Raw genomic sequence first — 72,089 nt, 5'->3', positions numbered from 1 at the left:
TGGAAGATTGTTTTTAACTTACTTGTACGTCAAGAAATTGATTGAAAAAAAAGAAATGAATGTATGTGGATTCAGTCTGATTCTTTACATAGGGAACAAGGAATGTGACAGAAAGTGGAATTAATGCAACACTTTACAATGGAGGTTGTTACTGTGCCGTTGTCTGAATAAAGTACTTGTGCTCTATAGTTCAATAATTTTATGTTTCTCCTGATGTTGTTTTTGAAACATTAACCAGATCGTATTTCCTATTTCTAGCATTCTCTGGAATTCGGCTGAGCGATTCTGAAGGTTAGTGTGGATTATTTTCTAGTCTGATGAAAGGTTTCAGTCGTTCATCAAATTTGAATGGTTGGTATTTAAAAACAAAACTCCTGCTCAACCCACAACCTCGTTCATCTGTGAGTACAATGAGTGCTTTATCCTTTTCACTTCCACTCCGAGAAACGCAGCTTTGTCACTCAGACGTAAATGATCATTCATGCACACTTTCAAGTTTAGAACAATACTGACAAACGAAGATCTAAAGAAACCTCTTCAGCCAGGGGAGAAATGTTCTGCACTGTATGATGTAACATTTCCTTTGAAGGAATGCCCAGAATGTCAAGCGACACAAAAGAAAAACTCGATTTTCAATAGTGTCTTGGACAACTGTAAAAGAAAAATGCATGGACTGACACATTTCAGCTCGCTTAAAAAAACACAGTATATTCACCTGTGTTCAAGGAATTTCATTGGAGATGCACAACCTTCGTTTCTCAGTTCAAATCGAACACCTCCCCCGCGAAAGCTCGCTGTCAGCAAACAAGCTGACACATCTGCCTCGTGGCTGCCGTTTGATTTCATAATTTCCAGTAGTAAAAACACTTGCAATGTTCATCATTGAAATAACTTACAAGTTCATGTGTATTTTGCAAGCACTGTAGCACGCCATATTTATCCTTGTACCAATGCAGGAGTAGGCCATCTAACCCCTCGAGCCTGCCTCGCCATTCAAAAGGATCATGGCTGATCTGAAGTGGATCAGTTCCACTTTCCCGCTTTCTCCTCACAACCGTTAATTCCCTTTTCTATCAGAAATCTATCTACCCATGACTTAAATATTTTCAACGAGGTAGCCTCCATCACTTCAATGGGCAGAGAATTCCAGAGATTCACCACCCTTTGAGTGAAGAAGTTCCCCCTCAACTCCTCTCTAAACTGCACTCCGCCCCTTATTTTGAGGCTGTGACCTCTTGTTCTGTTTTCCTTTCTAAGCGGAAAGAATCTCTCTACCTCTGCCCTATCTTGCCCCTTCATTATCTCGTAAGTCTCTATAAGATCCCCGCTCAGCCTTCTAAACTCTAACGAGTACAGGCCCAGTCTATTCAATCTCTCCTCATTAGCTTACCCTATCATCTCCGATATCAGCCTGGTGAACCTTCTCTGTCCTCCCTTCATGGCCAATTTATCCTTTCTCAAATAAGGGGACCATAACTGCACACAGTACCCCAATTGCGGCCTTACCAGTGCCTTGTACAGTTGCAGCAAGACCTCCCTGCTTTTATATTCTCTCCCCCTCGCTATAAAGGCCAACATTCCATTCGTCTTCTTGATCACCTGCTGCACCTGCAGACTGAGTTTTTTGCGATTCATGCACAAGGACCCCCAGGTCCCTCTGCACAGTAGCATGCTGCATCTTTTCACCCTTTAAATAATAATCCCTCCTACTATTATTTCCACTAAAGTGGATAACCTCACATTTTGTAACGTTATACTCCATCTGCCAGGTCCTCGCCCACTCATTCAGCTTATCCAGGTCTCTCTGCAGACTTCCCGCGCCCTCCACACAATTTGCTTTTCCACTCATCTTCGTGTCATCAACAAATTTTGTATCCCTACACTCAGCCCCCTCCTCCAGATCATCTTTGTAAATGATAAACAGTTGAGGCCCCAGCACCGATCCCTGAGGCACTCCACTAGTCACCAACTGCCAACCAGAAAAGCATCCATTGATTCCAACACTCTGCTTCCTATTAGATAACCAATCCTCAATCCATGCTAGCACTTTACCCCCAAAACCGTGTACCCTAACCTTCTGCAGCAACCTTTTGTGAGGCAACTTATCGAACGACTTCTGGAAATCTAAAAACACCACATCCACCAGTTCCCCTCGTAAAATATCTCGTAAAATAATGTTACGAGATATAATGGCTCAGTTATGGTATCAGGCAGTGCCCTCCTGACTTGCACATCCAAACGCATGAAAAATATATTCCTCAAACCCCCTGTAAACATTCTGCACCTTTTATTACGTCATTGCCCATGTAGTTATTGACCACTTTGTTAATGGACATCTAGGCAACACATGAACTTCTGCACCTCTGTGAGGAGACTTCATGGCCATCTCTTCTCAAAAGAAAAAAGCCACAGCCTAACCGATCTTTCCTCGTTTATGTAGAGCAGACAGTATCATGATCAATCTCCTCTTCATAACTGACATTTCAGCTCAGTACTGAGGAAGTCAAAAACCGCTAAATGCAAATGCAATGAGACAACTTTATTGGTCAGAAATTAACGTCAATCAGTGTTGCTGCTCAATTCCGTGGAAGTGATATGGAGCTGTGTGTAAAACACGCTGTGCACTCGAACTCATGCATTTGTCTCATGTCCCTTAGAATAAGTTTACTCCTGTAAGGGTCAGTCTGTTTGACCTTAATGTTTTCCATTGTTGTTCCACAGATTACCCTAAGAAACCATTAGTTTATGTCAACCGCCCAGATAAAGTATTCCTCAGAAGTGAAGAGATTAAGTTTACTTGCAAAGCATCGTCTCCATATTCCGGCAGCAAATTCTACTTATACAGCGGACTGCAAAATCAAAAGATTAGAACACAAACATCCAGACCAGAGCAATCCAGTGTCACATTTAACATCACAAATCTATTGGACACCGTGTCAGATAACTTCTCCTGTGCATACGAAAAAGTTGTGTCACAGCAGGAGATAATCTCAGAGAGAAGTGACACCGTGAGGGTAACGCTGGTGGGTAAGTATTAAAAAAAAACACTCAAAGAGCGTAGAATTTCACTCAGTGATAATTCATGGCAAGATGATAAGTGGCATTCAAAGTAATCTTTTGTAGTAAAAATCTGGAGTAATAGCCTCAATTCCAAATGTTAAAGGCCCTGACAGCTCTTTAGCTGATGCAGAAAACAAGTTGAGATTCCACGGTGATATACGTTATTACAGCTCAATATTATAAGAGTGTGAGAGGACGACGTCAGGCCATGGGGCAGTCAGTCAGCAACACATTGAGGATAATGTGAGAGGAGGACATTGGGGCAAACAGAGAGCAGAAGCTAGAGGACAGTGTGGGAGGAGAGCATTGGGCAATAGGACAGAGTCAGGACCACCTTGAGGAGAGTAGGAGATGAGGACAGAGAGTATTAAATTATTCTCCCATGAATCTGGTTTCCAATGGGGGTACCATAAGCATAGACACGGGCCGAGGGAGGCGTAGAAAAAATGCATTGTTAACATGGCGGCGCGGGCTCGATGGGCCGAAGGGCCTGTTTCTCGTGCTGTGTTGTTCTTTGTTCTTTGTTCTAGTATTTATGCTAGTGGTTCAGTAGTACAGTGCTGAGATTTAAATTATAACTGAAACTGTCCTCTACAGAACAGTACATTTAGTAATTTTGGAAAGAATCAAACACTAGGCACCCTCTAGTGGTTATAAATTAATTTAGAACAAACAACAACACAGCACGGGAAACAGGCCCTTCGGCCCAACGACCCCGCGCCGCCATTTTAACAAAGCATTTCCCTACATCTACCTTGCCCCGTGTGTACGCGAATGGTACCCCTATTGTAGCCAGATTCAGGGGAGAATAGTGTAGGGTCAATTTGGTACACCAATCAGCCTAAGAGCACATCTTTGGGGTGTGGGAGGAAACCGTTGCACCCGGAGGAAACTCACGCAACCACAGGGAGAATGCGCAAACTCCCACAGACACTGGCCCAAATCCATGTATCTGCACAGCTAGCAGTGATAGTCACTGAGCTGTTGTGGTGCCCGTCTGCTGGTCCAGGTTTAAGCACACACAACGACACGAAGTACGAGGCCACTCTCGAAACTTCCAAGAGCAGCCCACGCACGACCCACCGTGTGCATGCCCCTCGTTTGACAACAAGTTGGACCGACACCTGTGGATTAAAAGAGACAAAACATTAACATGTAGTATTACATTTCCAGTATCGTCCCGAGGCTCTGACCCTTTTTAAAACCGTCTTCTATAACCCTCCATCCCTGCTTCACTCGTGCCTATCTAAGTAAACATTAACCAAGCCCAGCGTGCCTGCCTCCACCACCTTACTTGGTAGCGCATTCCATACCCCCACGACACTCTGTGTGAAAAACCTTCCTCTAGTATCCAAATTATACTTCTCCCCCCTCACCCTTAGATCGTGACCTCTCGTGATAGTTGTCTCCAATATAGGGAAAAGCCTGCCACTGTTGACTCTATCGACATCCTTCATTATTGTGTACGCCTCTATCAGAACCCCCCCTTAATCTCCGTCTTTCTAAGGAGAAGAGCCCTAGTTTTCCCAATCTTTCCTCATAACCCAGTCCTTCCATACCAGGCAGCATCCTGGCAAACCTCCTCTGCACTCTCTCCAGGGTCTCCATTCCTTCCGGTAGTAAGGCGACCAGAACTGGACGCAGTACTCCAAATGCGGTCTAACCAACGTTGTGTACAACTGAAGCATTAGACAACAGCTCTTATACTCTATACCCCTTCCTATAAAGGCTAGCATTCCATAAGCTTTCTTTGCAACCTTCTCCACCTGTGTTGACACCTTCAGAGACTTGTGCACTTGCACTCCCAGGTCCCTCTGCATTTCTATACTCTTAATTGGTTTATCTTTTATCATGTAACTCCTCTCTGCATTATTCCTTCCAAAATGCATCACCTCGCATTTGTCAGGATTAAATTCCATCTGCCATCTACCTGCCCAGTATACCAACCTATCTATATCCTGCTCTGCTGACAATCTTCCTCAGTATCCGCCAATCCTGCCATCTTGGTGTCATCTGCAAACTTGCTGATCACACCACGTACGCCCTCTTCCAAGTCGTTTATATGTATTACGAAGAGAAGAGGTCCCAGTACTGAGCACTGCGGCACACCACTAGTGACAACCCTCCAGCCAGAAAAGGACCCTTCCACTATTACTCCTTGTCTCCTCTTGCCTAGCCAGTTTTCAATCCCTCTAGCTACCTGTCCTTGTATCCCATGTGCCTTAACTTTTTCTACGAGCCTACCGTGAGGGACTTTGTCAAACGCCTTACTAAAATCCATATAGATGACATCAACGGCTCGCCCATCGTCAACCGTTTTTGTCACCTCCTCAAGAAATTCTACCAGATTCGTAAGGCGAGACTTCCCCTGAACAAAGCCATGTTGTGTATCCCTAATCAGATCGCAACGCTCCAAATGCTTATACATCCTATCCCTAAGAATATTTTTCCAACAATTTTCCTACCACCGATGCCAAGCTCACTGGTCTATAATTACCAGGGTTATCCCTACTGCCCTTTTTAAACAGCGGTACCACATTAGCTACCCTCCAGCCCTTTGGGACCTCACCTGTGTCCAAAGAAGAGACAAAAGTTTAATATGAATGTATTTTTAATTAACTATTTGTTCTGTGTGCAAATTGCAGTTAGTGGGATAGTCTGCTTCTCCTGTGGAATGCAACAAATCAATGACTTTTAACGTCCCAGATGAGTATATCTGCAGGACATGTGTCCAACTGTAACTCTTGCCCGACCACATGGATCGATTGCAGCTGCAGATGGACGCACTTTGGAACCTAAAGGAGGAAGATAGCCCGAGACTCAGGGGTTTTGGAGACTTAGTGACCACCAGGGATAATAGCAGTTAGTGGGGTAGTATGCTTCTCCTGGGCAATCTGGGAATCAATGACTATTTAGACGTCCCTGTTGTGTACATCCACAGAACGTTTATCCAGTCGCAACTCATATCAGCCAACATGGTTAGATTGGTGCGGTAGTTGGACGTACTTTGAAGCCCAATGCAAGCGACGAGCTGCACAGACATGAGTTTTAGGGACGTGGAGATGTGCCTGATTGCTCGAAAGCGCAGACAGTCGCAATTCCCTGTGTTTGTCCCCTCTCTAACAAGCGTACCACGTTAGATACATTTGAGGGGGAATCGCCAATCAGGATAAGGCGACTGCAGCTTCCAGTGTGATGACTCGCAGCTGGGTCTATTTTACACCAGGGGAGGTCATTGTACAATTGTTCAGTCGTAATATGGGTCCCTACTGTCAGGGGAACATTTAGGTCTTTATGTGGCAGAAAAAAAACAGGTTCATGGATAATCTACTTCCTCCCTGGTGCCAGGGTTAAGGATACTTGCGTGGGCGCGGAACATTCTCAAAAGGCAAGGCGAGTAGCGAGAGGCCGTGTGGGACGTTGGTAAGAACGGTGTAAGAAAGAAGCGTGAGGTGGTCCTGCCAAAAGGATTCAATGTATCATGTAGAGAGTTGTAATGTACGATTTTGAGGCTATTAATCTGGGGACTTCTGTCTGTTCCGTGTGCAGGTGAAGCTGGGAACAGGAAGATAGTACACTTAAAGACGTGGTTATATCAACTGTAGAGGGAAAGCTTTGGATTTTGGATAATTGTCATCAGTGAAAGAAGGAGAAGGTGAGCCTAAACTGAAAGGGAACGAATATCTTGGCAGGGAGGATTATTCGTGTCCCTCAGGAGGGTTCATGCTCGGTTGGCTGAGGGATGGAAACCGGAGTAGTAGCTCAGCAAGTCAAAATGAGCGAGGAGGAGTTAGAGATTAAGACTTCTAGGGCAAATAGGATAAGCACAGGGAGAGGTTACCGAACACGGCGGGACTGGAAATCTGAGGTGTTTTTTTTTAACGTGAGGAACATGAGAGGTGAAGCAGATGAACTTAAAACTTGGATTACTATATGTACAGTTTCGTGTATCAAAGAGAACTTTTGAGAGAGGAACACTTACCGTTCCGGAATTTAAATATTTCAGGTCTGATAAAGAACAAAGGAAATTACAGTGCAGAAACAGGTCCTTCGGCCTTCCAAGCCTACGCCGGCTACACTGCCCGACTGAAGTAAAACTAAATGTGGCCTAACTAAGATTCTATAAAGCTGCAACACGTCTTGCCAATTTTTAAACTCAGCATCACGGCCGATGAAGCCTAGCATTTTGTATGTATTCTTGACTATCTTCTCCTCCTGCACTGCCACTTTCACTGACCTGTGTACCCTTACATCCACATCCTTTTACCTATCAATTCTCTTAAGCGTTCTGCCATTGTTTTCTATCTGTATTAGACCTTCCAAGATACATTACCTTGGATTTGTCCGGATAAAACGTCATCTGCCATCTCTCCGCCCAAGTCTCCAACTGATCTATATCCTGTTATACTGTCTGATGGTCCTCATCGCTATCCTCAAATCCATCAACATTACTAATCGAAACAGTTACAGTTTCCTCCAAATCGTTTTTTTAATATGTTACTAAGAGGCGGATGTAAAATAAGTGAGGGAGTTGTGTTACTGATTAAGAAGAATATGATACCTGTACTGAGGAAGGACACATAGAACATAGAACATAGAACATAGAACATAGAACATTACAGCGCGGAACAGGCCCTTCGGCCCACAATGTTGCGCCGACCAGTCTTATTTTTAAAAAAAACATTGACCCACTAATCTAAACCAATCCCTTTTCGTCCATAAACCTATCCACCAATCTCTTAAACGCCCCCAAACTAGGCGCTTTACAACTGCAGCAGGCAGGGCATTCCAGTCCCTCACCACCCTCTGGGTAAAGAACCTGCCCCTGACATCCGTCCTATAACTACCCCCCCTTAATTTAAAGCCATGCCCCCTCGTGCTAGATTTCTCCATCCGAGGAAACAGGCTATCACCATCCACCCTATCTAAACCTCTAATCATCTTATATGTTTCTATAAGATCCCCTCTTAGCCGCCTTCTTTCCAGTGAAAACAACCCCAAATCCCTCAGTCTCTCCTCATAGGACCTCCCCTGCATACCAGGCAACATCCTGGTAAACCTCCTCTGCACCCTCTCCAAAGCCTCCACATCCTTCCTGTAATGTGGGGACCAGAACTGCACACAGTACTCCAAGTGCGGCCGTACCAGAGTTGTGTACAGTTGCAACATGACGCTGCGACTCCTAAATTCAATCCCCCTACCAATAAACGCCAAGACACCGTACGCCTTCTTAACAACCTTATCTACTTGAGTCCCAAATTTCAGGGATCTATGTACACATACACCTAGATCCCTCTGCTCCTCCACTCTATTCAAAGTCCTCCCGTTAGCCCTATACTCAACACATCTGTTATTCCTACCGAAATGGATTACCTCACACTTCTCCGCATTAAACTCCATCCGCCACCTCGCGGCCCAGCTCTGCAACCTGTCCAAGTCACCCTGCAAACTTCGACACCCTTCCTCACAATCTACCACACCTCCGACTTTGGTGTCATCAGCAAACTTACTAATCCACCCAACTATACCCTCATCCAGATCATTAATAAAGATTACAAACAGCAGTGGCCCCAAAACAGATCCCTGAGGCACACCACTCGTAACCGCACTCCATGATGAATAATTACCATCAACCACCACCCTCTGTCTCCTATCTGCTAACCAATTCCTGATCCAAGTACCTAAATTACCACCAATCCCATACATCTGCATTTTCTGCAGAAGCATACCATGGTGAACCTTATCAAACGCCTTACTAAAATCCATATATATATATATATATATATATCCATATATATATATATATATAAGGACTCATTCATCGAGGTCATATGGGTTATAAATCATGAATCGGAAGAGTACAATCACTTTGATGGGGTTATACTACAGGTCCCTCAACATCCTCTGACAGATCAAGCAACAGAATTATGGAAAGATGTTGGAGAACATTTGTAAAATCAGTAATGTCATTCTGGTGGATTAATTTAAATTTGCCTTTCTATACTGGGACTCCAGCGTGACAAGAGCTTGGATGGGTGGCGGATTTAAACACTCTTGGACGTTTCTTGAAGCAATCTGCAAATAGCCCAACTAGGAAGGGGCCTTAGTTTCACTCGTATTGGTGAACGAGCCTGTCAATGTGGTCTCAGGTTCCATGGGGGAGCATTACAGACAGTGTCCATAATTTTGCACGTTTGAAGTAACTTATGGATACGGACAAGTGTGGTCCTCGGCTGAAATTGCTAAATTTGTGCAAGGTTAATACCAGAGCGATTTATATAATAAATGTCAAAACACAGAGGGATCAAGGCCTACAGGTCCACAGGTCTCTGAAAGGGACAGCATACGTGAATCAGGTGGTCGAGAAGGCCAATGGCATGCTGGTTTCCATTCGTGGGGAGCAGAGAATATTAAAATGGGCAAGTCATGTTTCAGCTGTATAGAACTTGAATTAGGCCATATTTGAATTATTGTATACAGTTCTGGTCGCCAAACCACTAGAAGGATTGCTGTCAGTGCAGACTCAATGGGCGAAATGACCTCCTTCTGCGCTGTCAGGATTCCGTAATCCATAATTCAGGATGTAGAAAATGTTTCCCAGGAGGGTATTACATATGAGGAGAGATTGGACAAACTTGGCCTATTTGAAACTTGGAGGCTGAGGAAAAAACTAATGCAAGTTGACAAAGTTTGGTCAGCATGAATAGAATTGATAACCGGATGCCTTTCAATTACTAGGGGACACTTGTAGAAGGGGGAAAGTGAAAAAGGAGATGCGAGTTAAAAAAAAATGTGGTAAGTGCTTGAGCTGCGCGACAGAGGAGGTCACAGAACATACAATGGCAACATATTATTGATTCCTCTGGCATGATCGTCTACACCTTCATCAGGAACCCACTCAGCCATCGCCTCTCCACGGAAACCAGCTACAGCCTACCCAATCCTTTTTCATTTCTCCAACCCTTCATCTGAGAACCCATGATGATCAATCTCTTCTTTATAACTGATATTTCAGCTCAGCATTGAGTTAGAAAAAGAAACCTCCAAAATATAAATATAATGAGAACATTTTATTGGCCAAAAAATTCATCTCAAGCAGTGGCGCTGCTCAATTGTGTGAAAATGGGCGCGGAGTTCTGTATACAACAAGGAGAGGAGCCGCACACCTCATTTGTCTCATGTCTCTTAGAATAAATTTACTCCTTTTTGGATCAGTCTGTTTGATCTTATTTTTTTTTCCTTTTTATCCCACAGCTTACCCCGACAAACCGTCAGTATCTGTTAACCGCCAAGACAAAGTTTATCTGAAAAATGAGAAGATTGAAGTTACCTGCTATGCACCGACTTCATATTCAGGCAGCAAATTCTTTTTGTTCAGAGGAGAGCAAAATCAACAGTTTGAAATAAAAACACCCAAACCAAAACAATCCAATGTCACATTTACTGCCACAAATTTATCGAACACCGTGTCAGATAGCTTCTCTTGTGCATACGAAAAGACCATGGCAGGGCGGAAGATAATCTCAGAGAGAAGTGACACCGTGAGGGTAAAGGTAATGGGTAAGTTTAAACAAAAAATCTCTCTAAGTACATCTAATTTCACTGAATGACAATTCACGGGAAGATAATAAGTGGGAGTGAAAACAATCCTCTATGGTGGCAATCAGAGGGAATAACATTCACCCCATTGTTAAAGCGCCCGTTAGCTGTTCACCTGATGCAGAATGCGGGCTGAGATTCCACAGTTCAGCACAATAATTGCAGTTCAATAATAAGAGGCTATGAGACGAGGACAGCAGACGATGGGAGAGACAGTCAGCAACACATTGAGGAGAGTGTGAGAGGAGACCGCCGGGTCAGAAATTAAGCAGAACCAAGAGGAGAGTGTGAGAGGAAGACACAGAGGATTTATGCTCGTGGTTGAGTATTACAATGCTGAGATTTAAAGTAGAAATCAGGCTGTCGTCTACAAAATGGTGCATTTACTATTTGTTTAGAGAAAAACTAAAACAAGAGCCCCTCCATTTGCTTGTAAATTAAAGTAATAGAAATGTATTTTTAATTAAATAGTTGCTTCAGTGTACAAATGGCAGGCAGTGGCATAGTATGCTTCTCCTGTGGAATGTGGGGATGAATGACTATTTAAATGACCCTGATGAGTACATCTGCAGAACGTGTAACCAGTTGCAACTCTTATCAGACAACATGGTTACATTGGAGCGAATCATATAGCAAGCGGCGCTTCAAAGACATGAGTTTTAGGGACGTGGTGACGCATAAGTTGCAGGCAGAAAGTAGCTGATCTCTGGGAGGCGAAGACAGACCGCAGTCTGAAATCCTCTTTGCGTTCCCCATCTCTGACAAGCATGCCACTCTGGATACATTTGAGGGGGATCACCCATGAGGCAGGGTGACAGCAGCTCCCAATGTGCTGGCACGGCAGCTGGCTCTATTTTAAAGCATAGTACAGTTGTTCCGTAATAATCTGGGACACTAATGTTCGGGGCATATTTAGATATCTCTGTGGCATCAAAATAGATTCATGGATGATGCATTGCCTCCCTGGTGTCAGGGTCAAGGATGTGTGAATGGGTATGGAACATTGCTGAAAGGGAAGGCGAGCAGACAGACGTTGTGTTGGATACTGGTAAGAATGATGTAAAACTGAAGTGTGAGGAGGTCCTTCCAAAAGGATTTGAATGCATTAGTTAGTGAGCTCAAATGGCGGATTCTAGGCTACTAATCCGGGGACAGCTTCCTGTTTCACGTGCCAGTAATAGTACATTTAAATACGTGTCTTAATCAACTGTCAAGGGAAGGCTTTAGATATCTGGATAATTGTAATCCTTCCATGGAAGGTTGGACCTGTGAAAGAAGGATGAGGTGCGTCAAAATGAAGGGGAACGAACATCCTAGCATGGAGGATTGCTGTTGGCACTCAGGAGGCTTTAAGCTCATGTGGCTGAGATTGGTAACTGGAGTAATAGGTCAGCATGTCAAAATGGCCAAGAAATTAGAGACTAAGACCAGTAGGGCAAAGAGGAAAAACAAAGGGAGGGGTAACTGAACATAGCAGGATTGGCAATCTGGGCTTATTTTTAACTGAGGAATATGAGGTGAAGCAGATGAACTTAAAGCTTGCATTACTATATACAACTATACAATTGCTGGTATTACAGAAAATTGTTGAGGGAGGGAAAAGGTTGGGAGCTTACTGTTCCAGAATTTAAATGTTTCAGGTATGATAAAGGTGAATGTCAATTAGGTGATAATACTTAATCGCATTACTGGTTAAGAAGAATCTTAATCCATTTAATCCACTGGTGGCAAGAATTGAACACTCTATTCTAAATGTGGTTAACTAATATTCTATAAAGCTGCAACATGGCTTGCCAATTTTTAACTCAGTACCATGGCCAATGAAGGTTGGCATGCCGTATGCATTCTTGGCTACCTTCTCGACCTGCATTACCACTTCCAGTGACCTGTGTACCCGTACATCCAGATCCCTTTGCCTGTCAATGCTCTTAAGGGTTCTGTCATTTGCAGTACGGTTCCTATCTGTATTAGACCTTCCGAAATGCATTACCTCACATTTGTCCTGATAAAACTCCATCTGCCATCTCTCCGCCCAAGTCTCCAACTGATCTGTATCCTGCTGTACCCTCTGAAGGTCCTCATCATTATCCTCAAATCCAACAACATTACTAGTCTAAACGGTTACATTTTCCTCCAAATCGTTTTTAATGTTACTAACAGGCGGATGTTAACTTGGTGAGGAAGTTGTGTTACGGTTTAAGAAGAATATGATACCTGTACTGAGGAAGGACACCGTGAAGTACTCATCCACCGAGGTCGTATGCGTTATAAATCATGAATAGGAAGAATGCAATCAACTTGATGGTCCCTCAGCAACCACTGGCTGGTTGCCAGCAGCCTTTCTCAGTACGCCTGTGCTGAGGAAGGATACCTTGGAAGGCTTATCCAGCGAGTCATACGGGTTATAAATTATGAATAGGGAGGGTGCAATCACTTTGATGGGGTTATGTTACAGGTTTCTCAGCATCCAGTGGTAGAACGAGCAAAAGAATTATAGAAAGGTGATGCAAAAAAAAATGTAAAACCAACAATGTTGCTCTGGTGGGTGAAATTAATTTGTTTGTATATACTGGGACTCACTTGTGACAGGGGCTCCTTTGGGTGGTTGATTTAATAGTTGTGTCCTGGAGGATTTCTTGAAGCAATATTCAAATTGGCTAACTAGAGAAAGGGCACTTCTTTCACTCGTATTGGGGAATAAACTGGACAAGGTTTTCACAGGTTCCTTGGGGGGACATTGCGGACAGTGCCCATAATTCCGTACGTTTTTAGTAGCTTATGGATAACGACAAGAGTTGCCCTTGGATGAAATTAGTAAATGGGGGGAAGGCTAATGCAGAGGGAAATACACAGTAAGTAGCAGAACGCTAAGAAACATTAAACTGCAGAGCGGCTTCGGCGTACAGGTCCACAATTCTCTGGCAGCACACGTGGATATGGTGGTCAAGAAAGTGTATGGCATGCTGGCGTCCATCGGTCGGTGAATAGAGTCTTAAAATGGGCGAGTCATATTGCAGCTGTATAGAACTTTATTTAGGCCATATTACCAAATTTGCGTCCAGTTGTGGTCGCCAAGTACCAGACGGATTGTTATCGGTGCAGACTCAATGGACCAAATGACCTCCTTCTGCAATGTAGGGATTCCATAATCCGTAATTCAGGACACAGAAAATGTTTTCAAGGATGTTAGATGGCTTGGAGAGATTGTTACCTCTGAGGAGAGATTGGACAAGCTTGACGTGTTTGCACTTTTACCTCGAGGGAACCTGATGGAAGTTGACAAATTGTGAGCAGCATGGATAAAATGGATAATCGGATGCCTTTCTCGGGGCAGAAATATCAGTTACGAGCGGGCATATGTAAAAAGGGGGAAGTTAAAAGGAAATGTGAGAGGCATTTGTTTTAACAGATGGTGGTCAGTGCTTGAACTGCGAGACCAGAGTAGGTGACAGAAGAAAATTCAATGGCAACATTTTACTCATTGTTCCAGCATGATGTTTTTTTGTACCTCATGACCGTCGACACCTTTATCAGGAAGCCTTCCAGACATTGCCTCTCCAAGGAAAACAATCATAGCCTAACCAATTCCTCTTCATTACTCCGACCCTTCAGCCGACAAAACACCATCATCAATCCCCTCTTCATAAATGAAATTGCAGCTCAGCATTGGGTTAGGAGGAAAAAAGAACCTCCAAAATGGAACGAGAACATTTTTTTGGTCAAATATTCATCTCAAGCAGTGGCGCTGCTCAATTGAGTGAAACTGGACTGGGAGTTGTGTATCAAACACGCAGAGGATCTGTACTCCTCCCTCTGCTTCATTTTTCTTAGAATAAATTTACTCCTGTATGGATCAGTCTGTTTGACCTTATTTTTTTTTTAATTTTCCTTGTTATCCCACAGCTTACCCTTACAAACCGTCAGTATCTGTTAACCGCCAAGACAACGTTTATCTGAGAAATGAAAAGATTGAAGTTACCTGTAAGGCAGTGAATTCATATTCAGGCAGCGTATTCTATTTGCACAGAGGACTGCAAAATCAAGAGATTGAAACAAAAACATCCGAACCAGAACAATCCAGTGTCACATTCAATGTCACAAATCTACGGAACATCGGGTCAGATCGCTTCTCCTGTGCGTACAAAAAGACCGTGTCAGGGCGGGAGATAACGTCAAGCAGAAGTGACACCGTGAGTGTAACGGTAGTGGGTAAGTATGTTTTTAAAAAGTATCTCTAAGTACAGCCTATATCACTCAGTGACAGTTGATGACAAGATAATAAGTGAGAGTGAAAATAATCCTGTCGGTAGCAATGAAGGTGGAAAACCTCGGTCCCCATTTTTAAAGGGCCCGGTAGCTGTTCATTTGATGCAGAATGCGAGCTGAGAGTCCACAGTTCAGCAAATTATTTGCAGTTCAGTACTGAGAGACGAGAACAGCAAACAATGAGACTGATAGACAGCAACACATTGAGGAGAGCGTGAAAGGAGGAAACCGGGTGTGAAATTCACTGCACATAAAGGAGAGTGTGAGAGGAGGACGCCCGGTCTGAAATTTACTGAACATAGAGGAGAGTGTGAGACGAGGACGCCAGGTCTGAAATTCACTGAACATAGAGGAGAGTGTGAAAGGAGGACACTGAGAAACTAAGAAAGATTCAAACACACCTTGAGGAGAGTTGAAAGGTGGACGCAGAGGATTTATGCTAATAGTTGAGTATTACAATGTTGGGATTTAAAGTAGAAAATAGAACATCGCCTATAAAGTAGTCTATTTAATAGTTCTTTTTTACAGAAGAAAAACTAACACAAGGAGCTCGCTAGTTAGTTGCAAATTAATTTAATATGAATGCATTTTGAATTAAATAGTTGCTCCGCGGTATAATTGGCAGTCAGTGGGGTAGTACGCATCTCCCGCGGAATGTGGAAATCAATAACTCTTTAAATCTCCCTGATGAGTACATCTGCAGAACGTGTGTCCCGTTGCAACACTTGTCAGACAACATGGTTAGATTGGACCGATAGTTCAACACAGTTTGAAGCGTAAGCAAGCAGCGAGCTTCACCGACATCAGTTTTAGGGACGCATAAGTTGCCGGCAGAGAGTGCCTGATCTCTCAAAGACTCGGGCAGACCACTGTCTGAAATTCCTATGCCACCGCCTCCCCGCCCCCCCCCCTCCCCCCCCCCGCCACACACACACCCGCGTCACCCCGCTCTCTAACAAGCATATCGCTTTGGATACATTTGAGGGGGATCAGCTATCATGGTAAGGCGACAGCAGCTGCCAGTGTGCTGGCACTGCGACTTGCTCTATTTTACAGCAGGGAAGGTCATAGTACAGTTGTTCAGTAGTATTACTGGACTCTAATGTCAGAGGCACATTTAGGCGTTTCTGTGGCAGCAAAATAAATTAATGGATGATGTATTGCCTCCGTGGTGCCAGGGTCAAGAATGCGAGAGTGGGCGCGTAACATTGTTGAAAGGGAAGGAGAGCACCCAGAAATTGTGTTGGACATTGGTAAGAACGATGCAAAAAGGAAGCGTGAGGAGGTCCTTCCAAAAAGATTTGAATGCATTATTTAGTGAGTTGAAATGAAAGATTCTAGCCTATTAATCTGTGGACTGCTTCCTGTTCCATGTGCAAGTAATAGCGCATTTAAATAAGTGGCTAAATTAATTGTAAAGTGAAAACTTTAGATATTTGGATAATTGTGATTCTTCCATGACAAGTTGGACTGTGAAAGAGGGACGAGGTTCACCAAACTGAAGGGGAACTAATATCCTAGCATGGAACATTACTAGTCGAACTCGGGAGGGTTTAAACTCGTGTGGCTGGGATTGGGAGCCGGAATAATAGATCACAAAGTCAGATTGAACGCTGAATTAGATTATAAAATCAGTAAACCGAAGAGGAAGATCAAAGGGAGAGGTTACTGAACGCAGCGGAATTGGCAATCTGAGGTGTACTTGTTTTAACGTGAGGGATATGACAGGTGAAACAGGCGAACTTAAAGCTTGCATTACTATATATAACGATACAGTTGCAGGTATTACCGTGAATTGCTGAAAAAAGAACAATTTTAGTAGCTTACCTTTCCAGAATTTAAATGTTTCAGGTCTGATAATGGCGGGTGTACAATAGGTGATAAAATTTAGTTGCGCTACTGATTAACAGGAGTGTGATATCTGTAATGAAGAAGGACACCTTGGAGGGCAGCGAGGTCATACGGGTTAAAAATCATGAATAGAAAGTGTGCAATCACTTTGATGGGGTTTTACCGCAGGCCTCTCAACGTCCAGTGGCAGACAGAGCAAAATAATTAGAGAAAGATGATGGAAAAAAAATAAAACCACCAAGGCCGTTCTGGTGGGTGAAATGAGTGTTGCCTATATATACTGGGACTCCCTAATGACAGGGTTGGAAAGATGGGGAGTTTAATAGCTGCGTCCTCAATATTCAAATCTCCCTCCCAAGGAAGGGGCCTCACTTTCACTCGTATTGGGGAAGCAATCGGATAATGTCTTCACTGGTTCCATGGGAGAGCATTACAGGTAGTGTCCATAATTCCGTACGTTTTTAATGAATTATGGATAAGGACAAGTATTGTCTTCGGGTGAAATTAGTGAACTGGGGGAAGGTTAATGCCGGAGGGAAGTACACAATAAGTGGCAGAACGCTAACAAAGATTAACCTGCAGAGGGATTTCGGCATACAGTTCCCTGAAAGTGGCAGCACAAGTAGATATGGTGGTCAAGAAGGCGTACGGCATGCCGGCCTCCATCGGTCGGAGCGTAGCGTATTAACATGGGCTAGTTATAGTGCAGCTGTATTGAACTTTAATTAGGCAATATTTGGAATTTTGCGTAAAGTTATGGTCGCCAAGTGCCAGAAGGATTGTGGTTAGTGCAGACCCAATAGGCTGAATGGCCTCTGTAGGAATTCCATAATCCATAATTCGGAAAACAGAAAATGTTTTGCAGGATGTATTCTGGTTTGGAGTTAGTTACCTACGAGGAGGGAATTGACAAACTTGGCTTGTTTGCACTTGTACCTCGAGGGAGCGTGACGGGAGTTGACAAATTTTGAGCAGCATGGATAGAATTGAAATTCGGATGCCTTCCCCAGGGTAGAAATGTCAATTACTTGGGGAACTATGTAAAAGGGGGAAAGTTAAAAGGGGATGTGAGAACCAAGTTTTTTTTTGTTAAACAGAGGGTCGTAAGTGCTTGAATTGCGCGACCAGATGAGGTGACAGAAACAGATACAATAGCAACATGTTATTGGTTGCTCCAGCAGTGACGTTTTTGCACCTCACGATCTTTTACACCTATATGAGGAAACCTCTCAGCCATCGCCTCCCCAAGGAAAACAACAAGTCTAACTAATCCTTCCTCAATTCTTCGACTCTTCAGCCGAGGGACCATAATGATCAATCTCCTCTTCATAACTGATATTTCACCTCAATATTGAGTTAGGAAAAGCTTCCAAAGTACAAATATAATGAGAACATTGTATAGGTCATAAACTTCATCTCGAACACTGATAATGCTCACTTGTGTGAAAGTGGACATGCAGCTGTTTATAAAACAAGCAGAGGAGCCGCAGTCCTCCATTTTCTCATGCTTTTTAGAATAAATTTACTCCTGTATGGATCAGTCTGTTTGACCTTTTTCTTTCCTTGTTAACCCACAGCGAACCCTAACAAACCGTCAATATCTGTTAACCGCCGACACAAAGTTTATCTGAGAAATGAAAAGATGGAAATTACCTGTAAGGCAGTGAATTCATATTCAGGCAGCAAATTCTATTTGTACAGAGGACGGCAAAATCAAGCGTTTCGAACAAAAGCATCCGAACCAGAGCAATCCAGGGTCATATTCACTGTCAGAGATCTGTGGAACACAGTGTCAGATAGCTTCTCCTGCGCGTTCAAAAAGACTGTGTCAGAGCGGGAGATAATCTCAGACAGAAGCGACACTGTGACGGTAACGGTAGTAGGTAAGTTTTCAAAACAAAAAATCTAAATACATCCAATATCATTCAATGACAGTTCACGGCGAGATAATAAGTGGGAGTGAAAGGAATCCTTGTTGGTGGCAATCAGGAGGAGAAAGCCTCCACCACCATTTTTAAAGTGCCCGTTAGTTGTTCACTTAATGCAGAATGCGAGCTGAGATTTCACAATTCAGTACAGTAATTGCAGTTCAGTAATAAGAGGCTGTGAGACGAGGCAGCAGATCATGGGACAAACAATCAAACAACAGATTGAATAGAGCGTCAGAGGAGGAAACCGAGTCAGAAATTAAGATGAACAGACAGGAGAATGGGGAAGGAGGACATTAAGGCACGAGGAAAGATTCAAATGCACCATGACGTGAGTGTGAGAGAAGGATGTAGAGGATTTATGCTAGCGTTTGAATATTAGAGTGCAGGGATTTAATGTAGAAATTCGGCTGCTCCCTAAAAAAAATAGAGCAGTTAGTAATTCTTAGAGAAAAAAAGTAACGCAAAAACCATTCTAGCTAGCTGTAAACTAATTGAGTAGGGTTGCATTTTAATTAAATAATTGCTCCAGAATATAAATAGCAATCAGTGGAGTCGTATGCTTCTCTTTCGAAATGTGGGAATCAATGACTGTTTAAATGTCACTGATGAGTGCATCTGCAGAACGTGTATCCAGTTGTAATTCTTATCAGACAACACGGTTAGATTGGAGCGGTATTTGGACACACTTTGAAGCGTAAGCAGGCAGCCAGCATCACAGACATGGGTTTTAGGAACACATAAGTTACAGGCAGAGAGTGCCTGATCTCTGGAAGGCACAGACAAACCACGGTCTGAAATCCCCCGTGCTCTCCCCCGCTCTAACAAGAATACCGCTGTGGATACAATTGAGGGGGATCACCCACCAGGGCAAGGCGACAGCAGTATCCACTGTGTAGACACCGCAGCTGGCTCTGTTACAGCAGGGAAGGTCATAGCACAGTTGTTCAGTAGTAATATGGGAATTTAATGTCAGGGGCACATTTAGGCGTTTCTGTGGGAGCAAAACAGATTCAAGGGTGATGTACTGCCTCCTTGGTGGTAGTGTTCCCATGTGTCTTCTTCCCTTGTACTTGGAGATGGTACACACGGCTGACACTCTGTTTGCACAGTGGAGATAGCCAATGCCAGTGCTGTGGTTTAGCACGTCATTCGAGGTCTGTCCTACATGCATTCGAGCTGCTTGAGTGTTGTTGGATTTCGATGCATCCAGGAAAATGAGACTACTCCATTACCATTCTGGCCTCTGCCCTTACAGATAGTGGACAGGTTTTGGGGCTGCTGAGTGATGTGTTCCGTGCCACAGAATTTCCAACTTTTGATACGAAATTAATGCACAGTATTTACAGAACTGTTGACAAATCAGTATCTGGCCTGAATAGAAAAATCAGTATGCTGTGGATACAGGGATCTTTAAACAAAAATAATTCCTATTCAGGAAGAGGAATGGAGGTTATGTATGAAGGCTAATTAAGTGGGTGAGATCATTAATGAGTATTTTGCACCGGAATTAACCAAAGATACGGACATGAGGGATGTCAAAACAAAAACAGAAATTGCTCTCAAGTCTGGATAAGTCTGACATCACCTGTGGAAAGAGAATCGGGCTAATGTTTCGAGTCTGACTGGCCTTCGTGTGCGTAAAAAGACAAACAAAATAGGATGAGAATTATACTGTCACTATCAGAGACGGGGAAAGATGAAGAAATGTCTGTATTGACGGAGATTCCATAGACAAAAGTAGAAAAGAAATGTGCTTATAAATGTCTGGAAATTTATCTAATAACTCCGGTTGAGGTTGGAAAGTGAAAATGCCAGAACAAGAGTGCCAAGTGTCATACGACCAACTAGGAATGTGGTAGTTGGCTCCAGTGACGTGGGCAGAGTTGGGGGAGGCGATGGACAACACAGAAATAGAGATTTTCAAGGGGTCAAATGAACTATGGATTCAATAAAATTTGAAGAAATATAGTGCATAATGAAACAAAATTGGATTAACAACTTACAAAATACACAAAATAAGTGAAAATAGAGTGCAGGAGGAGGTGGAGTTAATGCTCACATGTCGTTGAACTTATTTTTCAGTCCGAGAGGCTGCGATGTGTCTAATTAAAAGGTGAGCTGTTGTTCCTCCAAACTGAATTTGGCTTCACAGGAACATTGCAAGAGGCCGTGTGGTCAAGAGAGTGGGATGATGTGTTGAATTGACAAACGACTGGATGGCCTAGATCTTGCTTGCAGACACTGAAGATGTTCAGGAAAACGATCACCCAGTCAGTGTTTGGTTTCTCCGATGTAGAGTAGAACGCATTACGTGCAGTGAATGCAATAGATCAAATTAAAAGAGGTGCAAATGACGATCTGCGTCACCTGAAAAAAATATGTTTGGGCACTGGGATGGTGAACAGCGAGGAGGTGATAGTATTTGGACAATTGAATCACTAAAAATTGGTAATGTTGGTCTTTGTTCAGCTTCTGATAGTGCCTCTATAAACAATCTGCTCAGGACATACATTTTGCCTGTTCATTGTCATTGAGCATGTCATGAGAGACACCGGTTTCTGAGACTCCTATGCCAACACACCAATGTTTGGGGCTAATACTTGGCTCACACATTCGTGGAGATGCAAGTGCAAGTGAACAGAATGGGAACTGCTGTTCGATGTGCTAACACGGGAGTGAAAATCGAGTGGTGTAAGAACTGGAGGTAAGCTCACTTCATCCGATCCCCCTCCACCATGTTAGGTTACTATTCCCATGACGTGCAATCCCATATTAAGCTTGAATGTGTTCTATTCCAAATTTCCAATCTTCTCCTCACAATCTGCCAGTTTCTGGGAACAGCCCAGGCAAGTTTTTTTTTTGTGACAGGGGAAATAAAGAACGTTTCTTGTGAGGTAGCGTCTTCACATCCAGGCATCAGATTCTTCTTGTATAGAGGAGAGGAAAATCACCCAACTAAAACAGAAACAGCGAATTCACAATAATCCATCATCATATTTCCCATGACAAACACATTGGACACCAGGTCAGAGTATTTGTATTCTGAATGCAAAAATATATAGTTACAAATGGAGATAATCACTGATAGAAGTGATGCCGTGAGTGAAGAGTATTGGATAAGTTTCAAAACAATTCATAGTGTCATAGAGCTATACAGTGGAGAAAAGGTTTTTCCCTTCATCGAGTTTATATTGGAAATATCAACCACTAAAGGCATGCTGATCTTATTTTACTCTAATGTCGCAGATGCTCGAATATTTTGATATTAGAAATACTCAGCCAAATACTCTTTGAAAGGCTGCAAGTTTTCAGGCCTCGACGGCTTCCTGTGAAGTGCATTCCAGATTCCCACAATCCTCTGAGCGAAAAAGCATTTTTCCAAATCCCTAAATCTGCTGAACATTACCTTTAAACAATGCAGCCTCGCAATTGACCTTTCAACTAAGGGGAACAGCTGTTCCCTTCTCACTATGTCCATGCCCCATCATCATCTTATGCACAGCGATCATGTGGACCTTCAGGGTTATCTGCTCTAAGGAAAATTATAAAAGCTTATCTAGTCTCTCCTAAAAGCACAAATACTCCATTCCAGGAAACATCCAGATGCATCTCTTTTGTAACAACGCTGGGGGCATTGCATCCTTCCTTTAATGAGGGAACCAAAACTGCATGCCATATTCGACTTGTTGCCTAGCCGACGTGGCATTGCCTCCTTGTGCTTACACTCCATACCATGAATTATGAAAGCAATTGTCTCATATGCCTTCTTATCTAACATATTCAGGTGCTCTGCCGATTTAAGGTATCTTGCGAATAGGTACATCAAGATCCAAATGTTCCCCTGAACCTCCTAGTGTCCTGTCATTCAGTAAATGTTCCTTCATCTTATTTCTCCTACTAACATGGCTCACGTTGCACTTGCCAGTGTTCACTACACTCTGCCACTGCACCGTTTTTCTGACAACCCAAATATGCCTTCCTTTAACAGACAATCATCTTCTTCACTATTAACCACCCCATCAATTTTGCTGTCATCGGAAACTTGTCGTTTATTTCCCCCCTCCCCCATTTTATTTTTTATATCATTTATGGTTAAAACAAGCAATGAGGGACATTGTGGTACATCGCTGGACAGTACCATCCAGTCATCTGAACAGCGTTGTACCAGTACTCTTTTAATCTAATTTCCAATGGCACTTCAGTTCCATCTCGCTAAGTTTGCCTGAATTCCATGTGTGTTCGCATTGGCAAACAACCTGCCAAATGGGACTTTGTCAAATATTTTGCCAAAATCCATGCAAACTACATCAGCTTATATTTTGTCATCCAATAGCGATCATATTTTCCAAAAATTTCTAACCAATTTGTGAGGTACGATCACCCTCTGACAAATCCATGTTGATTACTTAATCACTGATTATCCCCTGTTATTCCGAGTCAAATTTAATCATCTCATTCAGAATTTTCTTCAAAAGTTTCCGAACACTGTTGGGAGACTCAACAGTCTGTAATTTTCTATCTTAACACTACCATCATTCATGAAAAACAGAAAACCCTCCGCCCGCAAGAAGTCTGGCACGTTCCTCGTGGACATTTAGGAAACAAAAATTTGCTCAGAACCCCAGTTAATTCCTGGCTCGCCTTCCACTGCAGGCGAGGAAATTGAACATTTTAAAGCGTGGCAGAGCCTCCAATATATCTCCATTCCCCATGTTAAACTGTGAAATTTGCTCACATTTTCTGTTCCTGATTCCCACAGCTAAAAATGTCCACATTCTGAATGATATCTGAGGAGAAGTGTTCATTTAATAATATAAGAACGTAAGAAATATGAGCAGGAGTAGGCCATCTAGCCCTTCGAGCCTGCCCCGCCATTCAACAAGATCATGGCTGATCTGAAGTGCATTAGTTCCACTTTCCCGCTTTCTCGCCATAACCCTTAATTCCCTTGTCTATCAGAAACCTATCTGCCCATGACTTAAATATATTCAGTGAGGTAGCTTCCACCACTTCAATGAGCAGAGAATTCCAGAGACTCACCACCTTTTGAGTGAAGAAGTTCCTCCTCAACTCCGATCTATACTGCCTCTGCCCCCCCCCCCCCACCTTATTTTGAGGCTGTGCCCTCGAGCTGTGCTATCTTTTCTAAGCGGGAAGAATCTCGCTACCTCTACCCTATCTATCCCCTTCATTACCTTGTATGTCTCTATAAGATTCCCCCCTCAGCCTTTCCAAATTTCAACGAGTACTGACCAAGTCTATTCAATCTCTCCTCATAAGCTAACCCCTTCATCTCCAGTATCAACCGAGTGAACCTTCTCTGCACTCCCTCCAAGGCCAATATATCCTTTCACAAAAGTGGTGACCAAAACTGCACACAGTACTCCAGTTGCGGCCTCACGAGTGCCCTGTATAGTTGCAACAAGACCTCCTTGCTTTTATCTTCTATCTCCCTCGCTATAAAAGTTAACATTCCATTTGCTTTCTTGATCATCTGCTGCACCTGCAGACTGGGTTTTTGCGATTCATGCACAAAGACCCCCAGGTCCCTCTGCACCATAGCATGCTATAACATTTCGCCCTTTAAATAATAATCCCTCTTACTATTATTTCTACCAAAGTGGATAACCTCATACTTGCTAATATTACACTCCATCTGCCAGTTCCTTGCCCACTCACTCAGCCTATCCAGGTCTCTCTGCAGACGTTCCACACCTTCCACGCAATTTGCTTTTCCACTCATCTTCGTGTCATCAGCAAATTTCATTACCCTACACTCAGCCCCCTCCTCCAGATCATCTATGTAAATGGTAAACAGTTGAGGCCCCAGCACCGATCCCTGAGGCACTCCACCAGTCGCCAACTGCCAATCAGAATAGCATCCATTGATTCCAACACTCTGCTTCCTATTAGACAACCAATCCTCTATCCACGCTAACACCTTACTCCCAAAACCGTGCACCCTAACCTTTTGTAGCAACCTTTTGTGAGGCATCTCATCAAATGCCTTCTGGAAATCTAAAAACACTACAACCACCAGTTCCCCTCTGTCTACCGCACTAGTCACATCCTCATAGAAATCCAATAAATTTGTTAAACCCGACTTCCCCTTCACGACTCCGTGCTGCGTCTGTTTGATCAAACCGTTCTTTTCTAGATGTCTCGCTATTTCTTCTTTGATGACGGATTCTAGCATTTTTCCAACTGTGGGCATTAAACTATCGACCTATAATTCCCTGCCTTTTGTCTGCTACCTTTTTTTAAACAGCGGCGTAACATTAGCCGTTTTCCAATCTTCCGTCACTTCCCCAGAGTGCAGCGAATTTTGATAAATAATTACTAAGGCATCCACTTTCACCTCAGCCATTTCTTTCAGAAACCTGGGATGCATTCCATCCGGTCCCAGGGACTTGTATACCTTCAGCCCCGTTATTCTATCAAACACTAATGTTCCAATGACTGTGAGTTGACACAGAAACACCGAATTTGTCCAAACTGGGCTCCACACTTTCCTTGGTTCATCTCTTTCCTTTTGTGTACTTACAAAATATCTGAAGTTTCTCCCAAAAGTTCATTCCATGCCAACTTTTCCTCTTCTAATTGCTTTCTTAAGCTCCACGCTGCACTTCCGACATTTCTCCCGTGCTACAGTTGAATTGCTCCCCTTTGACTTGCTAAATATCTTTCTTCATCTGCCGCAATCCTGATTTTTTCAACACATCCAGGTCTCCGGAGCACATTACTCTTTCACTTTCACTGTAAGCTACATGATGGATCTGTATTCTACCCGGACATTTTTTTTTAAATCTCTCCCACTGCTCTGATGCAGACCTAACCACAATGATCTCTTCCCAGGCAACTTTGGCCAGAGATCCTGTTTATTTTAATAACTTTGGCCTTAACCCAATCCAAAACCGTATTTTACAGGCCATCTTTCTCCCCGCCCGTAAACAAATTTTAACTGCAACACATTGTTATCGCGATTGATAAAGTGTCCCAACACTGCCACATTGAACTTTGTTCTCCAGATCAAAATTCAGCACTTCACTGTCCCTTGCTTGGCCGTCCATGTACTGATACAAAAAATCCCCTGGACCCATTTCGATAAATGAAACCCCTGAAAACGTTTAGCAGTATGTCTGTTCCAATTTAAGCTGGGAAATTTGAAATCTCGGCGTATAATTACCCGATTATTTGTCTCTGAGATCGCTGAACTGTCAATGTATTTGTTGCAAAACCCCATGCTGACTCGTTTGTAACTCATAATACATGGCTAGTAATGTAGCTGCCCCCTTAAATTATACCCACATTCCTAATTTGAAGACTTTTGCAATTGATCATATCTCCTTAATTCAGTGATTGAATCCTTAATTAATAAACCACCTCTCTTTCTACGCTCTCTTCTGTCTCACCTGAAGGTCCTATGAACAGAAATGATGAGTTGCCAGTACTGCCCTTCCCTCAACCATCTTTCACTGAGACCACAATGTCACACTTCCATGTGTCAATCCACATGTTTAGTTCGGAAGTCGTACTGATTAAACTGTTAGCATTAAAGTAAAGAGCACCCAATCTTGCCCTGTTTTTTCTTTCCCCTCTCACAGAAGATCTAAGTTCACGCAAAGACAGTTTATAGGATGAAGGTATGTGGCAGTGAAATTGCCCGTGCAGTGACAATTTTGGGAATATGAATCAATCACTTGTTATAGGCTCCATTAAATACTTATCATCTGCAGAAAGGACTACAGACGAAGATTGAGGGGAGACTTCATAGAGATCCTCAAAATATTGAGAGGCATAGGCAGGTGGATAGTCAGAGCACCACCCCCCCCACCCACCCCCCACCCCGCCCAGGGTAGAAGTGTGAATTACAATTGGGCACAGCTTCAATGTGAGAGGACGAATGTTTCAGTGACAGGCCCAGGGGACGTCTTTAATTCACTGCCAAAGGAAATGGTTAAAGCAGGCAGGTTAGCAACATTTAGGAACTCCAGATTTGTGCGGGTTAGGTAGATTGACCAAACTAAATTGTCCATTTAACTCGAGGGCATTACCAGGGTCAATACATGGGTTGTAGGGATAGGGCCTGGGAAGGATAATTGTCAGTGAAAGGCATGATTGGCCGAATGGCCTCCTTCTGCACTGTAAGCATTCTATGATTTAACGATTCAATGATTCAAGAGGCATCTGGATGGGTAAATGAATAGGGTGGGAATATGTACTGGGAGATAGAAAATTCCAGTTCTGTCATTATTCTTACTCACATTAGGTAACCGTTGTTTGTATATGGTCGGGTTTTGGAACGATTGTTCTCCCATGCACTGTTGGAAGTGCGCAGGCACTGAACAACAACCATGTCATCATGTTCTTCCCCTAGCGGAATTGGAAAAGGAGGTCCAGTGGGGGATGGTGTTCATGAACATTCAGAGAGATGGTCCACAGTCTGTTGATATATTCCCAGCGCAATAAGGCTGAGAATATCATTATAATGGGCGAGTGAGGCAGAGCATGGAGATTATTAAAAAGTATCTGTAACCCCCGAGCAGTTTGCATCTATTCATTTGCTTTATTGGAATGACGATTAGAGATATCAAAGATGTGTGCGTGTGTGTGGTGTGTGTGTGTGTTCAGCTCTTTAATGCTTCCCTGCAACAAAATTGCGGCGGAACTCGTGGGCCGAAGGGCCTGTTTGTACTGTAGTGTTCTATGTTCTAAAATGTATTTTGTTCGGTTAAAAGAGCTCACAAATACAGTATGAAAAATGGCATTCACTGTGCAGCACCAGAATTCTGCTGCAGCTAGTGGGTGTTGTGTTCAGGCCATTCAATCTATTTGCATAATTTTATTTTATATCCAACTTGCATTTGGTTAGGCGAATCCTAGATTCATCACTGATATTAATATCCCATCTGCGCCGGTAGGAGTAAAGCTCTACATTCCCCGCACACTATGCATAAGAGGGTTAGCCTCAATTCTCCCTTGGCACTTATTAGCTGCTGACACATATGGAAACCAACGGGCTCTCTTCTATTTACTCTCTGAACCAATCTGAATCTTCCATCAGACATTTTTCTTGAACGCAGAAAATTTGTAACTCAGTCACTAGATTTTCACTACGCAGGACAATCTATAGGGAAAGCTACGTTTTATTGTGTCCATTTATGTTGTAGATCAGTCAAGACGGCCTGAGATATCAGTTGATAGACATACTGGAATGTATTTGGAGGGAGAGACGGTCACCCTTACCTGCACAGTGAACAGGGTGAATCCTGTTCAAATCTACTTTTACAAAGAGAAGCGCAGCTCGCCTCTACCCAAATCTTCACGAAGGGTAACATTGGCGCATTCACTGTGACCAGGACAACCCAAGTCGGATATTACCAATGCAGATATGCTACATCTGTCAACGGAAGGCAGTTGAAATCAAATCCCAGTAAATCCGTGATTGTCACAATAACAGGTAAGTGAATGGAACAATAGATATGTATGTTTAATTGGCACCGTATTTCCAGTAATAAAATCGCGCCAGATTAATTAATTTACAGCGTTTAATCTTCACAGAAATCTAACCCACGCTCTGTTTTTATTGGCACTGACTTGCGGTGAAATCACATTCAAGCCAAGTAATATCAGTTCTGTTGTTTATAGTGGATACAAAGAATAGCACAATATGGAATCCTTCAGTTGTGTCTGTGTCAGTTCTTTGAAGGAAATCAGTGCCAATAAAAACAGAGTGCAGGTTAAATTTCTGTGAAGATTAAACGCTGTAAATAAATAAATCTGGCGCGATTTTTCGGGAAATACAGTGCCAATTTAACACACGTAACTGTTGTTCCATTCACTTACCTGTTATTTGTGACAATCACGGGTTTACTGGGATTTGATTCCAACTGCTTTCCGTTGACAGAAGTAATACATCTGTATTGATAATATTTGCCGTGGGTTGTCCAATTCAGAGTGAATGTGCCATTGTTACCCTTCGTGAACATTTGGCTAGAAGAGAGCTGCTGATTTTTTTTTGTAAAAGTAGGTTTGAACAGGATTCACCTGATCCCACTCTAATTATTTTACTTAAAAACACTGCAATTCCCCTCTGCCCCTTTCCTCCCCCTGCCCCCACCACCTTCTCTCCCCCTAACCAAAGCCCCCGCAAGACCTTATAATAGTCCGCTTGTGAAAGGTGCTGGGTATTTCCTTCCACTGCTCTTTCAGGGAATGTATTTATATCATAACAAATAAATACCATAATCAAATTATGTTGTCAATTACGCTAAGTTTGTTTTATCGTCACCAACCGATCCTCCAGGGTGCTTCGTCATTTGCTGGAGAAATAATAACACCTCATGCTTTTCAAAACGTTTATGAAATCTCGTATTTATTGCTGGTGCTCGTATCAAAGAAAATACAGCATATCCTCTCGCTCTGCCTTATATCATTTTGTTTTCCACAAATGCAGGAAATTATTGACAGCAACCATTCTAAGCTTCTCACATTATCCTCATAGCTTTATGAGGTTATGAACACCCCGTAATCCTCCTATTTCTGCATCCTGTATAAATGTGGATGTTTGTTTTTGTTTTGTTCATGTTGTTTCTTCCAATTCTTCCAATCAAATTACTTGAATTAACACTTCTCTGTGTGAAATCTGACCTTCGTCTTCTCCTGTTTGAAATGTCCTGCTGATGTGCGATCACCCCTGACTGTCCAGGAAGTTTACCAGCTGAATTTAATCTTCATGGCGTATGTTTTCTATTTTTCCTGCCTTTAACAATGCTAACAGCATTTATATATTTTTGCAAAAACATAGTTTTTTTTAACCTTGAGTCAATCATTAACAATTCTTACCATCCCATTCTAGATCTCTGTAAACCAAATATATCAGTGGATTCTGGTGTTGTGTATCTGGGTGGAAAAATCAACTTGAAATGTATCAGTCCCCGAAAATTTTCGGGCAGCAAGTTTTACTTATACAGACAAGGAGAAGTCAATCACTCGGATGTGAAGACTGCTGCTGCCGGGAACAATTTAGTTACTTTCGCCATCAGAAATGTCGATTTCGGAGAAGGAGAAAATTATACCTGTCGTTATGAAGCCAATGTGAGCAGAAGGTGGCTATCCTCGGGTCTGAGTGAACCTGTACACATCACTGTAAAAGGTCAGTGACACGCACACAGACAATATTTTCATCCAATCTCAATGAAACACCTTATTTAAAAAATATAAATCTGTGCCCTTTACACTCTGCAGCAAAGGTGTATTTAACGCTGGTAACTCCATTAGCAATGAGAACCGGATTTTTTATTTCTTCACCGTTCGTGTTTTTATTCAATCGCCATTGACAATGAAACTTACAGAATGAAACTGATCTTTTTTTCCCGCACCAGACAGAATTAAATGATATGGTGTCCAATGTCAGGTCAATGCCACATGCAGTTAATAATGATGCAATAATGCTATAAGCAATTGGCCAGTGACAACTACGATATTTGTTTTGCCACGTATCAGAACTGGAATACTGTGAAGAGTTGTGACCTTCTCCAGGGGAATGTATACTAGCATTGACTCAGAGGTGAGATGCGCCGCTATTTTGGTGCATGTTACGGAGGGATTATCTTATAAGGAGGAATTGAGTTTGTTGGGCGGGCACTCATTAGAGTTTAGAAGAATAGGAGAAGTCCTTAGTGAGACATATAGGATTCCCACGAAGCTTGGTAAGATAGATTTTGAATGGGTGTTTCCACAAATGCTAGATCTTTGGACTGGACGGCATCATCTCATAGTAAGATGCAGCCCATTTAAGGCAGAAATAAGGAGAAATTTATTTTCTCAGAGTGCACTGAATCTATCGAATTCATTCCTGCAGAGGGACGTAGAAGTTGGATCGTTCAATATGTTGAAGGTTGAGGTGCCGACATTTATAATCAGTAAGGGAATCAAAGTTTAACGGAAAAGGCTCAAAAGGATTGCTCAGGACGATCACCGCAGATTATTCATGATCTAAATGAATTGCGGATCATATTGATTTGGCCAATTGGCCTACTTCTGCTGTGACGTTTTGTCATCTAATGATCTCTGCTTCGCAGATGCACTCCAATGTCATCCGCATGTAAAAAAATGCCACATCGCCACAGGAGACAGAATATTCCCGGCGCAATAAGGCTGAAAATATCATTATAATGGGTGGGTGAGAGAGATCATGGAAACTATTAAAATGTATCTGTACCCCACGAGTAGTTTGCATCGATTTATATTTGTTTCATTGTAATGGTCATTTATGATGTCAGAGCTTTTTTTTGTGCTGAGCTCTTTAATGCGTCCCTGTAGCACAATTTATTCTGTGTTCAGTGTTACAGTATAAAAATTGGCATTCACTGTGCAGCACTGGAACTGCAATTCTGCTGCAGTTAGTGGGGGCTGTGCTGAGGTCTCCTAATTTCCTATCAATCCATTTGCATAATTTTCTTTTATATCCTGATTGCATTTGGTGAGGCGATTCCAAAATTCATCACTGCTATTAACATCCCATCTACGCCTTTGGGAGCGAAGCTTGGCTTTCGCCGCACACTGTGCATCAGAGAATTAGCCTCAATTCTCCCATTGCATTTATTTGCTGCTGACACATGTGGAAACCAAGGGGAACTCTCTTCTAATTAACTCTCTGAACCAATCTGAATCTTCCATCAGACATGTTCCTTTATCGCAGCAAAGTCACAATTCATCCAATAGATTTTCACTGCTCAGGAAAATCAATAGAGGAATCTGTGTTTTATTGTGCCCATTGATTTTGTTAATCAGCCAAAACGGCTTGAGATATCACTTGATAGACATTCTGGAGTGTATTTGGTAGGAGAGACGGTCACCGTTACCTGCACAGTGAACAGGGTGAATCCTGTTCAAATCTACTTTTACAAAGAGAATTAGCAGCTCACCTTCAACCACATCTTCACGAAGGGTAACATTGGCACATTCAATGTGAACAGGACAACCCAAGGTTGATATTACCAATAATAAGTCTCACAAAACCAGGTTAAAGTCCAACATGGTTATTTGGTAGTAAACACCAAAGCTTTTGGAACGCTGTGCCTTCATCAGCTGAGTGGAGAGTTCTGATCACAAACAGGGCATATAAAGGCACACGCAGATTACAGAATACTAGTAAGAATGCGAGTCTTTACAGCTAATCTGCTATTCAAGTCTTAAAGGTGCAGGTAATGTGAGTGGAGATAGCATTGAGCATAGGTTAAAGAGATGTGTATTGTCTCCAGACAGGACAGTAAGCGAGATGCTGCATGTTCAGGCAAGTCATGGGGGTTATAGATAGTGTAACATGAAACCAAGATCCCGGTTGAGGCCGTCCTCATGTGTGCGGGACTTGGCTATTTGTTTCTGCTCAGTGCCTCTGTGCTACCGTACGTCGTGAAGGCCGCCTTGGAGAACGTTTACCTGAAGATCAGAGGCCGAATGCCCGTGACCACTGAAGTGTTCGCCAACAGGAAGGGAACAGTCTTGACTGGTGATTGTCGAGTGGTGTTCATCCATCATTGTCGTAGCATCTGCATGGTCTCCCCAGTGTACCATTCCTTGGGACATTCTTTCCTGCATTGTATCAGGTAGACAATGTTTGCCGAGTTGCTAGATTATGTGCAGTGTACCTGGTGGATTGTGTTCTCACGTGAGATGATGGCATCCATGTCGATGATCCGGCATGTCTTGCCGAGATTGCTGTGGCAGGGTTGTGTGGTGTTGTGGTTACTGTTCTCCCGAAACCTGGGTATTTTGCTGCGAGCAATGGTCTGTTTGAGGTTGTACGGTTGTTCGAAGGCAAGAAGTAGAGATGGCCTTGGCGAGATGCTCGTCTTCATCAATGACATGTTGAAGACTCCGGAGAAGATGTTATAGCTTCTCCTCTCCGGGGAAGTACTGGACGATGAAAGGTACTCTGTCCACCATGTCCTGTGTTTGTCTTCTGAGGAGGTCGGTGTGTTTTTTCTCTGTGGTGCGTCGGAAATGTTGATTGATGAGTTGAGCGCCATATCCTGTTCTTATGAGGGCATCTTTCAGCGTCTGGAGTTGTGTATTGTGATCCTCATCATCTGAGCAGATCTTGTGTATACGGAGGGCTTGTCCTTGGGGATGGCTTCTTTAATGTGTTTAGGGTGGAAGTTGGAGAAGTGGACCATCGTGAGGATATCTGTGGGCTTGTGGAGCAGTGAGGTGCGGAGGTGACCGTCGTTAATGGTGATGTGTATGTCCAAGAATGCAACCTATTCCAGAGAGTAGCCCATGGTGAGTCTGATGGTGGGACAAAACTTGTTTATGTCATCATATAGATGTTTCAGTGATTGTTCACCATGAGTCCAAAGGAAGAAAATGTCATTGATGTATCTAGTGTATAGAATCGGTTGAAAGTCCTGTGTGGTAAAGAAGTCTTGTTCGAGCCCTTGCATGAGGATGTTGGCATATTGAGGTGTAAATTTAGTCTCCTTGGTTGTTTTTTATGTCTGGATGAAGAACTGGTTGTTGAAGGTGAAGACATTGTGCTCCAGGATGAAGTGGATGAGTTGTAAAATTGCATCTCGAAACTGGCAGTTTTCGGCGTTCAGAACTGAGGCAGTTACAACAATGCCATCGGCATGGAGGATGCTGGTGTAGAGAGCCGAGACATTCATTGCGACGGAGTGATATTACCAATGCAGATATATTACTTTTCTCAACGGAAGGAAGTAAGACTCTAATCCCAGTGAATCTGTGATTGTCACAGTAGCAAGTGAGTGGAACAACGTGTGTTAAATTGGCGCCACATTTCCAGAAAAAAAACACGCAGAATTATTTATTTATTTACAGTGTTTAATCTTCACAAAAATTTAACTGTGCTCTGCTCTTGTTGACACTTATTAACCTTGAAGCAGAGCTCAAGGCAATTGATGTCAGGGTCGTTGTTACCACTGCACATAAAGAATAACACATTATGGAATCCTTCAATTGTGTCTATGTCAGATCTTCGAAGGATATGTTCATCTCATTCAAACTCTAACTTTTTTACCCAGTAACTGTGCAATTTCCCCCCGCAAGACTAAGTAACTGTTCCCTTGTGAAAGGTGTTGTGTCTTTCCTTCCACTGCCTTTTCAATAAATGTATTTGATGTCATAACAAATGGACTTGTTGAAAAGAAGCAGTCTGGTTATTTTGCCAATTACCCTAAATTTGTTTAATTGTCACCAACCCATCCTCCAGGGTGCTTCATCATTTGCTGCAGATATAATAATATCTCATGCCCTTGGAAAATATTATGAAATCTCATATTTATTGCTGGGACTCGTAAGAAAAGAAAACCCAGCATGTCTCCTCTCTCTCTGCCTGAGATCATGCTGTTTTCCCCAAATGTAGGGAAGTTATGGACAACAACCATTCTGAGCTTGTCACATTATCCTGAAAGTGTCAATAGTTTCTAAACAGTTCTAAGCCCTCCTATTTCTGGATCCTGTATAAATTTGGACTTTTTTTAGTTCATATTTTTTCTTCCGATTCGTCAAGTAATTTCCTTGAATTAGCATTTCTCTGTGTGAATTGTACTGTTGATTTTTGATCAGGAACTTCTCACTGTCTAAGAGATTTTCCAGCTGAATTTAATCTTCATGATGTATTTTTTTTTTCATTTTTTTTTCTCCCTTTTACAAAACAGATCCCATCATTTTTTTTACAAAAGTAATCAAACTTTCTCGTTGAATCAAACATTGATAAGTCTTTCTATCCGATTAAAGCTCTCCCAAAACCAAATATATATGTGGATTCTGGTGTTGTGGTTCCGGGTGGAGAAATCAACTTAAACTGCTCCAGCCCCCGAAACTTTCCTGGCGTCACATTTTACTTGTACAGACAAGGAGACGCCAATTACTCAGATGTGAAGACTGCTGCTCCCGGGATCCATTTGGTTACTTTCACCATCAGGAATGTCGATCACGGAGGAGGAGGAAATTATATCTGCCGTTATGGAGGGAATGTGAGCAGTATGTGGCTATCCTCGGATCTGAGTGAACCTGCACACATCACTGTAAGAGGTGAGTGACACTCAAACAGTCAATGTTTTCAGCCAATCTCAATAAAATATCTTCATTTTTTTTAATTTAAATTTGCGCAATTTATTCCTTGCAACAAAGTTGTGTGTAATGTTTTTAGCTCCCTCAGCAATGAGAGTCAGATTTTCTGTTAAAGTGGTCGTTTTTTTTTGCACAATCACCATACACAATGAGATTTACAGAATGAAACAGATTCCACCCCCGCCCCACCCCCCCCCCCCCCCCCACACACACACACACACACACAATGCAGAACTACATGATATGGTGCGTCATGACAGATCACAGTTAAATGCAGTTAATAATGATGAACTAATGTTATAAGCATTTTGTTCTGAATTTGAAACACGGAACACTCATTGGCCACTGTGTACTTACCAATACTGCAATCCAAATCTGGTCTTTATTTTGAATGTTCAGATTCTGAAACAACCAGTAGACTCCAAGGCTCCGAATCTCCGGTTCTATCTCCCATTGTCATTGCACACTGACATCCAACTGTGCTGTTCCCACCCGTTGTCCACACTGCTGGTAAAAAAGAACAGGCAAAAAAAAAATCCATTTAAACAACGATTTGATTAAATTAATTGCAGGTTGGATCGCCCTTAGAGACGAGTTTGCAAATATGATTGCAATAGATATGGGAGACGATTTCATTAAAATTCACCCGATTTGATAATCAAACAGGTTCGAACACATCGTTAACTTCAAATTGGATTTGCTGGGCTCTCACCATTTTTGTCGTCTTTGGGGTTGTAATTATCATCGGAATAGAATGCAAGTCAGTCAGGAGAAAAACAGATCTAGAAGGTAAGTTTAAGGAATAAACAATAGCCGGACGATTTCATTTTGGAGTTAAGTAATGCATTAAAATATATTGGTTTCCTCAAAATGCTTGCAATTGACATTTATTTTCATTGGTAAATATTAATATTATGTTTTTGAATGCTAAATGTCAAATTTCTTCAGAAATAACTCCTTCACGTAAAAAAAAAGCATTACGTATTCTCTGGATGCCACTCCAGGCCAGCTGCCAACAGGAATACAGAGAGGATTCGGCAGGAAGCAATGTCACAACATATAATGTGACTGTAAATAACTGTCAAATTAAATCCAATTAGATGTGTTTCTTCCCTGTTCGTTTAGTTGGTCAACATCAACCATACGTAATGCATTTGTGGCATTGCCAAAATCAGTTGCGATTGTCACTTGTGACAGAGACCTGAGATTCGACAGATCAACTCTATTTTCACAAATAGATGTGCACTCTATTCCGACTAATGTCTCTCTGGAACATCACCTGAAACTGCTTTCAAACATACACAAAATCTGAAATTGTAGTTTACTAAGAGGCAAGAATTAAATTACGGCAATTCGTAACAACAGACAATACAGATATTTTCAATGAATTGAAGTCCTTCATCCATTCCTTCCAATGACAGTTTTGTCTGAAATTTAATCAATCTGTTCTGTGGAAGTACTCCACTAAATAATTGAAGAACAGCCGTGTCATGTACGCGGAACCAATCATTGCAGATTACCTAAAATATTTAAGTGTACGTGCCAAGGAAATAATTAAACATGATTTTAATACCAGAAATCAATTTCCTGGGATTGAAACAAGATCGAATATTTCACACATACCTTACATTTTCTACTGAACAACAATATTACTGGCCCCTTTCATACCACGAATGTTAACTATAAGTCGTAAGTAAATGATTGAAACTGCTCTTTAATGAATATGATTCTGCGTGAAACTCGCCAAGAAAGAGGTGAAGTTGAAACAGTCGGATACTCTCCGGGAGATGCACAGAGTAGAAACCGTTTTAATTGTGGTGCAAGATGTTTATTTGACTTGACAGTTATGTAGAGGTGCAAACATAAGCGGAATTATAGCTGCGGAAGTTCTCTCCGAGATCCCCCTCATATCCTGATAATGCAACTCTCTGTTGCAGGTTGACATTGACAAACTGGATAGGGAAATTATGTTATAACTATTTTAAGTAACGCAGCTTCACGATAAATGCTAATACACATGGACTTCAGTTGGAAATACACCTCCTGAACTGAATGCCTGCCTCCTGTAATTGAAATGTAATCATATGTAGAAGCAGGGTCAGTTAACATCATAAACTGATGAAGGAAAGTACTTCACATGATTAAACATAACCAGTTAATTTCTCTTGTTACAGGCGATGTTACTGATGGAAACTATGTCAACGTGCATGTTGATGAAGAGACGACATTTTAAACAGACTGCAATTAAGATAAAGCAGGCAGCAGTTTTATAATATGAACAGTGTTCAGTAATATAAAGAAAGAAGAATTACGTTGAGATGATACATACATATCACAATACAGATATTGCAAGTAGGGATAGAGTCATGTGCCTACTTTTTAAAAAGTGTTGTTTTGTAATGATGTAGCTCACAGCTTCAGCGATATCATTGGGGGGTGGGGCTAAGCTGTGACAGTGAGGTGATAGGGCTTTCAGTCTTGTTTGTGGCGGTCAGGTGACGAGGCTTTTATCCTTTGGGCTTCAGTTTCATTTTGGGGAATGTTTTGGCAGGAGATTAGCAGCAAGCTAACAAGCATTGTTGGCTCTCCATGTTCTTGTGTTTGCTTTTGATTCTGAAACTATCATCCATTTTTTGAAGGATAGACTTATTGTCATCCTGCCTCAATGAAGCAGTGTTTTTTGGAAATGGAGTTGAGTGCAACCTCTTTTAAGTTTCGTCGAAGGCATTTCCAGCAATCAACACAGGAGGTTAGATTTCTATAACAAGTGGCCATTAAGCTATATATTAAGCGTATTTGGTTGGGGGGGGAGGTGTATTAGATGTTGAATTTGGTTGGAACACATTTGCGACATTCCTTAAGAGTTTAAAATTATGGTGCTTGTTGTATGTCTTTGTTGTAGTTGTTAAGAGTTCTTGATACTTGTCTGAATATACATGTCAACAACATTCTAATTAAACTTGTTTTTTTGGCAAAAGCTCCACATGAGTCTCTTGAACGTGCAGTGAAACCTTTCGGGCTCAACTTTGTCAATTCAACGTTACACGTTGCAGGTCTGGCAAGTTTCAGAGATAAGCAAAGAACAGAGGAAAAAAGAACAAAACAATACAGCATAGGTAGAGACCATGCGGCCCTCCAATCCTGCACGACCATGCTGCCCAGCAGAAATAAAACCACTTGCCCTTCCATGGACCGTATCCCTCTACTCCCATCCTATTCATGTATGTGTCAAAACGCCTATTAACAGTCACTACCGTATTGCTTCTATTATTTTCTCCTACAGAGTATTCCAGGCACCCCACACTCTCTGTGTAAAAGAAAATCTGCCTTGCATATCTCCTTTAAATCTTGACTCACGCACATTAAACCTGTGCCCCATAGTAATCGACTCTTCCACCCTGGTAAAAACTTTCTGAATATCCACTCTGTCCATGCCTTTCATAATCTTGTAGATGTCTATCAGGTTGCTCCTCAACCTCCATCGTTCCAGTGAGAACGAACCAATTTTCTTCAACCTCTCCTCATGGCTAATGCCCTCCAAACCACACAACATCCTGGTAAATGTTCTCTGTACCCTCTCCAAAGCTTCCACATCCTTCTGCTAGTGTGGGGGCCAGAAATGAACATTATATTCCAAGTGTGGCCTAAGTAAGTTTCTATGAAGGTGCAAAATGCATTGACAACTTTTAAACTTAATGCCCCGGCCAATGCGGACAAACATGCCTGATGGCTTCTTCACTACCTTCTCCGCTTACATTACCACTTTCAGTGATCAGTGTGCCTGTACAGCCAGATCCATTTGCCTATCAATACTCTTAAGGGTTCTGTCATTTACTGCGTGTTTCCTATCTGTATTCGAGCTTCCAAAATGCATTACCTCACATTTGTCCGGATTAAACCCTATCTGCCATCTCTCCGCCCAAGCCTCTGATAGATCTACATCCTGCTCTATCCTCTGATGGCTATCATCACTACTCACAAATCTACCAATCTTTGCGTCATCTGCAAACTTGCTAAACAAACCAGTTACATTTTCCTGCAAATCATTTATATACCTTACAGAGAGCAAAGGTCCCAGCGGTGATCCCTGAGGAATGCAAATTGTCACAGCCCTCCATTCAGAAACTCACCATCACACTGTTACTCTCTGTCTTCTTTGATCGAGCCAGTTTTGTATCCACCTTGCCAGCTCACCTCTTATCCCATGCGACTTCACATTTAGCACCAGTCTGCCATACGACACCTTTCCAAAGGCTCCTCAAACCGTGAAATATTTAACCATAGAAACACCTGTATATTTTTTGTATCGGAAGAATCCAATATTTTACACGTTGTGAAGGAGAGCGAGGTTGAGTGGCACTGAAAAAAAGTGTTCAGCATCAAGATTTGGGAGGGGGGGTGGTGGTGGTGCCGATTCATCGCATTCCATGTTGGTATCACTCAAACAAACTTGATTTTTTTTTGCAGTTCAACATGATATAGGTTAAATGAGGGGCAGGGGGATGGGGGGGTGGGCATGACTTAATTAGCAGACATGAACACGTTTCGAATTTAGACGCATTTGTAGATCACTCTGTACAAAACAGTAAATACATTCTGGTGTATATCACAATATTTCTTGTGTACATCACAGGAAAAAATAACCAGCTGAGACATGGTACAAACTCTCCCGACACCGTGTGCAATATGTTCCTAAATGCCCTGTTAAGTTCAATAATGTTGAGTCATTTGATTCACTTGCATCACTTCCTACTTTCCTGTATTACGTTTCCTTCATAGTATGACCAATAAATACAACGTAGCGGGAGGTAAATGCTTGCAAACGAAATCCGAGCAATCCGACACTCGAAAAGCATTTAGCCTATGGCATGTCATTATTATCATCATTTCATTGATTGACGGTGTCATTAGTAGGGTCAACAATTGTTCTCTACCTTGAAATAAGGAGGAGCACTTCCGACGCCAGTAAGTCGTCATTCACAATGATGTGGTCTTGGATTCGGAGGTCGGCTGGCAAGATTCATGTTACAGATTTAATAATTATAGACGCATTACACCAGCTACTATGGTGAGATTTGAACCCACGGCCGCAAAGTAATTCCGTTGTTCTTTGTATTTGCAGCCTAATGAGATTGCCTCATTATTTTTGCTCTATTATCGCCGTAAACGTCTCAAGTTGTAGCGACACAACTCCATGTACTCAGCGTAGACGATGCCAACTCTGGCATAATGTCCACATCAGGATTCGTCACCGGGTCTTGAGACTGATGCACTCTGACTCAATGCAAAGATTTCCCCTACCCGTTACTGTAATGATGTTCACTAAACACAGTGGAATGGAACAGGGAGATGGAATGTGAACAAGTCCAATACTTGGACTTGTAATTCTGCAAAGTCGGATGTCAGGATTTGTCTGTGGGAGGTTTTAATAAACGTAAAGTTCAACGAGGATGGTCATTCGCTATTCTGCTGCAGCATACAATCATGGACTCGTCAGTTCTACAGCTCAGGTGGATGCCAATTAGCTAATCCTTTCTACGCCAGAAGGATGACACTGCTATCTAGTTTAGTCCCACATCTCAGTTTTTTTTTCTTAATCATTCAAATGAACGCTCATCATGCCGCTAACCAATCTTGTCCCCAATGATGCTATGAACTACGTATCATCTATTCAATCAAAAAGTATCTTCTTGATCTTGGAGGTAACTTTTGTGATAAATAATCATTTCCACATCATTTCCATTTGTTGGGAATGTAGTTTCCAGTTTGTCTTTTGTTTGCAGCTCCATTTGCCAGTTGAAACTGTCTCATCAGTTACCTGTGAAATTCCATCGTCATTCCAATAAATTTCCCCATTATTCTCTGTTTCAATGATGTTACTGAATCGGATGTCCGACTATGGGAAAGTGATCAGAGCTCTTTGGTTTTCTTGGCCAACAGTCATATGATGGCTGAAATCACAGCATCGACCCAACTTGAACAGTAATTCAATTGCTGCGATGCAGCAGGAAATGTCTTTAGTTCCTGAGAGGCGTCATCGATAAATGCAAATCACGAAATTCGCATTTACGTGCACTTGTTATCTGATGGCAACACTTCACTTTAACACAAAATTGAGTTGACAACCTATTTTCACTTTTTTGCCTTAACGTTCACAGCTCCATTTACAACTCCGACTGATGTTCATTCTCTCCCAGATCAGTTGCCAGTGCAAGTCATGATTCTTAATTAGCCGATATGTATGCATTTTGCAGAAGAGACAATATCCATGGCCTAAATTGTGACTGCCGGGTACGATGTTAGATCCACGTTAGTAATCAACGTTTGCTGCCCTCTGCCGAAATCGTCAGCAAGCGCAACATTGGATCATACACGGTAAGCAGCGCGAGCGAAGGAGAGCTGTCGCAATGCATTTATGGGCAGTCGTACTTCTCCCACCTCAGTGAGCCTGTGTCAGTCTCTTTCCCAATGGGTGACAGTGATGCTGTTTTTAGGGACTCGGAGTGTGTGTGCTGATACATTGTCACATGGATGTTGTAGTCTAGACCTATGGATATTATTAATTGAGTTTCTAAATTTCCTTTAACCACATGGCTTGTCAGGCATCCTTCCCACTGTGACGTCTAGTTGTTCTTTTTCCCCTCCATTTTAACGATTTCCACTCGGTAAGAAAGTGAGAGATTGGTTTTAGTTACGCAGTGAAGCAGCCATCAGATGGATCTGTTCTGTAAAGGAAACGCCTATATCAATGGAACCGATTTCGTCCGAATGGGAAGGACATCTTAATATTCCACAACATTCCATATCCCTTTATGATGGTGATCAGTGAATTTGGGTTTTGAAGGTGAGAATATTCGAATCTTTTCTGAGCATATCAGACAAAATAATATGAGACAACAAAGTTGTTGTGGAAAAAGGAGCTGCAGTTTATTTGTTTCCGAATTTTTGCTTTCCGTAAGTCCATTTATAGGATATGGACATCTCTGAAAATTGCAACATATACTGCCCATCGAATCACTCTTGAGGATGATTAGTAATTGCCATGTCTCTATGGGCCTATGCCATCCGTACACCAGAGCAGTTTAGGGTGGCAGATTTCCTTCCATAATGAACATTAATGTGGCCGCTTCTCTCTTTGATATGTAAGAGTAAACTTTCAAATTTAGTACTTGAAAGTGTCGAACGTTTCAAAAACAACAATCTTTAAAATGAAATTCTATCTGCCCAATGTTGTTTCCATTAAAGCCCACACATTCAATATTCCCTTAAATTCCCTTAGTGTGCCAAATTTTATTTCGAAACATCAGCAAAACTTTTGTACCCAAACCTGTCTGGGTAGCAGAACATAATTGTGAACTATTGTCTGAAACGATCATCCAAAGGTAAAGTTATTCCTCGATAATAATGACAATATTTGTTTACCTGTTTTCTATTTGATGAAACCAAAGATTTTTAAAGCTTTTTATGAAGAGTTTATTGGGGAATTCAGAAACAGTGAAGGAGAAAAAACGAGGAAGAATGCAAGAGCTAAGCAAGATTTCTTAAAAGCACCACCCAATCCCACACAATGTAAAATCTGGAAGGACAAATGCAGCAGACGCATGGAGAACACGATGACCTGGCCGATCCTTTCCCAAGTTATTCACCACACTGATTTGGGATTATGTCACCGTTCTTTTGTTGTCACTGGGTCAAAATCATAAAACTCCATTCCGAACAGCCCTGAGGTACATTTACATGATATGAATTTGAGTGAGCCATGAAAGAGGCTCACCATCTTTTTTTTTGAAAGGGTTTTAAGAATTTGATAATTAATGGTGGGTTTAGCCACTGACACCGAAATCCAATGAATGCATACATAAACTAAAATGCATTTAATTGGATATAGTCAGGAAAGGTGTGAATTTATCCAAACTCACCATAATTCTAATGTCCTATTAATCCTTTGAAGAGGCAGTATTGGAGATCTGTAATCTGTTGAACAGTTTACACGGCAATTGATTTCATGAACATATTGAGGCGGACGAAGCAGACCAATAGTGAGAACATGCAAACTCCAAACAGACAGTTACCCAAGGTTGTAGTGAACCCGGGCCCTTAGCACTGTGAGGCAGTACTGCTAAACACTGTGTAACTGCCAAGACTCGCCGAACTACTGATGTAATTAATGAACTGACAAATTACCAATGAACTTTTTTTTTCGTTGGGGGGAGTCTAGAATCTTACACAGTCCAGACTGGACACGGATAACACTTTTCCTTCCCTAAATGCCACATGTGAATCACATGGAATTTGCTTACATTAACTAAAGTTTTATAATCCCAGTCACTGGAACTCATTGAAACAACCGGATGCTGTTGGGGTGCATTGCTCTATTTTACCATTAATTCCATTTTTTTTTTCATTTGTCACCCTCTTTCAGAGCTCATTGAAAAATATTCTTGCTGCTATTCGTCTTCTGTACTAGACATTAGAACAACCAGTGTGAAAACAGTTTATTTTCTTAGTTATATTATGCTTTCTGTATTATATTTAGCAAAAAATGACTTCCACTGTAGGCTGCCGTTGCATTTGATAAGGGTGTAATTCCAATCCTTGCATTCTTGTAATTTGGGTTCCAGAGTAAAAGTAACTTAAACCATTTAAAGCAACCTAACATTACAGATACACTAAGTTAGTGAACTAGTACCTCATCTTCAGCGTGAATACCCAATAGCGTGAGTCATGTACGATTTGACACATAACCTCACTATTAAATGTTGTGTGATACAAATCTGAACATAGAATATAGTGAACATCCAGGAGACTGGTCTGGACGGTGAAACGAATGGCAGGGCAGAAAATATCATGATCCTCAGTTTCATTTTATGTGGCAATTATGCACCTCCTGTATATCAATAACAAACTTGGCAACAAAGCGTTTTCTTTATGAATAAGTTGCAAACATTTTGTGCAAGCTGGCTACGTTCCTAGATAAACTACATCAGTGATCAAGGGCACAATATTACTGCAGCACAAAACACATTATACTGGGTCAACATAGCAGTTCTGGCAGCATCTATGGCGATAGGGAAGCAAAATTAAGCATTTTTACTGCATAAGACCATTTAAAAGTATATGCGTATGTGTATATTCAAATTATAATATTCGGTATTATATATTTTAGATGTATTTAATGACGTCAGTTTAAATTTATCCAATTTGTTGTATTGCCCATATTGTTTCGAATCAATATACATGGAATCAGAGAAAATCATATAATCCCTGCAGTGCACAATATCTGCCCATAGTGTCTGCACTGATAGTCCGAAAGTATATCTTACCGAGGTCCTAACACCGTAACACTACATGCTTGCACTGCCAATCCGCCCAGAACTGCGGACAACATGGTGTAATTTGACATGAACGACCACATAATCTGCACACCTCTGCATTGTGGAAGGAAACCAGACGACCCTGTGAAACTCACGCAGACAAGAAGAGAATATGCAAACTCCACACATACATCAACCAATTGTGATAGTACCTGCCAGCTGCCTAAAATAATTTCTCTAACTCATCCTGAGTTTCTTCAGCTTCTCAGTAAAACCTGTTGTTCTCAATATTTCTGGTATATCATTCAGGTTGTCCTTTGTGAAGACTGAAAATAAGTATAAATTTAATTCCTCAGCCATTTATTTAGTCCCCGTGATGAATTCTCCCGTCCCTGATCTTCAGGGGCACACAGTCTTTTTTCTGTAAATCGTTTTCTCTTTACATATCTATGCAGATTTTTACAGAACAACAAGAAAAGAAAAAAAGAAAACCGTGAATGAAACGCAGTCCATCATGCAAACCAATCTCCCATCCAGGGACTCTGCTTACACTTCCTGCTGCCTCCGAATAACAGCCAGAATAATCAAGGTCCCTATGCAACCCGGACATAGATTTTTCCACCTTTCTCTCTCGTGAAATGATACAAAAGTTTGAGGTCACGGGCCAACCAACTCAAGAACAGTTTCTTCCCTGCTGCTGCCAGCCCTTTGAACGGACTTACTTGCATTAAGTTGACCTTTCTCTACACTCTAGCTACGAATGTAACACTTCATTCCACAATCTCTCGTTCACTTTTGTAAGAACAGTATGTTTTGCCCGTGAAGCGCGCTCGAAACAATATGTTTCACTGTATATTAATACATGTGACAATAATAAATCAAATCACTTGAAAACCATGGTTCAGCCAAAATTCCCTTCCCACCCTTGCGCCCAACAGGAATAAACGATTTCTGGAGTTCACTATTCGTTGGTTAAATGCCTACCATTGTCTGTACGCTGTCTTTCCTTTTTGTCATATTTCGCAGTCCATCACAGGCAATTCATGCCTCATACCATCATAGTCACTTTACTGAAATGCAGGACCCTGGTCTCGGAATCAACTACATCATGATCCGCCTTGACAATGAATTCTACCACATTAAGGTCAATCATAGCCAAGGGTTTTCTTACAACTGAAATGACAACTAACCCTTTCTCAATGCACAGCACCCAGCCCAAGATGGCCTGCTCCCTTATTGGTTCCTCAAAGTATTGCTCCAGGAAACCACCCCGTAAGCACTCCAGGAGTTCCTCCTCCATTATACCATGGTCAATTCGGCTGTCTTAATCTATATTCATACTAAAATCGCCCATAATCACAGATGTTGTTCTGTGATGGATAGCAGAGTCACCGCGCAAAAGTCATTGTGTGACACTGCCTTGCTTTTCTTTTGACCAGAGATGATGGGTGTTTTCCTGCAGAACGTGGGACCCTCAGGACGGTGTGTGGAGAGGATAAATGCGTTTGTGAATACTCCCATTATCAGCTCAACACAGAATCTGAGTGCTTGTCTCTGTACTCCTTGCAGGCCATTTGCTATCTGTGAGTTAACTTTTCTGAAAGCTGATCTGATGTCGGAGGTGGTTCGAACGGGTTTTCCACATCTTGTCCATACGCAGTTGATATCCCCCTGTGAGCCTCCCATCTGTGTGTCCATCAAGTTGCGCTTGAAGGAGAAGGAGTCTGCATCCACCCCTACACTGGCAGTGAAGGTCCAGCAGCCACCACCCACTGCGTGGAAAACTTCCCTCGCACGCCTGCACTAAATTTATCCCTTCTCACCACGAATCTGTGTTCTCTTGTAGCTGGGATTTCCACCCTGAAAAATACAAAAGAAACATACTCTGGCTATCCAACCTATCAGTGTCTCTCATGATGTTTTAGGCTTCTATGTCGTCGCTCCTCAGTCTTCGTTTTTTTTCCAGTGAAATCAATTCGAGTTTATCCAAACTCTCCTCATACCTAAAAGCTGCCAGACCAGGCATGATTCTGGTAAATATTGTGTGCACCCTCTTCAAAACATTCAGGTCATTCTGGCTCTGTGGCGACCAGAACTGAATGTAATATTCCAGACGGGGCCTAACGAAAGTTTTTGTTTACAGCTGCTGCATAACATGCTGACGCTCATACACGTTGCCACAGGTGACGAAGGCAAATATACTATATGTCCTCTTGATCACCTGTTCCACCTCTGTTGCCACTCTTAGGGAACTGCTGTCCTGTAAACAAATATCCTCTGTAAGTCAAAGGATCCAAGGGTTCTGCCACTCATTGTGTAATTCCCATCTGAATCTGATCTTCCAAAATGCATCATCTCACATTTATCAGTATTATCTGCCACTTCCCTGACAAATTCTGCAATCTAACTATTTTCAGCTGTAATGTTTGACAATTGTCGACACCATCTGCAAATCTGCAAATGTATGTGTCATCCACGATCTCACTAATCAAACCACCGATATTTTCCTTCAGTTCATTTGTATTACAATTACAGAGATCCCAAAACTGATCCCTGTTGAAAAACATTGGTTACTGATCTCCATTCTGCAAACCATCTTTCCACTGCTACTCTCTGTCTTTCATGACAAAGCCAGTTCTGTATCCACCAAGCCAGCACACCTGGCATCTCTTCAGATTTTACCATTTGTACCAGCTTGCTATGACAGTCCTTGTCAAATGCCTGAATGAAGCCTACATAAACAGCAACCACTGCCTGTCCCTTTTCGATCATTCGTGGCACCTTCTCAAAAAAAACAATCAATTTGGTGAGACATAAACTTGTCTGCACGAAATTAATGCTGCCTGTCACAAACATCTGCATTCACTTTCAAATATAAATACATCCCGTTTATCAGTACCTACTCAAACAGATTTCCCCACCACTGACGTCAGCATTGCTGGTCCAAAATAACCTGAATGATCCAATTCCCTTCTTAAACAAAAGAACAAGATTTGGAATTAACCAATCATCTGGAACGTCACCACTGGGCAAAGATGATGCAAAAATAGCTGTTATCGCCCGAGCTATTTCCTGGCTTGTCTCCTACAGATTGTTGAGTTATATCCCACCAGGCCCTGTGAGATTATCTACATTACAGCAATTTAATAAGGCGGTACGTTGGCACAGTGGTTAGCACTGCTGCCTCAGAGTGCCAGATACCCAGGATCAATTCCGGCCTCGGGTCACTGTCTATGTGGAGTATGCACATTCTCCACGTTTCTTCCTGGGTTTCTTCCGGGTGCTTCGGTTCCGCCCACTGTCCAAAGATGAGTGCGTTAGGCTGATTGCCCATGTTAATTTGACATTATTTTAAAGGGGATGAGCAGGATAAATATGTGGGGGTTGCGGGAGTAGGGCATGGGTGATATTGTGATCTGTACAGATTTGATGGACCGAATAATTTCCTTCGGTATTGTCGGGTTTCTACGATTCTTTGAGTCTATGAATACACTCAACATTCCACCTCAGAATATTGGACTGCTGGAAAGTATTCACACATCCCTCCCTACAGTCTGAATCTCGCATGTCTCTCACTGCGGTAAATGTGATGTAAAGAATGTTTAAGGTTCTCACCAGTTTTGTCTGGCTCCATGCATATCCTCAATGTTTTACCCTTGAGTGGCCTCCTAATTTCCTCTCTATCCTCGTGTTCCTAATATATTCATCAATTTTCTTGGAATGCTCTTTAATCCTGCGGTCAAAAGACAACGTAAGAAGGTTAGGACTTACCTGGCGAAGGGGCAAACTCTGAAAGCTAATGGCGTTTACTGCCAAATAGATCTGTTGGACTTTAACCTGGTGCTGTGAGGCTTCTTACTGTGTTTACCACAGTCCAACGCCGGCATCTCCACATCATGGCTAAAGACAACTCATGACCTACCTTTTACACTTTCAACTTCCACGGTTGAGCCTCTTCGTGCATTATCAGTAATCTTCAAGGGCTTCTTCTGTTTTGGTATGCTTCCATTTTCATGACTAAGCTGACAATTGGCCCTGTTATCCAGGTTCCCCGACCCTGCAATTTCATTCTTTCATTTTAACAGTCAAATTGACTGTCTTTCAAAACATACCGCGTGTCTCATAGACTCACAAAAACATAGAATCCCACAGTGGAGAAGGAGGCAATTCGACCCATCGAGACTGCACCGAACACAATCCCACCCAGGCCCTTCTCCCATAACCCCACAAGCTTACTCTTCTGATCTCGTGGCACTAGGGTCAATTTAATATAGGCAATCAACTTAACCCGCGCATCTCTGGACAGTGGGAGGACACCGGAGCATATGGAGGGACCCAAAGCAGACACGTGGAGAATGTGCAAACTTCATCCTGAAAGCAGTTCAAGGTCGGAATTGAACCCAGGTCCCTGGCGCTGTGTGTTAGCTATGCTAACCACTGCGCCACTCTGCCGGCCACCTCACCTGTGTTTACCTTCAAAAAGCCGTTCCCAACGCACGTTCTCCAATTCTTGCCTTATTTGGATACAGTTGATCTTTGTCTCAGCTAAACACCTGCAGCTAAAGCCACTTTTGTTCTTAAACACATGTATTTGAAAACTTATGGAATTATAGCCAGCAATTCATTCACCATCCTAACTTGGAAACTTGTCACATAATTACAAACATAACGATGAATTTTGATGCATATTTGATTATATGTGGATTGTCCTTGTGGCTAAACAGTTTGTGCATCTTCTGCTAACCAGTTTAAGAGTTTGCAGATTCAACACGGATTCTTTGGACGAGGAATGGGCGTTCATAATATAGACATCATGTTGTGCGTCAGAGCAAAAAAAGACAGCTGAATGGGAAAGATGCAAAGACCAACAAATGGTCAGTAAGCAGTTTACACAAGATCCTGAAAGAGAATACGCAAGGAAATTTGTAAAGTACAGGTAGTTCAAGAAGGTGGCATTTAAAAGTTGAGTAAACAGAATGTGGGTGATCAGTAGCCATGTTGTCGCAATAAAGACCGAAATGGGGATATTGACAAGGACTGTTGAGAAATTAAAGAAATGATGAATAATTGTTTTTGCCTCGATATTTATATAGTAGAACGAGGAAAACAAAAACATGCCGGAAGTCCAAAGGAGATTGTGACTGGATCAGGGCAATGTCTAAATCAAATTAACGTTAGCGAAACATCCGTTATGGTGAAAATGGAAATAACGAGCACAGAGACGTCGAAGATAGGAGCAAGAGGAGGCCATTTCGTCCTTCGAGGCTGGTCCTTCATTCATTACTGTCATGGCTGATCATTCAACTCATAAACCTAATCCTCCTTTTTCTTCCCACATAACATTTGATCCCCTTTTTCCCCACGTGCAATTCAAGGAGCCTCGTGAGTATATTAAGTGTTTTGGCATCACCTACTTCATGTGGTAATGAATTTCACAGGCTCACCACTTTTTGCGTGAATGAATGCCTCCTCACCTCCGTCCTAAAAGATTAACCCGAATCCTTCGATTGTGAACACCGGTTCTGGACTCCCCTACCATCAGGAAGATCTTGCCTGTTTAGTCCTGTTAAAAAGTTTGCAAGTTTGCAAGTCTCCCATTCTCATTTGTCTGATCTCCAGTGAAAGCAATGCTAACCTAGTCTTTCTTACCTCATATATCAGTGCCGCCAGCCCTGGAACCAGCAAGGTAAACCTTCACGACAATCCCTCGAGAACATAGGGTCATAGAGTCATAGAGGTTTACAGCATGGAAATAGGCCCTTTGGCACAACTTGTCCATGCCGCCCTTTTTGAAACCCCTAAACTAATTCCAATTGCCCGCATTTGGTCCATATCATTCTATTGCCATCTTAACCACGTACCTATCTAAATATTTGTAAAAGTCAAAATTGTACCCGCCGCTATTACTACCTCTGGCAGCTTGTCCCAGGCACTCAGAACTCTGTGTGTGAAATAAATGCCCTTTTGGACACTTTTGTATCTCTCCCCTCTCACCTTAAACCTATGCCCTCTAATTTTAGACTCCCGTAAATTTGGGAAAATATATTGATTATCTAGCTGACCTGTGCCCCTCATTATTTTATAGTCTTCTATAAGGTCACCCTTCAGCCTCCTATGGTCCAGAGGAAATAGTCCTAGTCTGTCCAACCTCTCCTGATAACTCAAACCTCAAAGTCCCAGTAGCATCCTAGTAAATATTTTCTGCACTCTTTCCAGTTTAATAATATCCTTTTCTGTAATAGGTTGACCAAAACTGCACACAGTATTCCAAGTGTGGCCTTACCAATGTCTTGTACAACTTCAATAAGCCGTCCCAACTCCCGTACTCAAAATTCTCACCGATAAGACAAAGAATGCTGAATGCCTCCTTCAACACGCTGTCCAACTGTGACTCCACTTCCAACGAACAAGGAACCTGTAACCCTGGATCTCTTTGTTCTGTAAGTACCCCCAACACTCTACAATTAACGGAGTTATCCCTGCTCTCGTTCAATGAACCAAAATACATCACCTCACATATTTCTAAATTAAGCGTCACCAGCCATTCATCAGGTCAGTGGCCCAATTGTCAAGATCCCAATGCAATTGGGGATAATTTTCTTCAATGTTCTCTATGCCACTAATCTTGGTGTCATCTGCAAACTCACTAACTATGCTTTTTATGTAATCTCCCAAATCATTAATATAAATGACAAATAACAGTGGGCCAAGCACTGATCCCTGAGGCATACCACTGGTCAGAGACCTCCAGTTAAAAAAAAATCAACCCTTTGCAACCAATCGCTGGTTTCTGTCAAGAAGGCAATTTTGTATCCATTTAGATACCTCACCCTGGATACCATCAGATTTAATCTTTTGCAACAACCCACCATCGGTTAGCAAGAACATCTGTCCTCAGAAATAAGAAACCAAAACTGTACGTAATATTCTAGGTGTGGTCTTCTGTATAATTGCAACAACATACCCCTGGCCTTTACTCGAAACCTCTCGCAATGAAGGCCAACATGGCATCTTTACTGCCTGCTGCGTCTCTAGAAAGTGATCAATGGTCTTTCACGGGTTTTCATAGGATAAACTGTTTCTTCCAGTTCGAGTGTGATAATGCCAGAAATAGGTACATCAACATCTTATTAACGTCAGGTTTCAGCCACTCATCTTCCAGTCTCACATTGATGACAATTCCATATGTACAGCTGCAATGTTTGATCTTGTACCAACGTGGTCATTTGTGCGGATTTCTCATTGGAATACCTGATCTTCGCCCTATGAAAGAGAAACGTAGTTTGCAGATTCTCTTCAATCACTGTGCAGGTCATGTTGATTGTCTCCCCTATTACGTACACTTCAGTTGATTGATCAAATGATATCCGCAGCATTGTTCGTGATTTTGCGAGGGAATAAGTGAAGAGAATAATTAGACGCTGATTAGAGGAACGCCTTGCACACTGGCAGATTCGTCACTCAATAACAATTGAATAGTGTTTGTGAAAGGATCAGTGCACCGTTATGAATGTGCAGAAAAGACAAGCATCAGGTTTGAATATAAAGGACGCCAGTTACTTGTCACAAATCTCCTTAAATAACCTAAATAGAAACTTTGCAATCCTAACTGCATCAGATTTAATGCAAATAGGGGAATTCCACAGTAATTTCATTGCAGTGTTATTGTAATTCTTAATTGTGACTAATAAATAAGCATCAATTATCGATGGCAGAAAATGCATTTTTGTTCTTATGGAGTTGGAAAACAGCAGCATGTCGATATGCTGTCGGAGATGGATACATCTATATCCTGCCACTTGGACTCCACAATCAAGACTGACACCCTTCTGGGTGCCAACACTAAGGGCGTGCTTCTCAACGGGAGCATTAAGACCTGAGCTCAATGAGCCAGACGGACACGTTCCAAGCACTGAGGAAGCCCTGCATCTTTGCAGATGGATGGATTTAACTCTAGGACTGACTAATTAGCTTGCAAATCAACATACAGCAGTGCAGTTCTCCCTGAATTCTGGCACGGGAGGAGAGTGATGACTGGAATACAAAGTGCAAGCCCAAGATTAAATACAATTATAACCAGCAGTGCAACACACTCTCTGTGATGGCACTAGGGGGAGTGCTGCCGTGGATTATGGCCCTCAAACCACAGAGAGTATGCATTTAATTCTAATGGAGCCTCGGTCCCGCAGTAATGGCACCAGTGAAAGTGGTGGCCTGGAGAATTGAGCTCAGCTCCTCGAATATATACATCTACCCTACGTTACATCATTCCCTCACTGGGGCCAGAGACAGATTACTGGGATCAGACAAGGCGACACAGTTAGTCGGCAATGCTTAGTGCAGGATTTACATAGCATATGAAATGGAGTTGCTTCACGTGAGCCGGATTTGGGCTGGCTACGTGGAGACCGTTTATTTTCTCTGATACTAGAGTCCAGAGTAAATGGAGACTATTTCAATTTAAGGACAGTCCATTCACGGACAACGTGAATAACGACCACCTCTTCATAAACGTAGAGTAAATCTGGTAGCACATCACTAAAAAGATCTTTTGATGCTCGGTGAAATTTCAGATTTTTTGATGTCCTTTGGAATGTGGGTAAATATAGAGCACTGTTCTGGAATTAATGACAGTAAAGGCGTATCTCCTGTTCTACTGGACAATAGTAGGGAAAACATTGCAACTCTTCAAAAACAAATTCAATTCTCATCGAGGAACTAATTCATTGTGAGGTGAACGGATCAACTTCCTGATTTCAATTCCCACGAACGGTGACTATGAAGAAACTAGTTCCTCTACATAGCTAGTAATTCAAGGAGCAGCTCATGAGTCTGCCGCCAGACCCTTATGGCTAGTCAGCCAAATTCCACATCAAGAAGCGCTGATGAGGAGTCTCTCCATCTCTTACCATTGATTGTACTCAGCCCACAGACAATCTCACAATGCTCCACTTCTCCAGTTTCCACCCTAAACATGTTAAAGAAGCCATTCCCTATGGACAAGCCCTCCGTATACACAGGATTTGCTCAGATGAGGAGGATCGTGACAGACACCTCCAGACCCTGAAAGATGCCCTCATAAGAACAGGATGTGGTGCTCGACTCATAGATCGACAGTTCCGATGCGCCACAGCGAAAAACCGCACCGATCTCCTCAGAAGGCAAACACGGGACACAGTGGACAGAGTACCCTTCGTCGTCCAGTACTTCCCCGGAGCGGAGAAGCTACGACATCTTCTCCGGAGTCTTCAACATATCATTGATGAAGACGAACATCTCGCCAGGGCTATCCCCACACCCCTACTTTTTTCCTTCAGACAACCACACAACCTCAAACAGGCCATTGTTTGCAGCAAACTACCCAGTCTTCAGGAGAACAGTGACCACAATTCCACACAACCTTGCCACAGCAACCTCTGCAAGACATGCCGGATCGTCGACATGGATACCATCACCACACGTGAGAATACCATCCACCAGGTACATGGTAAATACTCTTGCAACTCGGCCAACATTGGCTACCTGATACGTTGCAAGAAAGGATGTCCCGAAGCATGGTACATTAGGGAGACCATGCAGACGCTACGACAACGGATGAATGAACATCGCTCGACAATCACCAGGCAAGACTGTTCCCTTCCTGTTGGCGAACACTTCAGTGGTCACGGGCATTCAGCCTCTGACCTTCGGGTAAGCATTCTCCAAGGCGGCCTTCACGACACACGACAGCGCAGAGTCGCTGAACAGAGACTGATAGCCAAGTTCCGCACGCGTGAGGACGGTCTCAACAGGGATCTTGGGTTCATGTCGCACTATCTGTAACCCCCGTGACTTGCCTGGGTTTGCAAAACCTCACTTACTGTACTGTCTGGAGACAATACACATCTCTGTTACCTGTGATCAGTGCTCCTTCCACTCACATTGTCAGCCACTTCAGGTCTTGAACAGCAGGTTAGGTGTAAGGATTCGCATTCTAATCAGTAATTTCTAAACTGTCTGTGCTTTATATGCTCTGTCTGAGGCCAGAACTCTCCATTCACCCGACGAAGAGGGAAACCTCGAAAGCTTGTGAGTATTATCAAATAAATCGGTTGGACTAAAACCTGGTGTTGTCAGACTTTTTACTGTGTTTACGCCAGTCCAACGCCGGCATACCCACATCATCTCTGGGATGAAACCAGCTCTCCAGTGGAAGCACATGTAAACGTGGGGAGAATAGCAAAGTCAGCACAGCCACAGAAGGTCGGAATAGAGCCTGAGCCCATGGTGGTGTTAGACAGCAGTGCTAACTAGTGTGCCACCATGCCACGCAGTGAGATGTAAAATTGTGTCAATGTTAAAAAAAGGCAATTAATCCGAGGTCAGCTGTGAGTTATAAATCTCGGATTGAGAGAGAATTTTCCAAATGTACATAAGAACATAAGAACATAAGAAATAGGAGCAGGAGTAGGCCATCTAGCCCTTCGAGCCTGCCCCGCCATTCAATAAGATCATGGCTGATCTGTCATGGCTCAGTTCCACTTTCCCGCCCTCTCCCCATAACCCTCAATCCCTTCTCTTATCAAAAACCCATCAACCCGCTTCTTAAAAATATTTAGCGAGGCAGCCTCCACCACTTCAACGGGCAGAGAATTCCAGAAATTCACCACCCTTTGAGTGAAGAAGTTCCTCCTCAACTCCGTTCTAAACCGCCTCCCCTTTATCTTGAGGCTGTGCCCCCTAGTCCTACTGTCTTTTTTGAGCGGGAAGAGTCTCTCCACCTCTATCCTATCCATCCCATTCATCATCTTATACGTCTCAATGAGATCTCCCCTCATTCTTCTAAACTCTAACGAGTACAAGCCTAGTTTATTCAGCCTCTCCTCATAGCTCAATCCCCTCAACTCCGGTATCAGCCTAGTAAACCTCCTCTGCACTCCCTCCAGGGCCAAAATATCCTTGCGCAGGTGCGGCGCCCAAAACTGCACACAGTACTCCAGCTGCGGCCTCACCAATGCCCTATACAGCTGCAGCAAGACCTCCCTACTTTTATATTCAATCCCCCTCGCTATGAAGGCCAGCATCCCATTCGCCTTCCTGACCACCTGCTGCACCTGCAAGCTGGGTTTTTGCGACTCATGCACAAGGACCCCGAGGTCCCTCTGCACCGTCGCCTGCTGCAGTTTTTCGCCCCGTAAGTAATAGTCCTTCCTACCATTCTTCCTACCAAAGTGGACCACCTCACACTTGCCAACATTAAATTCCATTTGCCATTTCCTGGCCCATTCGCCCAGCCTATCTAGATCCTTCTGCAGACTCTCCACACCCTCCGCACAATTTGCCGTTCCCCCAATCTTGGTGTCATCAGCAAATTTCGACACCCTGCACTCGGTTCCCTCCTCCAGATCATCTATATAAATGGTAAATAGCTGAGGCCCCAGCACTGACCCCTGGGGCACCCCACTAGTCACCATGTAATGTGTTATTTCGTAGGGGTTAGAACAAAAAGAAAAATAAATCATAATAAACGTGGAGCACAGGCCCTCCGAGCCTGTCCCGATCACGCTGCACTAACTTAACGAAACACCTTCTGTCTCCTTGGGCCCTCATTCCTCAATCCCCTCCCTCTTCATGTACCCTTCCAGATGCCTCGTAAATGTTGCCAATGTGCCTGTTTCCATGGCTTCTTCTAGTAGCGCGTTCCAGGAGCCCATTACAATCTGCATTAAAAAGCATCCTTTGAACATCTCCCTTAAACCTGTATTTTCTCACTTTGAATCCGTCTCCCCTTTGTAAATTACACCTCTACCTTTGGAAGAAAAAAATCGTTGGGTATCCGCCCTGTCTACGCCTCTCATAATTTTCTGGATCTCTATCAGGTCAACCCTCAGCCATTGTCTTATCTGTGAGAACAATCCTTGGTTCATCAATCTCTTCCCATTGTCACCAGCTTGGTGGTTTGAGATTCTATTCTAATGATACTTCCCTGGATCTTCCACAAAGATTTTGTGCTCTTCCTGCAGTGTGGTGATCCACACTGCACGCAATACTCCAAATGCAACCTAAATATATGTGTATATTGCTTCAACATATTTCCCAAATATTGTACTCAATGACATGGCTGATAGAGGAAAGCATGTCATTATCACCTTGGCCACATTTGTTGCTCCTTTTCAGAAACTGTGGACCTGAACGCTCAAATTCCTCTTTGCTAATGTTCCTCAAGGCTTTGCCATTTTCAAAATAATTCACATCTATTGATCCTCCAAAATGCAGCATGTTGCATTTGTTGGGATTAAACGCCATCTGCCATTTTCGTAACAAGTCTCTACTCTATCCATATTTTGCAGTATCCTTTGAGAATTCGGGCCACTAACGAAAGAGTTTCAAGGGAGAGAGTCGGCCACTAAAGGATCAACAACGTCATCTATGTGCGGATCCACAAGAGATTGGCGAGATCCTAAATGAATGTTTCTCATCAGTGTTTATTGTTGAGAAACACACGGATATTAGGGGAGTTGGACAAATAAATAGTGATGTCTTCAGGTGTTTACATATTACAGAGAAGGAGATGCTCGAAGTTATAAAGTACGTCAAGGTCGATAAATCCCCGGGAATAATGAAGTGTACTCCCACGACATTGTGGGAGGCTAGGGTGGAAATTGCGTGTCCCCTAGCCGATATATTTGAATCATCGATAGTCATGGGTGAGGTGCCTGAAGTTCGGAGAGTGGCAATTATGGTGTCTTTGTTTAAAAAGGGCTGCAGGGAACAGCCTGGTAACTACAGGACAATGAGTCTCTCATCTGTGTTGGGTAAATTGTTGGAAGGTATTTTGAGACAGGATCTACGGGCATTTAGAGACCCGCGTTCTGATTGGAGACAGTCAACGTGGTTTTGTGAGTGCGCAATCATGTCCCAGAACTTTGATTGAGAGCTGTGCAGTTGATGTTGCTAACGTAGATTTTGGCAAGGCTTTTGACAAGGGGCCACATGGTAGGTTGTTGCATAAGGTTAAATCTCATGGGGTCCATGGTGAGCTATCTAAATAGATTCAAAATTGGGTTCTTGACAGAAGCCAGAGGGTGGTTGTAGAAAACTGTTTCTCAAAATGGAGTCCTGTGAACAGTGGTGTGACTCAGGTATCAGTGCTGGGTCCACTGTCATTTGTCATTTGTATTAGTGATTTGGATGAAAATATAGGAAGCATGGTTAATAAGTTTGCAAATGAAACTAAGATTGGTGGCATCGTGGACAGTGAAGAAAGTCCTTGATCAATTGGGCCAGTGGATTTACGAATGACAGATTAAGTTTAACTCAGACAAATGCGAGGTGCCACATTTTGGTGCATTAAATCAGGACAAAACGTATTTAGTTAATGGTAGAGCGTTGAGGAGAGTTACAGAACAAACAGATCTAGGGATATATGCCCATAGCTCATTGAAAGTGAAGTCTCAGTTGGACAGAGTGCTGAACAAGGTATTTGGCAGGCTGTGTTTCATTGGTCAGAACATTGAATACAGGAGTTGGAATGTCTTGTTGAAGTTATACAAGACATTGGTAAAGCCACACTTGGTATACTCTGTGCAATTCTGGTTACCCTACTATGGAAAGGATACTATTAAGAAAGAGTGCAGAAAAAAAAATACTGGGATGCTATCGGGATTTGATGGATTGAGTTATAGGGAGAGGCTGGATAGACTGGGACTTTTTTTCTCTGGAGCGTAGGAGGCTGCGGGGTGATCTTATAGAGATCAATAAAATAATGAGGGGCACAGATCAGCTAGACACTCAATATGTTTTCCCAAAAGTAGGAGAGTCTAAAACTCGAACACGTAGATTTAAGGTGAGAGGGGAGAGATACAAAGGTGCCTAGAGGGGTATTTTTTTTTCACTCAGAGATTACTGAGTGTCGGGAACAATCTAGCCAAACTCATTTTCACTCTGTCCAAGGATGTCACATTATCCCTAAAGTTGGCTGCCTGAATTTCAACACAATGCCAACGGAGGCCATATCAATAATTTTAAATATGCTAGATAATTATCTTTATGATTTCATTCTATTTACCAATATTCATCTACAATTCCAGAATGTGTTGGTCACATTGTTCATCATGTTGTTGTCATCTTGCAATATCGCTGGGCGTGAACACTGCCAGGTTGATAGAAAAATGTTTTTTTTTTCAAATTTTGTTCCACATTGCTCATTTCCAAATACCGTGGGCGGAATCTTAATGGCACATCCGCCCATAGTCCATGCGTTCCAACCCAAAGCCGAGTAGTAGTAGAGGCGGGTACAATTTTGTCTTTTAAAACGTATTTAGATCGTTACACCGGTTCGATAGGTGTAGAGGGTTAGGGCCAAACGCGGTCAATTTGGATTTGCTTCCGGATTTTAAAAAAAAGTGACATGAACAAGTTGGGCCGAAAGGCCTGTTTCCATGTTGTAAACTTCTGTGAGTCTATAAATAGTTGAAATTTGAGAAATCAGGGAGGAATCAAATAGCAGGCGTGAGGGGGGCATTGTCAATCAGTTAGGAAGTGCAACCATGTTAAATTGATATTTAATGCAGAGAAGGAGATGGTGGCCGGAATTTTGCCAATTCTGGGGGCCGGCAAGGCTCAGAATATGGAATTCTCCATTGGTTTTGGGTTGGAACGCATGGACTGTGGGCGGATGTGCCAGTAAAATTCCGCCCACTGTATTTGGAAATGAGCAATGTGGAACAAAATCTGAAAAAATAAAACAACTTTTTTTTTATCAATCTGGCAGTGTTCACGTCCAGCGATATTTCAAGATGACAACAACATGATGAACAATGTGACCAACATATTCTGGAATTGTAGATGAATATTGGTAAATAGAGTGAAATATTGCAGATAATTATCAAGCATATTTAAAATTATTGATCTGGCGTCCTTCGGCATTGTGTTGCAATTCAGGCCGCCACCTTTAGGGATAATGTGACATCCTTGGATCGAGTGAAAACGAGTTTGGCTAGATTTGCTCCATGAAAAAAAAAACATAGGAACGTAGAAAATAGGAGCTGCAGTAAGCCATTTGGGCCTGTGATGCTGCTCGAAGAGTTACTTTGATCATGATTGCTGGGTGAATTCAATATCTTGGCCCTGCTTTCCCCCATGTCTACTGATCCGCTTCGCCCCACATGTTATATCTAATTGATTCTGGAAATCACACAATGTTTTGACTTTGGCTAGTTTCTGCGGCAGTGGATTCTACATATTCACGAGCTTCTGCGTGAATAATCTTCTCCTCACCTCAGTCCTAAAAGTATTATTCCATATCCTAATCCATGTCCCCTACTTTGGAACTCTCCCATCACTAGGAACAGCGTATGTGAATCTCTCATGTCTTACCTTGTTAGAATTAAATAAGTTCACACAAGATCCCCTCTCACTCACCAGGGACTCTCAGTTGCGTTGAAAGATAGGAAAAAGTGAGATTGATCCCCGAATGTAGGCACTGCCATCAAATCTTAAATATTGCATAGGCTCAGAACGCATGATAGACGTTTTAAATTATAAAATAAATTGCTGAGTATGCAAGGAGAAACAGTTTCTGACAGGGAGAATGTTGGATAATAGATGATGAGATACAAGGGACTGATGAACAAAGCAGAGAGAAAACTGAGTAACCATGGTGTTGTCTGGTTATGTCGACAAGCGGGTTTTAAGGCTAGATGGGATGAATTGTTTCGGACGATTCATCTGACATTTAATGCAACTCAGGTGTAATGGAAGGGAAAGGCCGCAGTAGCGAGAGTGAGCTGTTGCTTTGTATTGAGCCACGTCACTCTATCTTCATTCTCAACACTTAACACGTATATAGAGGCCTCATTGTTCATGGCAGACCTTCCAGATAAGAGAAGACATAGTGAACGAGTAACTGGAGCATCCATTTTTTCTTCACATTGGTTAAGGCCAATTTGAATCACACCTTGTGTGTATATTTGTCTATGTCTGCGAATGACTGTGCCAAAGTTTGAGAATCGTTTTTTTTTCTGACTGTGGGCTTTTGTTTGCTTGTGCATCTGTCTTTTTTTTATTATTTGGCTTCAGTCTGTGAGTCTACATCTGTCTTTGTGTTTCCTCTGTATGCGAACCCATCTCTGAAAGTGTGACTTCGTCTGTCTGTGAGTTTGTATTTTTCTCTCTGTGCACGTCTCAGTTTGTGTGCCTGTATGCCTGTGTTTGTTTGTCTTTCTCTGTGTATGTGTTTGCCTCTGTTTGTATGCCTTTCCATATCTGGGTGCCTGTATATCTGCACAGTTAAAAAAAAAACTGCCTGTGTGTGTTTTCGCAACATACAGTTCTTGTAGCGGAAACCTGCGGTCTGAGCTCTGGAACATAACGCCTCAGACAAAAATAAAATTGACACTTGACAGTGAAAATAATTGGTTAACAGAAAACATGTTCAACACACTCAGACAAAATACATTGTGAGAGAGCCTATTAAATACATCGAATACATGGATTAATTATTCTGGAGTGAATGACAGATGCTGTTGATGGATTTACAGATTCAATTTCCCAATGCTAATTATTGATGCAATTGAATTCAAGCCATTTCAAATGCCAGCTAGTTAGTAGATATTCCAAACAGAATATCAGAATACGTAAATAATCAGACGCATTACATTCTCTTAATGTATTGAGTATTCAGGCAATATCCAAGGTTATAAGACCAAGTAGGCAATCCTTCAAGAAGTACATGGAAATTGAATGAATACCTGAAGTGAGCATTGGTTACAGTTCAAAAATCGAGTATAATTAAAGAAGCAACTGAATGATGGATGCTTTGAAGAATTTTTTGTTTTTAAATCTCAAATCCCTCTGGATGACAGAAAAAAAAACCCAGAGAACGTCAGACGATAAAAAGGGAGGAATTTGGAAAAACAGACTAATAGGCAAAAAAAAACGGTGGACATATAGGCAGAACAAAAGACAGCCAAGACTGTTGGAATCGTTGGCCTGCATCGCGGACTTATTAGAATTGTTAGCAACGAGATTGGGTGGATTGATTGCAATATTCCAAATTTCATGTTATTCTCGTAGGTATCAGCTTCTTGCAACCTGAGCAATGTAATACTATATTCCAGAAAGGAGGGAGAAAGTAACCAGAAAACACAGACTACTGACCTATCGTCTGCCATTGAAAAGAGAGTTCGTGTTCACATAGCTTTCAAGTGGCATACACAGTTAATGAATCTTTGAAACAAGTAAAATTACAGGATTTCAAATGAAATTAATAACACAAGAAGCACAAAAGAAAATCGATGTAAAATGTATATATCATTAAATCAATGTTTAGACATTAGCTAGGACATTGTGTCTACACCCGAATAAAGCACTTGAGATAGAATGCCCAGAACCCTAAATGATGAAAGGGAGATTGTGACAAAATTACACTAGGGCTGAAGAACGTCACTTGCGTCGAGACAAAATGACAATTTGAGCTGTTCCTCTCGAAAACACGGCAAGATAAGATAATGCTTGATTGATGACTGTTAAAGAATTAAATGTTTTATATGGGTAAAGGAGGAGAGTGCTTACAGTGGCAGGGCCGGCTGTTAATCGATTGAAGAGAATAAGGTGGTTGGGGAGGAGGGGGATTTTTGAAACAGGACACATTCAGACATGTTACCAAGCGAGTTCTGAATATGGTGGTGTGAGCTGTGAGATCGTGACACTCTTAATATCGTACCCCACTTCTGTGATTTGGAAGTTGGTTGTTCATAAGAAGGAGTTCCATGTTTTAACATCGAATGCGGTGCGTCTCTCCGTGAACCATAATGTTCATGTATCTCGATATCACAACTTCCTCAAGGATTCCAGTGTGTCAATGACACCAAAGGTTGGAAGAAATGCAACAACGGACACAGTGGTCGTGTGGCACTGTGGCATAGTGATTAACATTGCCGACTCACAGCAGCACGGACCGGTTCGGTTCCCAGCTTGGATCACTGACTCCTTGGAGTTTGCACATTCTCCTCGTGTCTGTGTGGGTTTCCTCTGGATGTTCCGCTTTCCTCCTGAATTCCAAAGGTGCGTGAGATAGGTATATTCGCTGTTTAAAATTGTCTCTTAGCGTCAGGGGGACTAGTAGGGTAAATGTATGGAATGATACAGATAGTATCTCGGTGGGATTGTGCAGATTCAATAGGCCGAATATCCTCCTTCAGCACCGTAGGATCCGCAGCAAACTAAAGTTTATTTATTAGTCGCAAGTCGAGCTTCCATTAACACTGCCAGGAAATTACTGTAAAATTCCCCTAGCCGCCACATTCCAGCGACTGTTCGGGTCAATGCACCTAACCAGCACATCTTTCAGACTGTGGGAGGAAACCGGAACACCCGGAGAAAACCTACGCAGACACGGGGAGAACGTGCAAACTCCACATGGACAGTGACCCAACTTGGAATTCAACCCAGGTACCTGGCGCTGTGAGGGAGCACTGCTAACCACTATGCCACCAAACTGCCCTATTCCATGATATTGTCAGAAATGTGGCTCCATGCGGAGGGAACCTTTTTTGTTAGCGTCTCATGGTGTCTTACTGTCTCTTTGCGTCGAGCCCATTCAGTATGTACACCTGACTCAATGGGTTTGCCCCTTTTTTGACTCTGTCAATGTTTCTGTTCGCATATCTGTCTCAGTCTGTGTGTCTGGATACGTCTCTGGAGTTTTGCCTATCGTTATTTGTTTGTCTCTGTAAATTTGTATCCGCCGTCACGTCGGCCTCTTCGTCTCCATGTATTTAGAAGTGCTTGTCTCTGCCTGGATAACATTGTTTGCCTGTGTCTTTATATCTCAGTGTCTTGTCACGTTATCTGTATGCCTGATTACATATGTGGATCTGCATCGCTGATGTATCTGTTTATCTTTGTGCCTCTGTCCTTTTAATTTGGCCTCTCAACCAGCATAGCTACTTCGGTCTGTGTTTGTCTGTCTCAGTGCCTTTGTTACTCTTTGTACGTCTGATTATGTCTGTATTTGGTCTCAGTCTGTGTCTGCAATTGTCTCTCTGGCTCTGTCCATTACTGTTTATCTGTATCTTCCGAAATATCTGTATCATTCTGTGTACCTGCCTCACAATCTGTCTCTCCCTCCTTGTGTGCCTATTTCTGTGTCGCTAACTCAATCTGTGTGTCTGTCTCTGCCATGGTGACTGCGTCAGAATTTGAGTCTTTCCCACAATGTGTGACTCTCTTTGTCGCTGTGCCTGTCTAAGTTCATGAACCGGTCACAATCATTGTCTCTCCCTTCCTGTGTCTCTATCGTTGTGTGTCTGCCTTTATTACTCAATCCCTCTCTGTTCCTGTGTGTTTAGTTGCGTTTGTCTCGTTTATTTTGTCTTTTTCTGTCTTTGTGCATGCTGTTGTCCTCATGTTTGCCGCTGTCTGTGCGTCTGTCACTGTATGTGTTTCGTGTCTGTGTGTTGGTCTGAGTCCAGGCGTCACATCATGTCTGTGTTTCTGCCCAACATCATTACATGAATTGCTGCATTAAGAGCAAACTTTTACATTGCACACAAGATGGTTCCGGGATTTATGTTGACCACCTGCACAGCAGCTGCCATATTTATTTTGACCACACACACAAGCTGCTGCGCTAGGTTCACGAAAGGACATTAGTTTCCGCCCTCTGCATTATTCTTTACCTCAAAGACGTGGCCAATTCAAGCCATTTGATGGAGTAAGCATTATTTGGATAATGAGAGCCGCATAGTGTTTCGATACCCGTTACGACAGCAAATTTCTACCTTGCTCAAATGTCAAACCTGGTGTCTGAAACGAAAGAGTGGAGCAAGAAAATTATCAGTTGGCAAAAAAATTGAAAATGTAACTGGGTGACTTTACAGATAAAGTAAGTGCTAGTAACAGAAACCTGTGGTTTCACATCAGAAAAAAAGTCGCCTTACACAGAAAGCAACTTAACTCTTGACTGGAATGCGTCTGACACAGAAATGCGCATCAACAGGATGAATGACAATGAACTGCTGCAATCTTCGCCCAAAACTGTGAACAATTTTAGAATTAGTTCTTGCATAGACAACAATTAATGTTGGCGGACTTCAAGCATAATTTATTCTGCACTTAGTTAGATTTAGAAATCAGAATAAAAGACCCGAAGAATTAGGCGCAGTATTAGACCGTTCGGCCCATCTTGTATGCTACCCCATTCTATGAGATCGTGATTGATCTGATCTGATAACCCCCACTGAGCTGATCTGATAACCCTCAACTTCCACTGTAGAAATTGATTCAATCAGGATCCGCGCTACGTCATTGAGAGAACGATCTAAGTTGTCCCTCTTAGATGTCCATGAAACGCAGTATGGGTTTTACCCATACTCAAGATGACTGCAATATACTTTGCATGCATCTTGAGACTGATTGAAACTTATATAAAAATAAACAAACGTTCCAGCCAGATGAAGTGTGTGCACGAATCCTGAACATTTTTAACATGACACCAAACAGAATGTTCATTAAAATTTGAGAGGTTTCTTGATGGACTGGATGTAGCGGCGGACTGTAATAATATAGTTGTTGAAAGATACAAATTGAGAGATCAGTTCTGAGGACAGTAGAAATGAAAAGAACTGATCTTAACGAACGGCACTTGGCTCCATCCATTTGTTGAGTTCGGATATTAGTGGTGTCCTCGTTTCTCACAGAATGAATTGGGAATTGGAGTTAGTAGAAGTTCCCCGATCTGAAGGCTGACTCAGTTGTATGCTACAGGCCAGATGGAAAACAAATATAATATTCAACAAAAATGCTAAATAACAAAGTGTATTTTGGAATAGATTAGGATGGGACTCAGCATCATCGAGTTCAACATATGTTTAATAGAATATTGGAAAGTTTAGTGAAATATTTCTCCCCTAAAGGTCTGATTGATATCTCCTGAGGCAGGTTATTCACCAATATAACTGACACCTCTTCAGTCTACCGTTCTTAAGACCGTGTCCTGTTTGTCCCGTTTGTTTGCGGAGACTGAGTGGGCTGTTTGGATTGAGAGTAGTGATGACACTGGAACAGGTACAGCCTCGAAAAACGCATGCCCACTTCCTTACATGGGACAGACATTAGTGAGCTCTGTCATCGCAGTTGACCGCTATTCCTTCAGCAGTTTCTGAGTTCTGAGATCAATAGTCCAGAAGGGTTTCAAAGTGCCCAGAGGATGTTCACAAGAATGTTCCCCTGAATGAAGAGCTTGTCGTATGAGCAACAGTTGTGGGCTCTGGGTCTGTACTCGTTGGAGTTTAGAAGGATGAGGGGGGATCTTATTGGAACTTACAGGATACTGCAAGGCTTGGATAGAATGGAATTTTAGATGATGTTCCCACTAGTAGGAAAAACTAGAAGCAGAGGTCACAACCTCAGGCTAAAGGGACGATCCTTTAAAATAGAGAAGAGGAGGAATTTCTTCAGCTAGCGAGTGGAGAATCTGTAAAATTATTCGCCGCAGAAGGCTGTGGAGACCAGGTCATTGAGTGTCTTTAAGACAGAAATAGATAGGCTCATGATTAATAAGGGAATCAGCGGTTATGGGGAAGGCAGAAGAATGAGGTTGAGAAAAACATCAGCCATGATTGAATGGCGGAGCAGACTCGATGGACCCAGCGGCCTAATTCTGCTTCTGTGTTCTTGTGGTCTTTTGGCATCTCGTCTCAAATGCGTTGGGGGTTGCGGGGGGGGGGGGGGGGGGGGGGGAGCGGAATCATCGGGAAAATGTGTGCTATTTTTTATTAAATAAATTAAATAAAAAATGCACTCTGGCGATCTGACTTTTCGGTCTATGATGAACCTCATTTTAATTGGCTCCTGAAGTTTACCACAGTCGCACTTGTAATTGGGATATCGGCTGGAACATCGGATTGGAAACAGTTAAGAATATGAAGTCGGAATATGGAGATGGTGGAAAACATCACAGGTGAGACTCAGCAAAGAGATCACACCCAATGATGAGGCAGGTAAATGGGTGATGGCCACGATGTGCAGGCAATAATATAGGTTATCCCTGTGCTTACCCCAATCTCAAACAAGTTTACAGTTTTGTATATTTTTTGTATGTGTGACGGTGTGGGTTGGCATTACAGGGGATAGTGACAACAATAGTCAGAACAGTGGCATCACAACTGGCCCTATTTTTCAGCAGAGAGTGTTGAAGTGCAGCAGAACACTGGTACGGCGGGACTCCATATTCAGAGGCACAGACAGGCCTTCCTGTGGCCAAAGTCACAACACCAGGATGGTGTGATTCTCCCTGGTGTCGGGGTTAAGGATGTCCCTGAACCGGCACAGGACATACTGAAGCTATGGGCTGAACAGCGAATTGTTCCAGTACTCCTTGAAACAAACGACATAGGTCCAAAAGGAGATATTTTCTTTCAACGAGAATAAACAAACAGGATCTCGACAGTTGTAATCTCAGAATGAAGCCAGTAAGAGGATGATAGTACAGGTAAAAACGTGGCTAGATAGCTGGTGTAGAAAGGAGGGATTCAGACACTCGAACCATCGGTATTTTTCCCAGTGTAGGTGATACCTGTACACGAAGGCAGGATCCATCTCAACTGGAGAGGCACAGATACTCTGGAAGTTTTGTCAGTGGCACTCGAGAGGATTTAAAATGATACGGTGAGGGTTAAGAGCCAAAGCAGCAGAACGGCATTTACGGTGAAGGTGGATTTCAAAAGACAATCAAGCAGCCAAGATTAATTTGGAAAATCGGGCCCGAAATGCAAAAGACTTGTTGAGTGATCCAGGAGGGAGGAACAACAAATAAAGTGTAGTGCAGGGTCCGTATCCAAACTAAATAAAAATGTTTCAGCCAATGCATTGAGGGTTGGAACAAACTGAAACAGCTAGAGGCACAGAATCAAATCTCTAACTCTTCTGTAGGAAGCACGAAGAGGCAAGGCTGCAGAATGGGCAAGGTGGGAATTAATCATACCAGATTATATGAAATACAGGAGAGATAGAGGAAATGGCAGAGGGATGGAGTAGCACTTCCGATCACGAACAGAATCACTGCTTTGGTGAGGGTGATGTAACAAGGAGAAAAGACACAATGCAGATCATATTGTTGGAACTGAGGGGCTATAAAGGATGCAAAATGACAATAGGTGTCATATATTGACCACTTAGTAGTTGCACAGAAGGGCGAGGCGGAACGAATGCTGAAATTATGTAGGCGTATAGTAACGGAATAACAGTAATAATGGGTATTTTAATCTTAGCATGGTGGAAAGGTAAATACCCGCCAGAAAGACTGTTAAACTTTGGATTGTGATCAGGATAGTCTCCTCCAGCAGAATATCTTGGATGTAAAAAGCGGTCAGGCATTACTGGATTGAACAATACCAGATTGAGCGGCACAGTGGTACAATGGTTAACACTCCTGTCTCGCAGCGAAATGGGCCTGGGTTCCAACCTCCAGTCATTGTCTGTGTGAATTGTGTACGTCCTCTCCATGTATGCGTGGGATTCCTGCGGGTGCTCAAGTTTCCGAACCAAAGATCTGCGCTTTAGGTTCATTGGCCACGCTGAGTTATGCCTGAGTATCAGGGAATATCTAATGTAAATACATGGGGATACGGGGAGTGGGCCTGCGTGAGATTGTGGGTAGCACAGATTCAATAGGCAAATGGCCTCCTTCTGCACAGGAGGGATTCTATGATTCTCTTCTATTATTCAATGAACCTGAAATAATGAGTGATCTGGATGTTCTTTAACACTTTTCAAATAGTGATCATTACATGGCTGAGTTTTATATTGCATTTGAAAAATGCATGATATATTATAGTTTCCAATGATATGCTGTGCACCTCCTGATTGAGGAAGGGGATATTTCTGGATCCTCCTCGTATAGTGAGTTTTCTAATTGACCACTACCATTTAGGACTGGATGTGGAAGGACTGCAGAGCTTAGATCTGATCCCTTCTTTGTGGAAACGCTTAGCTCCGCCTAAGACTTGTTGTTTATTTATTTATTTCTGCCGTTTGGCATGCCAACAAGTCCTGTTTTGTAGCTTCTCCAGGTTGATACCTCATTTTTAGGTATGCCTGGTGCTGATCTTGGCATGCCCTCCTGTACCCTTCATTGAACCAGGATTGATTCACTGACTTGATGCTCATGGTTAAGTCGTGGATTTGTCGGGCCATGAGGTTGCAGATTGTGCTGGAATACAATTCCGCTTTTGTTAATGGCCCACAGCGCCTAATGGATGCCCAAACTTGAGCTGATAGATCTGTTTGAAGTCTGTTCCATTTAATATGATGTCAGTGCCACTCAACACGATGGAAGTTATTCTCAATATGAAGGGGATATCACGGATATTGGATAAAAGCAACATTCGCACACTCATATGAAGAATAGGTTTGTTGTCAACGTCCATGGGGAAATTGCAGACTTAGTGATCGAGAATGTTGCTTCAGTACTCACAACAGAAATGTGGAATGGCTTGGTGGAAGTCCTAATGGAACTCACAGAAGATCAATGACTGGGTCTAAGTATAATCAGCTTAAGTGAAGTGTCAATAATGAGGAAACATATGGAAGCGAAGACTGACAATTCCACAAGATCAGATAGCTTCCAGCCGTGAGTGAAACAAAAGGTAGAAAAACACAATTTTACCTCCCTAAATACGTTTTTTTTAGAGGTATCTCGATTCAGAACTTTCAGTCCTGGACTGGAATTTGGCTCATACCACTCCATTATTTGAGAGCGAGAAGCCAGGGAATTGCAGATCAGGTTGCCAATGCCTGTGTTAGAGGAATTGCTGGAGTTATTAATCATAAATAAGTTAACTGATCATCTTGTGAAATTTCAGATAATCAGTGACAGTCAGCATGGAGCATTGAAGCGTCAGTCATGCTGATAAATCTCATAGCATTATTTGAAGCTGCAACAAAGTTGGAGGACAGAACCAAGTCGATGGATGTCGCTAGAATGAAATTCCCCCAGGATGTGAAAAAAGTCCAACACAAAAGACACTTGAGCTCAGGCAGAAACCCATGAAACTGAATATAGCTCGCAGACGTAGCTTGGAAAATACTTGAGCAACAGGACACAGAGAGTTGTAGCAATGGGTAAGTACTCAAATTGAGAGTTTGTGACCATTGCTGCCCCGTAGGGATCTGTCCTGTTGCCAGTAACTAGAAATCCTAAGGGATTTCAAACCATTTGATATTACGTCTCTGAAGAAAAGAAAAACTTTCAGTTCAATGACTTTTAAAATATGCTTATGAGTTAACAAGAAGCAACTTACAGATATGTAATGCAATAGAATATTTAAATGAATGATTATGATGCTTTAACACATGTACTGTTATTTTGAATGTATTATTATTGTTGATTTTAAGGTTTATTTTAGTCAAAAAAAAAACATTTCACCACAACGCATCATGACCATTAGCGGTAAACCATATTTCTAGAGAATATTTGGACCTGGAAAATATGCTAGAGTTTTCAGTAAAGTTTTGGAGGGAAGGAACATATAGAACACCTAATAACATTTCATGAATAGGGTGTAGCCGAACGGGCCATCTAAAATGTAAAGCTCTCTGGGACAATTGTGCAAGAAACTAAACCGACAGGCTGCAGTTTAAAGACAGACACAAACAGGCTGCAACCCTGACAAGTGAATAAACAGGATATGGGTCATCTCCAGGATGAAAGGGACTTTACAGCCACACTGGTTTGTTTCATCTCCAGGATGAAAGAGACTTTCTGGTCGCACTGGGTTGTGTACCAGACATAGGGGCACCGTGAACCCTTATTTAGGAGGAAGCTTGTGACCATGTGCCTCCAACACCTACAGATATGGCCGCTGGGGACACACCCAGCGATCGGTGTGGTAGCACCTGATTGGCCGCTTATCGATCAGGGTGATCATGTTCTCATCAATTGATTGGCGATGGCCAAAATTGGCGTGAAACCAAACGCTGTATAAAGGGTGCTGCACAAACAGGAATCTCTCTCTCTGACCCCACGAACAAGCTACAACTATGATGAACATCGCCAGCACGAGGAGAGCCACCACGCCCGAGAATGAAGGAAGGAAGAAAGACCAAAGCCAGAGTGCCAAACCAGACCAAAGGACCAGACGACGCAGAGGACTACCGAGACCAGCGCACAGATAAAGGCTAATATCTGCTTGGGTACTTGCCAGTCACGCAAAGTTAAGCCAAGGACTTGCATTGGACTTGATTTCTAGTATTTTCTGTTGGTCGGGTGGGTGAGTATCGATTGTGTAGGTTTAAATAAATATTGGTTGTACTAACAAGACATTCACTCATAGTTATTTGTCCACCGTATAAGGTGGACAAATAACTATGTGTATGTGGCAGGCAACACGGCTCTATTCACTGTATAGTTTTGATGGATTAGTGCCCAAAATTGGAGTGATGAGTTAATCTTGTTTGGCAGCAATCATTTGGAACGCCCATGGAAACGTTTATTTGAAATTTAAGCAAAGCACTTGTGATGTCTAAGCAGCACGGCAAGTGGGGTTAGTCAAGAGAGGGGTTGGCTTCCGTATTCTGTGGAAGAATAAAATACCATTACCCAAGAGAGTGGGATGCGGTTCTCTAATCTGACAGGTATTCCTGTTGCTTTGTGTCTGTTGAAGCTGATTGCTTTAAAGCGAAGGAAATGTGACAATTATTGACAAGAAAAATCAAAGATTCGCCAGCGAGGTCTTGCTGCTCTCTCTCAGAGCGACGTTGTCCTATGGCGAATTCCTGGCAGCCGCTGGATTCATAAAGTTACTTTTTTTTATATACAGAGACATCTGCCTCGGCAGTCGTATATTGTCTCTATTTTGAGTATAACTGCTCGCCTCGGGCCTTCTACTAACATGGCCCCAATTATTTACAATCTAAATAAAATACTTCGATAATGACATAAAATGTCAAATCTCTAAATTTGCCTTTGACACAAAATTGGGCAAAATTTGGAATAGAATTGAGGACAACAAAACTGATGACAGGATATTCTTGATTTGATCAATTGGACATGACTTGGCAAAACAATTTTAGAAAAATATGAGCTGTGATGTTATCCTCATAAAAGTACAGATAAGGTTCTTTTTTTCAGAAGGCACGAATTGAAACGCAGCTGGTGTCCAATGAGATTTCAGATTTCAGGTGCATCGTTCCTTGAAAATCCACAAATAGTTACAGAAAATAGACAAGAAGGGCAATAGAATGTTCGCTTCCCTTTCTAAAGGGCTGGAGTAGAGGGATGCAGAATTTCTGCAGAAGTTGTTCAAATTCCTGGTTAGTTCGCACTTACAAGGTTTTGAGCAGCTCTGGGCACTACATCGGAGGAAAGATGTTTTGGCCTTGGATGGATTTGAATGCAGATTTACAAGAACGGTATCGACTTCAGAGGTTACATTGTCAGGGTAAATTTGGCAAAATAGGGCATTGTTTTCTGCAATTCCATAGAAGTCTACAAAATATTTGCAGGGAAGGACAATGTTGACAAATGGGGATTTTCCTGGGTCTTTCCGCTGGGCAGGTCTTGCGTTTAGACAATCTCAGTTAATACAATAACTTGCAAAAGAGTGTATGCAGTTAAAGAAGTTCATTATTTGACCAACACGTATTGGTTGAGAGACAGCCGGAAGATTCCAATGTTTCACTGACATCAAATCACATGAGGGAAACGGATATAATCTTTGGAAAATTCGTTTCTCCAACCCAACTTGTCGTCCAATTTGAATAATTCAATTACTATAGTACACATTATTTACTTGGCCAATATCATTCTGTCCCCAAACAGAATTAAGAATTCCCTGGTCGAATGGACCTGAAGTATTCCGCGATTGCTGAGCAGCCTTATCCACACATGTGTGATAGGTTCAAAGATCTCCCTCGCCTCTGCAAACCATGGGAATGATAAGCGAGTCTCTCTCTATGTTTGCTAGCTGTCACCTTACCTGTGAAAGCG

General features: G+C 42.4%; 1 long non-coding RNA gene across 1 annotated transcript; it reads left to right on the top strand.

The window, feature by feature from the left end:
* Positions 1 to 29,615: 29,615 nt before the first annotated feature.
* Positions 29,616 to 35,553, top strand: LOC145345368 (uncharacterized). The gene is made up of 3 exons (XR_013887050.1): positions 29,616 to 29,862; positions 34,470 to 34,766; positions 35,472 to 35,553. It is a non-coding gene; the product is annotated as an uncharacterized LOC145345368 (long non-coding RNA).
* The last annotated feature ends 36,536 nt before the right edge of the window (positions 35,554 to 72,089 follow it).

Source organism: Carcharhinus amblyrhynchos, chromosome 7 (genome assembly GCF_965287045.1).
Source record: "Carcharhinus amblyrhynchos chromosome 7, sCarAmb.v2.hapA, whole genome shotgun sequence".
NCBI classification, from domain to species: Eukaryota; Metazoa; Chordata; class Chondrichthyes; order Carcharhiniformes; family Carcharhinidae; genus Carcharhinus; species Carcharhinus amblyrhynchos.
Note: the sequence above shows the minus strand (reverse complement) of the source record. Positions and strands in the feature narration are given on the sequence as shown.